At 35.9% G+C, this 72,089-nt stretch overlaps 1 long non-coding RNA gene across 3 annotated transcripts; it reads left to right on the forward strand.

Annotated features, from left to right (window-relative positions):
- The first annotated feature begins 5,810 nt into the window (after positions 1-5,810).
- Positions 5,811-57,399, forward strand: LOC107978412. Of its 3 annotated transcripts, none has more exons than XR_003482204.2 (4): positions 5,811-8,193; positions 50,167-50,227; positions 56,057-56,354; positions 57,292-57,399. It is a non-coding gene; the product is annotated as an uncharacterized LOC107978412 (long non-coding RNA). The 3 variants fall into 3 exon arrangements; XR_003482205.2 differs by having other exon boundaries at positions 56,109-56,354; XR_004768240.1 differs by having other exon boundaries at positions 5,811-6,253.
- Positions 57,400-72,089: the final 14,690 nt, after the last annotated feature.

The raw sequence follows: 72,089 nt of genomic DNA on the forward strand, positions 1-72,089 counted from the left end.
AATAAAACCAAATATTGATAACATAATGCTAACACAAATTTTGAAATGAGCAAATGGTTAAATTAGTAAAATGAAGAGTTTAAAACTTTGCTATTGTATAAAAGCTAAAACAATTAAAGGAACAGTAGTTACCAATTGTGTAGCTTAACTTCTAGTTATAATATGTTAGCTAAAGTATACATAATCAGAGGACATATGGACACAATTTCTGACCTTCAAGTTCTTCTTATGTAATACTAACCATATCGAAATCTACATGAAATGTACTTTTCAATAAGAAAATATTTAATAATTCTTCCTGCTTAGCTGTGCTCTCTGGAAAAGATTCTCAGTTTTATTGTGTTGAAAATAACCACCACCAATCTTCAGAGCTAAGGACAGTGTTAGTACTTTCCTGCATTACCAGATAGCTGTCTACTAGTCAGTGGATATCAGCTAATATAATTCAGAACAAATACTTGAAAGATACATCTACTGCAGAAGTCAACATTTTCTTCTTCATTTATTTCTATTCTCAAGTCATATAAAAATAATTGTACAGAAAGGAGAAAATATACAAAAATCTTTCTGAAAAAGCAAGGAATTCACATGAATTATGCTAAAATATATCAAATACTGTTTATGTGTATTGGCTTTGTCATGAAAGTTACTAGGGCTATTTTTGGGCTCAATTCAGCTCCAGCTTCCCTCTGAGACACAACAGTTTTATTTTTAGGTCAATTTCATAAGAGAAGGGAATTTGGTTTTCTATAGTATACATCTTACTCTGAGTTTTCAAAAGAACTTCACACAGCAACATGTTAGATGCATGCTTGTGGAGAATACAGCAGGATTCCAGAGCCTCTGAGAATCAGGCTATGTTTCATGCTGCTCTATGATCAGCTGACATTCCTTTACCAGGAGCCAGTGGTGTGTTTGTAGGAAGGGAGGGGCAACTGGTAGTGTAGAAAGACTGAGAAAAAACAACACTTCACAGAATGTGTTTGAACAGTGAAAAAAGGCAAAGAACCAACCAGAGAAAAAAGTTATATGCATGGAAAAATGAAAAGTATAATGCAAAAAGTAGTAAAGTGACTCATCTTTGATAATCAGCTATTAATCAAACTTAAGGTACATTTATGGATCTGAATTCATCAGGGATTCAAAACTAGCTCATTTGTGGAATAATTTTTTGTTTTTAACTGGGGTACATCTTTATCTGGAACAAAAAAGTCCAGTTATTTTTTTTATGTTTCCTCTACTCTTTCATTACTCTCAAACATGTAGTTAAGACATTTCTCACAGAAGTTTGTCATGATGAAATTTTTCATGAGTTTCTTTGAATATAATCTGTGCTACTAAGTTCACAAAAGACAAATCAGAATATTAGATTAACCATGACACATTCCAGAATTGTGTACTATCCAATTCAACAATCTACAGAGGAGGTAGGTAATAGCCAGTGAACCCAGAACAATTAGCAAACTTAAAGTTAAAAGGGGAAATTTGTTCTCCATACTGTGTATTCTCATGGTTTTGTTTCCATGTTATTTTCTCTTTTTTGGTTTTTTTGAGACAGTGTTTCTCTGTGTAGCTTTGGAGCCTATCCTGGAACTCTCTCTGTAGACCAGGCTGGCCTTGAACTCACAGAGATCCAACTGCCTTTGCCTCTCGAGTGCTGGGATTAAAGGCATGTGCCACCAATGCCTGGCCTTGTTTCCATGTTATTACACTTGAGAGTCTGTGTTGTACTATGTATATATACATACATATCCATTCTCTAAAACAGTGACATTTTGAAGACTGGGAAATTTTTACAAATACATTTTAATTGAAAAAAATTGTATCATTTCTCTCTTCCCATTCCTGCTTCCAGTCCCTCCCAACTAGTTTCCTTCATAACCTACTCTCAAGTTGATTGCCCTCTTTATTATTATTATTATTATTATTATTATTATTATTATTATTACATTCATGTATACATACAAGCACAGGTATATGTATGTGTATACATATTTATGTAAAATACAAGTTGCTGAGTATATTTTTGTTGATTGTGTATATATGATTCCAAGGCTATCCACTTTGTATCAGATAATCAGTAAGTGGTGGGAGCATTTTTGGGAAAAGATAAATTTCCTTTTGCCAGCAGTCATTACTTTCCAGTAATTCTTTGTGTATGGGTGGGATGTCACAAAATTCCATCCTTTCACATTGATTATATTATTGTCATCATTCCAGTCTTATTCATGAAGACATTTGTAAGAAAGTGTATTTCACAGCTGACTTCCTAATATCCTGGCTTGGACATTCTTTTAGTTTCTTTCTTGACATTCCCTGAGTCACAGATTGTAATGTACAATCAGGTTTTGTGGTTAGCCTCCTCACAATCTATTGATATTAGCACTGTGTCCATGCGTGGTTTTTTGTGTTAGCTTCCATTTGCTATAAAAGAGCTTCTTAAATGATGAAAGGGAACTACACATATCTGTGAGTGTAAAAAACAGTAAGGGTTTATACTCATTTTGGAAAGTGGCACTAGTAGTCTCTTTTCTAAAGTTCATGACCATACTAAGCACTAGGAAGCTGAGTAAGTTTCCAGTACAAAGAATGATTTCCCTCATGTTAAGTGGTATTTAAATCTAAACAAATAGATGTTGGTAGGAATCAATGTGCAACTGCCACTTATTGCACATTTTGGGATATGTTGCTTGGTTGGTCATTATCATGGGTAATAGGTGTTTCCGTTAGATAGTTCTGATTAACTGCTTCCCTCCTTAAACAATCTGCACACTATTTTTTAGTGTTATGGAAAGTAGACCAAAGAAAAGCAGCTGTCATGTCATATCCACCTTTAATTATAGAATTTCCATGTCCTAATATTTGGTGTTCCACCTTTTACCCCTGATAGACAACAAGTAACTATACCAATTGTCTGTATCTATTGTAATCTTATCACATTCATATTCACATTTCTGTTCTCAAGTGTGAATGACAGTCAGGAATTTGAGTTACAATTTGAATGAGAATATAAATGTATAGGTCCATACATCAATGTCTATAAGAATAAATTATGATGTGTTAGCTCTGTAAGAATGTGGTCCTATGATAAAACAACATGCATTCTTAACTGTTGAGCCTAATTTCTGGCTCCCATTTCATTGATTTATTAGCATTGTCTAGTCACTCTCTATTTTACAAAGAAGACTTCATACTTATCCCAAAGCCAAATAATCATGGCACACATATAATAATATAGACAGATATGTATTATTACTTTTGTTGTTGTTTGTTTGCAAGACAAAATTTCTCTGTGTATCCTTGGCTCTCCTGGAAGTCACTCTATAGACCAGGCTGCCCTGAAACTCCAAGATATCTTCCTGCCTCTGCATCCTGAAAGCTAGAATTAAAGGGATATACTACCACTGCTCGTCTTATTACTTCATTAAGGAATTGAAATTGCATTAAGCTCTAATTTGATGATGATGAATGAAAAATAAATCCATGAATTTTCTAAAATTTGGAAATTTCTTGATGAAATATTTTCATGCTATAAAAAACAGAAAATACAGAAATGCTTAATTTCACTTAATGAATGATATAAATTTATTTTACTTGAGATACCTTATAATCATTCTTCTTACCTTTTTAGGTTTTTTTCCTAGCATTTTAATTTTACACGCGCACACGAACATGTGTGTGTGTGTGTGTGTGTGTGTGTGTGTGTGTGTGTGTGTGTGTGTATGCAGAAGCCAAAATATGGTGTTAGATCCCTTAAAATTAATGTGTCATGGTTAAGAGAATGTGGAGCTATGAAAGAACATCAAGTATTCTTAATACTGAACCAACCTTCCAGCTCTCATTTCATTTCTTTGTCGGCATCCTCTAAGCACTCTCAGTTTCACAAGGAAGAATTCATACTTCTCCCAAAGTCTAAAAATTATGACACACATAATCTGAGAATCCCTGTGTTAGAATGGCATATGTTCTGAGTCTTTTAGTTACTATCAAGGAGAGCTATCTTAGAACTGGGAAAGTTCATAGAACCATACAGAAGACAAACAGCTCTTAGGTTCACAAGTTCAGCTCTGTGGCAGACAGAATCATTTGTCATGTTCTTGAGAGTTTAATATCAGCTTTTGATAGTGTAGTCTCCTCCAGTGTTTAGAAGGTTCCAGTGGTATTTCAAACAACTCATCTGAAGGGTTTAGGTTGGAAGGAAGGCACAGTTTCAGTAACTGAATCAAATGCTGGGAATGCTTTATTCGAGACAAGGGACAGACACAGAGCAGTGTACATTTCCCAGCCTGAGCAAGTCTGAAGAAATAACAAGTCAGTTCTCAGCACTGACTCTCAGTCCCTGAAATGGTGAAGATGAAAACTCACTGCTCTGAGTAGAAACAAAATGAAATATTTTTGAACACCTTTTCCTGACAGGTTTAAAAAAAGTAAAGGAAGCAGTGGAAGGTAGATTTGCTGGCTGTGAATCCTGGAATATATTGAGAGCAGTTATTTTAGTGATGCTTGTGATAAAAATTAAATGGGTGCCTTATGGGAATATACATTTCGCCAGAAAAATGATGGGGCAAATACATGCTTTAAAGACATTCTTACCAGTTAGGCAGAAATGGCAAGGAGTGCCAAGGCAGAATAGGGATGGAATGGAGAAAGGCAGAAGACCAAAAAAAGGAACAGTATTTTAAAACTCATTTAGGGATATCTGGGACATCTTTTATAAAGTGCTCAGTTCTAGAAATGCAAACAGAATTCATGGTGAAGGATAAAGAAAGGAAAATTATTAATAAAAGTAAGAAAAAAAACAGTAAAGGTTCTGGGAAGAATAAGGCCAAGAAAGAGAGAGAAATGGATGTGCATCATTATTAACTATTGAGATATAGATTATTAAAACTGCCAAATTTTTAGGATCAAGTGAACCAAGCTGAGGATCCATCTCTTTTACTTAGTAACTATATTGACTTCACACAAATCACATAAGTTCTCTGAACACTTCTTTCTCATTTTAAAAATCATAATGGAATGAATATTCCTCATTAAATTTAAATTAAATAATTTTCATAAGGGTCTGGAACAGCCCCTGACAAATGGATAACACTTAAGCTGGTCCACTTTAAAATTTAGCAGAATAATTCCTAGTCAAAAAGAAGAACAAGGCAATATTCCTGGCTTGAGGATTCTAGCCAACTATGTCAGTTTCTATTATCTGTACAATAGGGTGATCAGAGATTTGAAATATACTTAAGATTCTTTGGCTAAATATATTTTCTGTGGAGCTTTAATCCTGTTGATAGCTCATAAAATATTATACATATGTTAATGCAATAGTAATCAGTAAAAAAATAGGGAAAAATTTTAAGGAATGCAAGGAGTATATAGACAAGTATGAAGATAGTATAGAGAAGTAGAAAACGATGCAAATAAATTATAATCTGAGAAGTTGAGTGATGGGGAAAATACTTCTGTTTATGTTTATCTTATTATTGTTAAATAAAATACTGTTTGGCCAATGAAACGGCAAGTTAGGCAGGACTAGGAGTCAAAGAGGATTCTGGGAAATGTAGTAGAGAAGTGCTGATCCAGGCAGGAAGTGACATAGCGAAGATACTCATATTTAAGCGAAGGAGAAACAGGAAGGGCCCTCTTTTCCCCTCTGCTCCTGCTCCAGCAGCACAATGTGATCCACCAGCCAGGAGGGATGCCAACAAGGCATCTGATAAGATAAGTCTTATAAAATATATAGATTTATGATAATTAAGACTGAGCTAGCAGATGAGAATCCTAGTCATTGGCCAAGCAGCATTGTACCTAATACAAATTTCTGTGTATTCATTTGAATCTAACTCGGGCGGGTGGCTGGCGTAAAGCTCCCACGTGGCAGTGGGGCTCAGTGGCTTTTGGCAGAAAGATTTATTGTAACAGGTGAGCCTCCCTTTAGTCATTTTCTGTTGTGGTAGAAACACCATATTAATTGTGGTTCAAAACTGGACTTTTGAGAGAAAAAGATTCTATTAATAATCATGCCAAATCCCTAAGCCCTCGGGAGGCTGAGGCAGGAGAATCAAAAGGTCAAAGCCAACCTGGGCCACTTAGCAAGACCCTGTATCATTTTTTTTAAAAAAAGGCTGGGCATATGATTCATTGCTAGAGAACTTGCCTATCGTGACTTGTGACTGAGTTCTCTCCCCAGCACTAAGAAAAGAAACACAAGTCACACAAGTCAACAGCCATCAAATAGATGTATCCCAGGCCAACCAAGGTGTGTAGGTGTGTGTTCTCCCTCATACCCAGTGGCATGAACCCAGGTGTTTTGTGATCGTGCACCCTGACCCTGTATATGTTCTTGTGTGTGTGTGTGTGTGTGTGTGTGTGTGTGTGTGTGTGTGTGTATACTCCCCTTGTTTAGGGCTTATACTGGCAAGAGACCCAGGAAAGCCAGCTTTCTTGTCTGTTATGTTACCATGTATTTCTAAAACCACTTCAGTGGTTAATGCATTTACTCCTTTATCCATTGACTTGTTTCTGTTCTTTTCCTTCCACTTTGTACTCATTTATTTTCATTAAATTTTGCATTTATTTTGAAAAATATTCAGATTATAGCTTGTGAGTGTGTGTGTGTGTGTGTGTGTGTGTGTGTGTGTGTGTGTGTGTGTACATATATGTATGGCCTGAAATTTAAAAAAAAGAGAAAATCCCTGATTAACCCTGATCAATGGGAATATAGGAAAGTTAGCATTAAGTCCAAATTTAGAAAAGAGATGTGGACCTCTTCATTCACAGTAAATAAGTCTCCAGGGATGGCTTTTCACTTCTGCAAGTAACACCACTTGGCAGGACAGCTTTTCTTTATTTTTCTTTTTTCTCTTAAAGTTTATTAATTCTTTGTAGATTTCATTCTATGCATCCCATTCCCATTGCTTTCCCTATCCCTTCAAATGTGCCCTCTCCTATTGCAATCCCCCTTCCCCCAAATAAAACAAATGAGTCACACAGTAAACCCTTTTTCCAAATATATTTACTGGCGAGTGTTAATTGCATTGAGTCATTGGTCAGGCTTGACGTCTCTGGCTTCTGTTACAATATAAATACTGGGACCTTCCTGTGATTCTTTTTGGATATCATGCTGTTGCCATATGTAATGAAGATCTCACAGCTTTGGATCTGCAGGACAATTCGCTAACCAGGATCTAGCAGTTCATAGATAGTTTTTTTTTTTTTTTGTTTGTTTGTTTGTTTGTTTTTGTGATGTTCTAACTCATTGCCCTTATTTTGTGTCTGGGTGATAGCTGGGTTCCTCAGACTACCAGTTTTCCTTCACCCTTACCACAAGGGTGAGCTCCTCAGCACTGCCTTGACTATGTCCCCTAATGCAGAAGGTAGCAAGGGATGGGCCAGTTCTTCTGTTCTCATACCTTTAGAGGCAGGCTCACCCACACCCACACTGCCAGGTCCAGCTCTACAGTGGCACCCAGGCAAGGTTCAGGGTCCACTTTCCCAAGTGCTGAAACTGGTGACAGGCTGGACAAACTTTCCAGTTCTCATGCTACCAAGGCCAGCTCTCCCACCTGGAACAAACAGCAAGGGACCAGACAGAAGAGCTGGAGTATGTTCAGCTCTCCCGCTCTCAATATTTGAGGCCAGCTCACCGGCAACCCTGTATTTGAGGCCATCTCAATGGCACCCCTTCCAACAGGGTCAGCACTATTGTGCTGTCCAAGCAGGTGCAGAGCCTGATCTACCAGTCTCATGACCCTAGTGTCAGCAATCCTGTCTGCAACAGGTGGCAAGGGTTGAGGAGAAAGGAATGAGGAGGGCATCTCTCCCTCACACATATACTGTTGCAGGACAGACAAGAAGTGGGGACATCTCTCCTACACTCATGTTCTTGGTCCAGATCAACTGGACCCCATCAACAGGGTCAATTCTACTATATTGTTTGGGTGAGTTGCAAAGGCCACTCAAGATTCAGGGCCTGCTCTCCTGAGTTCTGTACCTGATGAAGGGAGAGTTAGTTTTCCCTAGTGCTTACACCCAGGGAGGGGTAGGAACAACTCTGCAACCTTATCCTCACAGCCTTCAGGGGTAATGGGAGCCAGGGTCATCAATATACACTGAAGATGGGATAGGTCAAAGGACCCAGACAAGGCACTTGGCAGGAGCTCAGACCCAGACATCACCATGGACTTGGATGGAAATCAGGTAACTACTCAGCCTGTGCCTTACCACCTTTTTCCTCTTTATATCTGCCTGTCTTCACAGGACTTGCACCACTCTGCCTATGTCTCTCTTCCATACCCGACCATGTATTCTCTCACCATAATGGCTCTAGACTCCCTAACAACACAAGCATCACAAAACAGCAGCCAGGCTCATAGTATCTCACAAACACCCAGAGCGGGTGGCCCCAGGCAGACATGTGTATCTCCTTGTCCTGCTATATTTTTCTATAGGACTTCTACACATCCCCCATGAAACAGGGCCAAGTCATAATGGGTTTCAATAGAAATCTCTAGAGTTATCAGCTTCAGTCTAGGAAGTAGAGACATTCAACCCTAGTTTCTTCCCTGCAACTAAACATGGAGAAGGAAAAATTACACTCTAAAATGGCCAGAGAAATAGGGTTTAGGGAATTCTTTTCAAGTAAAGGTTTAGAAATCCAGAAAAGGACTGATAAACAAACAAAACAACAACAAAAATATTGCCTAGAGTAGTTAGAGATGTTATATACTGATATTGGATGTTGAGGAAAAGCCAAAGGAGAAATCACATAGATGGGATGCAGCTATTCAATAAAGTGAAGGATATCTGAAGAATAATCACAGAATAGTACGCTTGTTAACCCCAAAGTTTAGTGCTCCATTATTCATCAAAACATTTTTATTTTCTGTGAGACAAATTAGGAGTGGTTTTCAGTCATAAATGACCTTTACTCACAGGGACTGAGTGATGACAAAGCAAGACACTATGGAATATGGATGAACTCAGTCTGCAGGCCACCTGTTCCTCCCAGTCAGCCTTCATGTATACACAGACCACATTAACTAAGCCCATGTTTTGTCTTCTTAATTTAGTTGAATTTTGATCATAAATCTTTAACTAAATACCTTTAATGGACAATAAATAGCAATTTAATGTTTCATTTGCAGCAAAGAACAGCTGTTTTGGAGTATGTAAATATTGAGTGAGTACTATTATGAGATACAGACAAAGGGTATGTATACACACATATATGAAAAACAATAATTAATGAAGATATCACAATTAAGAGAGACATGGAAGGAGTTGTACTGAGAAGAGTAGGGGTAGGAATAATTTAGATGTACTGATGCTGTTTGACAATATTTAAGACTTTAAATATCTTTATAAAGAAAACAATGACTTAAATTTTACAAGCTCAATTGGTTGACTACATCTGCCATACGCTGTTGTTTACTTGGTGACTGACAGCTTCCAAACATGAAATTGTCAATATGCAGGGAATAGAGCACAAGAGCATGTAAGTTTGGTTATTTGTAAAGCTAAGCCTCCCCTCAGTTTTACTGGGTCCTAGGTCAAGTATATCTTAATTTTCTGTTTGGATTATATATTAATCTTATATTTTATTTTCAGTAACACTCTATTTCTTTTTCAGTGATATCCCTGACTCACTTTGACTATCCCAGAGAATAGTGTGGTGACGATATTCTTGGAAGCAAATACTTGGAATCCTATATAGTAATTGCTAATGTTGTGACATACCTAGAGTATAAATTTTTATAAATTTGGGCTGACTATAATTATTGTTTAGAAAACTGAAAGAGGATAGTTTATAAAATATCTGGTGTTTTATGTGTGTTTAAAATTATAATTACTCATTTATTGGGAAGATAGCTCTTCCATAAGTGAATATTTGTTTATATCTGCATAATCTCTGTTTTTCAGTTATAATATTCAAACTTTTCTTTGACATGATTATTTACTACATCCCCTAAAACCTAGAGTGTCAAATTCTTATAGACTAGCTGATAGTGATTTATTTATTCTCCATAATTTTGTAAGTTTTGCTTCAGCTTCCTATCAGTTGGGAAAAGTCTATCTCCTGACATCACTGAGCATATATACTTTTCTGATCTTAGTACTTTCCAATCTGGTATCTTCATCATCTCTTGTCTACTATTCTTAGACTTGGTGCTGGAAATTCATCACACCAAACATATGCCATTATCTCTGTTCATGTCAGATCAAAAATCAGATTTAAGAAATTCAAATAAAAATCATATATATATATATATATATATATATATATATATATTATATATCTCTAAAAGAAAACTGATTCACAAGCCATGGTTTTCCAAGCATTTGAAACAAGAAAAGGAATTATTCACCCCCCCCAAAAGGTTACAGGCTAATGAAGATGTTTAAAAGATTAAATACTTGAGCTTCATGAGGGAAGAGAAATGTGTATTTTTAGCAAAGTGGAGGAAGAAAATAAATACATAAAATAGTGTTGTGAATGGGACCATATTGCTTAGAATAGATATTAAATTCTACACCATAGAATTCATAAATATTCTAAGAGAAGAGGACATTCTAAGGGTCAAGAGAAAATCACTGAAGTTAATAAAAAGATGTAAGGCAAATTTTTGATGGCTTCACAGTTTCATTTTAATTTTTTGTAATTATTATTAGGTGTTATGCTATTAATTATACCTGATATGTATTGTATACTTAACAAATGAAGTAGTCTAGTAAATACCCAGTAGACAAAAATCAAAACCTTTGAATGAATATTATACATTCATAATATATATGTGTGTGTGTGTGTGTGTGTGTGTGAAAATATATTCTGATATAATGATATAATGACCAATATATAAATATATGATGATGATGATGATGATGATGATGATGATGATGAGCATACTGTATGAGCATAAGCAATGTATGACTTAGTGACAATAGCTCCTGGATCACTGGATGAGATTATTGCGCTATGCAGGGCCATACTCCTCCATTCTTGTAAATTTTAATTGCTAAATGGTTTGTAATGTAGTTCATTTTGTTGAAGTAAGGTTGTGCCCCATGAGCAGTATTCATTTTTTTGTACATATCAGTTTCCATTAAGCTATACTTGGACATAAATTCTTTGAGCAACTATTCATCTAAGAAGAGAATTTATGAAAGAATATCTGATTTTTCTGCTTATCATCTCCCTTTAAGCTGCTGTTTAGCATCATGCTAGACTTCAGTTTGATCAAACAGGTAAATATGGATTAGGAAAAACTACTAATTCTCTTATGATTTAACTACTTTCATGATCCAACAGAATACTAGTGCTATTCTCTGCATGATACATGTTTTGTGAGATCTCTCTCTCTCTCTCTCTCTGTCCCTCTCTCTCTCTCTCTCTCTCTCTCACACACACACACACACACACACAAACACACACACACACACACACACACACACAGACATACACATGCACATGCATGTACACACACACAAATTTACTCACCCCAGAAAATAAATTCATAGCTGACCAATGTAACAATTACACCAAAATCCAACTTGGGGACCTAATGATGTGGTTTTATTGGGGTTACTAACAGGAATATGGATGGATGAAATTTTTCAATAGGATAGATGACTGACGAAAAGCCATCAGAAAAGGCCATTCCAAAATTTAGTGAAAACTCACAAAAGCTGCATTCTTGGAATTTTCTGTCCATTTTTTAGTCAATTATAGGGTTCTCAGAATCTCCTCTTTACAATAGAGTTGGTCAGAGAATCCTTTACTGAGATGTTTATTTTCTTTTTTGTGTGTGAAAATACTATTTTTATTAATATTTTAAAAATATTTTTGATATATCCTTCTAGGAAAAATATTGAAAGGAGCATTAATAACAGCATACTTTAGCATTCAATAACCCTAATAAAAGGTGTATACATTTTTGTATTTTTGAGTCTCTATGTAATAACTTCTCAATATGTGAATTACCTTTATTTCTTCTTATTTTATTTTCTATAAAATGAATATTTTATTTTTCTCTACTCTATTTGGAATTTTCAGTTAATATCTTTTAAACCAGTTTTTTATATTTTCATTTAAATACTTTAATTACTACTTATATTTACATATCCACCCCCCCATTCCCTCGCCCTCCCATCCTCCCAAATTCCCTCCCAACCCCTCCCAACCCATTCCTCCAACTCCTCCCCAGTGAAAGTGAGGCTCTCCACCAGGGACCTTCAAAGTCTGTCATATCATTTGGGGAAAGGCCTAGACCCTCCTTGCTGTATCTAGGCAGCAATAGTATCGCTCCATAAGGAATGGGCTCCCAAAGTCCATTTTTGCTCTAAGGTTAAAGACTGGCTCCTCTGTTAGAGGTCCCATAGACTGCCTTGGCCTCCCAGCTGGCACCCACATTCAGAACCCTTGGTTCTGTCCAATGCTGTTTCCCAGCTTTATGACTAGAGTCTCCATGCTCTCACATTCTTGAAATCTGAGAGGGAGCTTTGCGAATGTTTCATATTTCTACTTTCCCAGACATTTGCCATTTTTTTTCTTCAGAATCTGATGAGATTTCCCCTTTCCCCTGAAGGAAATGTTTCAGATCAGAGGAAACTGTTATCCAGCACTCTTCACTTTTCTTCATCTCCTTATATGTTATCCCTTCCTTATTCATTCACTTTCTTCGAAGTCCTTTCTTATAATTTTCCTTTATATTTTAACTTACTCATATCATCTTACTTCAAGTCACAAGACATGTTTCTTGTGGTTTCTTTAGTCTTATGATAATGTAATCTTTGGCTTTGGATGTCTTCCCCACTTTATGATTAATACATCTGTAAACTATTCAATGATATCAAATTGATTGACATCAATATCTTCCCTGAATTCCATTATTTTATAATAATCAGCACAAGTATAAAAAAAATCACTAAATCTCAACAAATGACCTAATTTTTTTCTTCTACCCCAGAGACAACTACCAAACTTTCTAATTCTAACTCTAATTTTATAATTCAAGCAACATTTTTTCAGACTAAAAATCTTGAAATTTTCTCTTCCTTTCCCTTTTTCTTTCCAACTAATAACCAATCTTCTAGCTCTTCTATATTACATTTGAAGAAAATTAAGGATTTTAAATTCACTCTGTCCTAATGTTAGGCTTGAACCAATATTATTCTTTTTTTTTTTAAATTAGAAACAAGCTTGTTTCACATGTCAATCCCAGGTCCCTCTCATTCCCCTCCTCCCTCAACCCCACCAATCCCCTCAACTCTCCACCCCATAACCCCTCTGCTCCCCAGGGAGAGTGAGGCCCTCCATAGGATATTTCCAAAGTCAGTCATATCATCCTAGGCAGAGCCTAGGCCCTTCCTGTTGTGTCTAGGCTTAGAAAGCATTCCTCTATGTGGAAGGGGATCCCAAAGTCCATTTGTAAGCCATGGAAAAATAATGATCTACTATCAGAGCCCCCAGAGATTGCCGAGGCACCCACATTCAGGGGTTTGGATCAGTCCTATGCTGGGGTCCAAGAGCTCCCCTTTGTTCAGGTCAGCTGTTTCTGTGGGTTTCACCAGCCCAGTTTTGACCCTGTTGCTCATCACTCCTTCCTTTCTGCAATAATTTGGGTTCCAGGAGTTCAGTTCAGTATTTAGCTGTGGGTGTCTGCCTCTGCTTCCATAAGCCATGGGAAGAAGTCTCTAGATAGGCATATAATGTGGTCATCAATCTCATTGTCAGGATAGGGCATTGTAGGTAGTCTCTCCACTTATTGCTTATATTTTTAGTTGTTGTCTTCCTTGTAGATCTCTCAAAATCTCACTAGTGACAGATATCTCCTCAAACCTGTAATGGCTCTCCATAATATTATTCTTATATGGGCTGCTACAATACGTTTCTGATCATTTTCCTTCCTCTTACCCTGGCAAGCCATTATCAGTTCTAACTTTAAAAGAGACTATGAATTAAGCCTTTCCAAATAAAATAAATATCATGTCTACTGGATAGTATTATTTACCTACAAATGTATCTTTTTTTCATAAGTGGCCTGCAAGGTTCCAACTGGCCGGAGTCTCATGTCATCCTGGTCTAGGATTAAGGTCTTTCCTAGGCACAGTGGCCAAGTTCAGTGAATAAGAAATGTGAAATTTTTTAAGCTCTTGAACTTTCATTCTTTGTTTACTCTTTCCTGTCATATTCAAAATTTATTACCTTGATTGAGTTGCTTAAATTACCCTACTTTTTGGTGCCTACCATGACCACCACATTTTTGAGAAGGTTGGAAGTTTTAAAACATTTTTTTATTTATTAGTTCAAATTAGAAACAAGCCTTCTTCACATGTCAATCCCTGTCCCTCCTTTATTTCCCTGCCCCCCACCAACTTCCCAACCCATTCCCCCACTCTGCGCCCCAGAGAGGGTAAGTCCCTCCATGGGGGATCCCCAATGTCTGACCACCACATTTTAAATTACATTTCTTTCTGAGTATTCTTCTTCTATAAATAATTGTATGAAAAATATATCCATTGCTTTAAACATGTTCAATATTCTCTTTTAGTCTCTTTTATAGTGTTCCAATAGAATGAAAACTGTGGAGAGGGGGGACTTTACTTTTTGTCAATACATTGTCTCCAAGGTTCAAATTTATATCAAAACAATACATAGTAGGTTGCGGATAAATTTTATAGAATTAATAATTAAATCAGTACAAGATGCTAAATACAGTTAAAATATTAAAAGGTTGAATATAATATTAAGTATATTGAATAAATATATAATGAGTACTATTAATAATTACCTGGGGGAAAAGACTCAACTCTGATAATTACCTTTGGTTTTAAAAATTAGTATGTGAATGTGAAGAACACAGTGACTGATCTGTAACAGCTTTCAACTCACTATAAATTATGGCAAGTACAATGAATGAACATTCTTGAACATATATCTTCCTTTGAGGGTAGAGAGGCTCATGACACAGATTATGGATGTTAATGATAAGAAGAACTGTAGGTTTGGGGATGGATAGTTGAAATGAATAGATTACAAGATGAAATAAAAATGTATGTTAAGTTTTCTGAGAGTTCATGGGATGTAGACAAAACTTATAAATAAAAGATGATTTTCTTTTTTCTTGGAATAGAGAACAAGGGCATGGTTTGCACTTGTAATAAGGACAGTGGATATTGTTCTAAAGAGTAAATACAGGAACTTCAATAGAAATGATTGATTCTAATTCTGAACACAACAGTGTACAAGAGTTAAGATGTTTATGTAGAAAAATTGTAAGTAGGATAACATTTTAATGACTAAAATGTAAAAATAATGGCACAATTTTATCTTTGCTTTTATATGTGTGTTTCCTTGTGTATGTGGATGAAGATACCTATATATTCTTGTAAAGGCTGAAAAAGTCAATCTAAGAAATCATTCTTCATATACTATCAACCTAGTTTTTCTGAAACAAAACTCATATTAGCCCAGAGTTCTCTGAGTAAGCCAGGTTTGGTGGCCAAGTGAATTCCTGAGATCCAATTCTTGCTGCCTCTTTGGTGATGAGATTTTTAAATTAGCATTGCCACATCTGGTTTTTCTATCAGGATTCTATGATTAGAATGTAGGCCCTTGTGCTTAAGCAGTAAGCACTTTACTGATTAGCTAAAGTAAAAATCCTTCCCCTTCTCCTTTTTCCAATTAAAAATTTTCCAGTTACTGTTCTAGGTCTCTGAACTCAGGCATTTTCATTGTTACCTGACTTCGAGAGAACACAAATTTGAGAAGATTGTGTGTGTGTGTGTGTGTGTGTGTGTGTGTGTGTGTGTGTGTGTGTGTGTTCCAGAAAGCTGTATTATCAATTCAGACTTTAGAAAAAAGTGAGTTCAATCTTAGTTCCACTTGAAGTTTCAGATGGAGCTAAGGCCAGGTCTTAATTTGTATGAAGCACTATCCTTTTTGGGCACTATTAGTCTTGCCTAAACATGGTCTATATCTAAAATAGAGTTAATAGGATAAATTTCACAGAAACTCATATTAGAAACTATTTCTCTTTTAAACAATAACATAATTCTGGTGAAATATAGTGAGAAATCACAATATTTAAAACTGTGAATGATAAGAATAGTGATGAACTGACTCAAGTGTTTAATTACTTGTTGAGGGAAGGTTTTGTAGAGGTTCTGTCAAGAAGAGATTGTGTTTGTTTTGTTATTCTGAGGAGGCAATAATTTTTATATGGAAAAATAGCGGGGTCCATTTTCTCCATTGTGATAATGTCACAATATTTGTCAAAATATTGCTACTGACTGAGAAAATGAAAGGGACAAAGAGCCTTTCTTCTTTATATCATGTAATCTTTCTTGCTAGTGCCAAACCTACCGACAATGTCAAAATGATATAATCTTGATTCAAGACATTTATAAAATTATTTGAGAAAAGATATAACAATTTCTTTTAAATGAATGTTTGGATCAGACTGATACCTCTGACTGAATGTACTGTAGTTACAAGTTCAGCAACTGGAGACATTAATCTGTATTTCTATGGAATCTTGTTGTCATTTACCATAGATAATAGCCATTTGAAATCCAAGGTCTAACAGTAGAATGAACCAGAATTATGTATTTCATGTGTCATGGATGAACAAATATAGGAGGAATGTATAAAGTGGATTAAGAATACATAGTAGAGGAAATGATAATGTAACACAAAAGCTGAAGTATTCAAGAAAACACATCATAAAGAATGTTTTGTCAGTTGAATTTTATAAGACCTAAGTTTTAGCTTGATTCACACTATTGATGGCTAGGAAACCTGTTTGGGGGGATCTCTGCCTCTTTAGGGACTTTTCACAACTGTGAAGTGAAGTATAGTAAAATATTCACATATATTGTTAAGGATAACTCTTTCTGCCAGCTTCCTGAGACCACATGGGTTCCCAAAAGAACACCAGTGATTAATATTAGGTACAATGCTGCTGGGCAATGACTAGGATTTCTTATATGCTATCTCTGTCTTTAGTATTAACTATAATCATTAATATATATTTTATAAGGACTTATGTTATTGGACGCCAGCTGTAGGCATCTTCTCTTGCCAGGATCACATGGTGGCTCCTGTCTCTACTCCATTTCCCAGAATCCTCCATGACTCCTAGCCCCACCTATCTTGCTTTCCTATGGCCAACAGTGCTTTATATATCAACCAATAAGACAAACATATATACAGAAACCTCCCCCATCATCTCCTCTTTCCTGTTTAAATAAAAGGAAAGGTTTTAACATTAACATAGTAAAATATAAAACAAACCATTATCAAGTAAGAACTATAGTTACAATATTTAGTTCATTAACATTTAGTAAGATTTAAAGAAAATATTCTATCATCTTTCTTATTTTTTTAGTCTGATGCCTCATATGTAACTTACCTTTTATAGTAACTAAAGAAAACTATAAACATGACTCTCTATCTCCAAATCCATTAAATACAACAGAAGGATAATATATAAACTCTAGAACAGACAGAGACATCTCGCTTCTTGGACAGTCACCCAAAGTTCGTCTGTAATGTTGGGGCATCCATCTTCAGCCTATAGGCCACAGTGTCTCTGGCAGAGTTCTCCCTGAAGCAGGAACCTTACAGAACTGTTGTTTTGCAAGTTCTGCAGTGACTTTCCTGTGGGTCCTGCATGTCTAGTTTATCAGCAACAGACAATCCAGGCAAAAGCAGTTTCTTGCCCAAATGGCTAATCTTGCCATCTTGAAATTAAACTCCATAAGAGATTATTCAATGCCCATTTTCCTCTCAGATGTAACTGGTATTCCAGGAGCAGTTGTGTCTCTCTGTCAAGAAAAACCTTAAACCATTTGAATGCCACATATTCTTTAGGACTATGAAAGGTTTGAAGAATATCTATCCATTTCAAATTCATCTTTGTATATCTAGAAAAGATAATTAATCTTACTGTAATTTTTAACTATTATACATGAGTATGTACAATCTGTATTTAGTTGTTCATTACATTTTAAAAGATCTGTATAAACACAATACATAACAAGAGGAGAAATATACATATGACAAAATTGACCTAAAAGTTGATCAATAAATGAAAATCCACACCAATGCAAAGTATTCATTACTATATCCTATTACAATTTTTCTGGTAAAAAGAGATTGACTGTGAACATTACCATATATAACCAACCCCATTTAAATGAAAACAGACATTTATAAATAATATTTGGGAATTTGGGCGTTGTTCATTCAAAAGTGCTTCCTGCTGGTTGGGAGCAATGTCCATACCATGGGGATCATGATAAAACACAAAAACCAGACCATAGTGGTCTATGATTGTATCATCTCACTGGTTTTTATGTAGGATCCGTTGGGCCACTGCTTCAGGGGGTCTTGCTTGATCAAACCATATTAGTCTGGAAGGAATCCATAGCTTTCCATTTTCTGTGGGAACACATGCAAAATCTCTTTTCCAAGTAACCTGTCCTTTTATTTAAATTTAGAAGTCAAAGTATTTTTAAAATATATAAGTTGGATTAATTTAGAAGCACCTATAGTCAAATGTATTTTAGCAGTTGTAACTCTTTCCTCAGCAATCAAACAATTTAAAGACAACAATATAGCATGTAGTATCCAGACTCTCTGTGTATTTTCCATCTTTATGTGACTTTTTATTGTTCAATTTCTTTTACTTCCTTCCCCCCCCCCCAGACAGGGTTTCTCTGTGGAAATCTGCCTGCCTCTGCTTCCTTCAGCAAATTCTACTGGCATGTGCCACCACCACTGGCTTCTCTTTCTTTCTTCCTTCCTTCCTTCCTTTCTTTCTTTCTTTCTTTCTTTCTTTCTTTCTTTCTTTCTTTCTTTCTTTCTTTCTTCCAATTACTTTATCCTGTTTCTTTTCTCTCACAAGCCTACATATTTTTTTAAACACACTGTAAACCTTAGAGGTTTTTCTTCATCTGAATCTGTCTTTTTCTGACCATGTAATCTTTTATCTGCTACAGAGCATTGCTAAAATTAAATCAGCAGCTTTAACCTCTGTCTTTCCAAGAAGTGGGGGTAAGTTGCTGCCAGCACTGAGAGCTGTGATCACTGACTTGTACTATGCTGCCATTAAGGATCATGCTACCAGCTTGGAGATGTAATCACTGCCACTGCCAGCAGCTTGCACACACCCTGTGGATTTTTCTGCTTATCCTGAGTCAGGAAACCTCTCTTAACGGAGCCTACCAAATCTCAGCTTTTGTCTAGCAAAACAGAGACGACCTGAGAAAATGCTGCTACCAAGAAGTTCTGCTTCTCTCTTTCTCTCTCTCTTTCTCTCTCTCTCTCTCTCTCTCTCTCTCTTTTGCTTCTAAAATCCCTTTTTAAGGTTTTGTGAAGTTTTTATGTGGAAGTTTGTAAAACCACGTCCTGACACCATTTATAATGATAAATCTTTCTGCCTGCCGCCTGAGCCCAGCTGTCATGTGGGTGCCCAAAATAACACACAGAGATTAATATTAGGTAGAGTGCGGCTGGCCAATGACTAGGATTTCAAAATGCTAGCTCTGTATTAATTATCAACCATAAACATTAATCTATATATTTTATAAAGATATATCTTATTGGATCCCAGCTGCAGGCATCTTCTCTTGCCGGGATCACATGGAGGCTCCTCTCTACTCCATTTCCCAGAATCCTCCTTGAATCTTAGCCCCACCTATTTTGCTTTCCTATGGCCAACAGTTCTTTGTTTGTCAACCAATAAGACAAAGATATATATATATATATATATATATATATATATATATATGTAAAGTGGCACAAAAAGAGTAATGAAATCTATGGTAAATAATTAAAAAAGATAATTCACTAAATATGGGCAAATGAAGAAGACAATATGCAGAGACATCTCTGTTTGGAGAGGGCTGTGTAGTAATTAAGAGCAGAAAACATTCAATGGTATAGGGAGACATCCTTTTCTTTACTAACTGGCCCATCCCATTAATGTCCTCTTGTTTATGTGCTAAGTTGAGCCTCACTTATTACTCTTCCCACATATGTAAGCATTTAAGATAGTCTCACTACATGCCACACTTCCTGGCATTGCTTTCCTCATATTTTGATTTTGCCAAGAGAATCACTGTAAAGTCCTGGCACTTTTATTTGTTTAATTAGAAATGCAAAGGTTTCCTGGGGCAACTATATTAGATTTTCTAGCATTATATAGAGTGTTAAATTGTTGTGCTTGTGTTAAAGCAAGAAAATACATATATCATAATTTCATTTAAGTAATTTGAATGAAATAATACTTTGCTCACATGATTTAAGCTTTATGGGATATTTATGGATAAATCTTGCTCCCATTTTTAATATTTTATTCATTGTGTGAGTTAATGTATTGTGGTCAATCATGTTATAGAATTTACCAAGGCTGTCAACCTTTAATCACTTGGGATGAGACAAGGTGGTATTGGAATAGTCATTTTTCCAAGGTTTCAAAAATATCTCTGAACTCTTTGGATTACAATGTTTTCTTTCCCAGGTCCTCACCTCCCCACAAATTGACTAGGGTTTGCTGATAAGAAAGATACCTGCCATTTTCACTCTTTGTTCTGAGAGATGACAATGCCCAGGAAATGAAAAACAATCTTCCTGTTATCATTGGGCATTGATCTGACATCAAGGCTCATAGTATGTAATAGCTTAAAGGAAGAGGGCATATAAATAACGAAAATCATAATAATCTTGCCTCATGTGTTCTGAAGAATGTAAACAGCTTGAATTATTAAACTGTCAAGTTGTTGGGACAAAGACAAACTCAAGTCTGGAGCTAAATCCCTCTGTGGTCCTGAAGCAGGTATTTCACAGCACGGAAGGAAATGGAAACTATTTTAAAATCCAAACACCTTTTGTCTTGATTATGAGTTTCGTTTGTAATTCCCCAAGAGCCAGATAGATAGTCTGTCTCTTTCAGTCATATGTGTGTTTGCTTATTCTGGGAGCAATCCTTAGGGAGAAAAGAAACTAAACAAGAGTGGAAGCACTAGTGAAAGAAAAGAGAGAAGGAAGTTCCTGAGAAGTGAAGATATTTAAAATAAGCCTGTTAGTACCAGTTTTTAATTTTTAAACATAGCAATTCATCCATTAAGAATGATACATGTTAGAATCATATAAAAATAATAATAAAATAAAATAGAAAGGAGTTCTGCTTCCTGGCATTTTGCTTTTTGAGTGACAGTGACAATAGCTCATTATTAGAAGGTTGAAACCTAAAGAATATTTTTTTTCAATATTAGAAAGTTCAGACATAAAATGTTTTCCTTAGGTCTCATTGTTTTCAAAATTATGATATATCAAAAATACTTTTAACAACCTTCACACTCCATAATTTAAGTATTAAAATTATTTTTAAATAATAAATAACACCAATTCAAATGGTACATAAAAAGAACTATATTCCATAGCAATATTCAATCTAAAGCATAATTTAAAATTCATGCTGGGCTTTGGTGACTCATGTCTTTAATCCAAGCACTCTGGAGGCAGAGGCAGGCAGATCTCTGTGAGTTTGAGGCCAGCCTACTCTACAGAGCAGGTTCCAGGACAACCTCCAAAGCAATACAGAGAAACCCTTTATCCCAAAACAAAATGAAACATCAGATTTCCAAGTAAGGTATGATACATTCATGGTATCACATGTGGAGCTACCCTTTTTTTTACCCTTCTTTTTAATTTTATTTATTTATTTTTATTTAAATTAAAATCAAGTCTGTTTTACATATCAATCCCAGCTCCCTCTCTCTACCCTCCTCTACTGCCTGCCACCAACCCTCCACCTCATTTCCCCTACTCTACCCAGGGAGAGTAAGGCATTCCAAGCAGGATGCCCAAAGTCTGTCTTATCAAACTTGGCAGGGACTACCCCCCCTTATGAACAGGCTGAGAGAGTATCCCTCCACATGGAATGGGCTCCCAAAGTCCATTAGTAAGACAGGGATAAATGCTTATCTGCTACCAGAGTCTCCATAGAGTGTCAAGGACTCATCACTGACATCACCCACATTCAGGGGGTCTGGATCAATCCCATGCTGGCCTCCTAGCCATCAGTCTAGGGTCCATGAGCTTCCCCCTTGTTCAGCTGTTTCTGTGAGTTTTACCAGCTTGGTCTTGGCTCCTTTGCTCATCAATCCTCCCTCTCTACGACTGGGTTCCAGTTCAATTCAGTGTTTAGCTGTGGATGTCTGCCTCTCCTTCCACCAGCCACTGGATGAAGGCTCTACAATGACATGTAAGGTGGACTTCAATCTCATTATCAGGGAAGGAAATTTAAGTTAGCCTCTCCACTATTGCTTAGATATTTAGTTGGTGCATCTTTGGGGTATATGCCTAAGAGTGGAATCTCTGGATCTCGTGGTAGATTGATTCACATTTTCCTGAGGAACCACCATACTGATTTCCAAAGTGGCTTTACCAGTTGGCACTCCCACCAACAGTAGAGGAGTGTTCCTCTTTCTCCACATTCTCTCCAGCATAAACTCGCATTGGTGTTTTTGATTTTAGCCATTCTGACAAGTGTAACATGGTATCTTAGAGTTGTTTTGATTTTCATTTCCCTGATGTATCAGGATGTTGAGCACATTCTTATGTGTCTTTCTGCCATTTTATATCTCTATATTAAGGATTCTCTATTTAGTTCTGTACCCCACTTTTTGGAAATCATCCCTCTGTCAGATGGGAGGTTGATGAATATCTTTTCCCAGTTTGTAGAATGCTATTTTGTCTTGCTGACTGTGTCCTTTACCTTCCAGAAACTTCTCAGTTTCAGGAGGTCCCATTTATCAATTGTCGATCTCAGTGTCTGTGGTACTGGTGTAATATTCAAGAAGCAGTCTCCTGTACCAATTTGTTCCAGGTACCACCTAATTTATCTTCTAAGATGCTCAATGTGGCTGGATTTATGTTGAGGTCTTTGATCCATTTGGACTAATGTTTTGTGCATGGTGATAGATATGGTTCTATCTGCCAGTATTATACACACAAGCATCCAATTATGCTAGCACTATTTGTTGAAGATGCTTTCTTTTTTCCATTATATAATTTTAGCTTCTTTGAAAAAAAAAAAAAAACAGGTGTCCATAGGTGTGTGGGTTATTAACAGGAATTTCAATTAGATTACATTGGTCTACCTGACTATTTTTGTGCCAATACCAAGCTGTTTTCAAGATTATACCTCTATAATAGAACTTGAAGTCTGGAATGGTGCTGCCTCCGGATGTTCTTTTGTTATAAAGGGTTGTTTTGGCTATCCTCGGTCCTTTGTTTCTCCATATAAAGTTCGGAATTGTTCTTTCAAGGTCTGTGAAGAATTGTGCTGGGATTTAATGGGCATTTCATTGAATCTTTAGATTGCTTTTCTCAAGATTGTCATTTTACTACTATGAGCCTACCTATCCAAGAACATGGGAGAGCCTTCCATTTACTGGTATCTTCTTTAATTTCTTTCTTTGAAGACTCAAAATTCTTATGAGATAGGTCTTTCACTTTCTTGGTTATCGTTAATCCAAGGTATTTTAGGTGTTTGTGACAATTGTAAAGGGTGATGTTTCTCTGATTTCTTTCACAGTAGGTTTGTCATCTATATATAATAGGACTACTTTTTTTTTTTTTTTAGTTAATCTTGTATCTGGCCACTTTGCTGAAAGTGTTTATCTGCTGTAGGAGTTCCCTGGTAGAGTTTTTTGGTCACTTATATAGACTATCATATCATTAGCAAATAGTGAATATTTGACGTCTTCCTTTCCAATTTGTATCCCCTTGGTCTCATTTTGATGTCATATTGCTCTAGCTAGAACTTCAAGGACAATATTGAAGAGGTAAGGAGAGAGTGGGCAGTGTGTCTTGTTCCTGATTTTAGAGGAAATACTTTGAGTTTCTCTCCATTCAGTTTGTTGTTGGCTGTTGGTTTGGTGTATACTGCTTTTATCATGTTTACATATGTTCCTGTTATTCCTGTTCACTCCAAGATCTTTATCATGAAGGGGTGCTGGATTTTGTCAAGTCTTTTTCAGCATCTAGTGAGATGATAATGTGTTTTTCTTTCTCAGTCTGTTTATATGGTGGGTAGCATTGATGTATTTTCATATATTGAACCATAACTCCATCCCTTGGGATGAAGCCTACTGGATCATGGTGGATTATTTCCCTGATGTGTTCTTGGATTTGATTTGCCAGTATTTTTGCAACAGTGATCATGATGAATATTGGTCTGTAGTTCTCTTTCTTAGTTGTGTGGCTTGTATACCAAGGATTTGAAGACTCAACAAAGGAGTTTGGCAATGACCCGTTTTGTTCTATTGTGTGGAATATTTGAGGAGACCTGGTGTTAGCTGTTCTATAATTTCTGGTAGAATTCTGCAATAAATCATCAAGCCCTAGGCTTTTTTTGGGTTGGGAGAATTTTGATGACTGTTTCTATTTCATTAGGGGCTATAGGTCTATTTAAATTGCTTATCTGTTCTTGATTCAAATTTCGTAGGTGAAATCTATCCAGAAAATTGTCCTTTACCTTTAGATTTTTGAATTTTGAGTAATACGGGTTGTCAAAGTATGACCTAATGATTTTCTGGATTTCTTCAGTGTCTGTTGTTATGTCACCCTTTTCATTTCTGATTTTACTAATTTGCATTCTGTTTGGTAAATTTGGATAAAGGTTTGCCTATTTTTTGACTGTCTCAAAGAAGCAGCTCTTTGTTATATTGATTCTTTTTATTGTTTTCTACTTTATTGATTTCAGCCCTCAATTTGATCAATTACTGTCATCTACTTCTCAGGTGTGCATTGCATTCTTTGTGTTCTAGAGTTTATTGTTAATTCTCTAGTGTAACTATTCTCCAGTTTCTTCATGTGGGCACTTAGAGCTATGAAATTTCCTCGTAGAACTGCTTTTAAAGTATCCCATAAGTTTGTTGTGTCCTCATTCTCATTGAATTCTAAGAAGTTTTTAATTTCAGTTTTTATTTCTTTCTCCACCCAGGGATGGTGCAATTGGGCATTATTCAATTTCTGTGAGTTTGTATAATTTCTGTTATTTGTGTTTTTGTTGAATTCTAATTTTTAATGTTTGGTCATCTGGTAAGATTCAGGGGGTTATTTTATTTTATTTTATTTTATTTTATTTTATTTTTTGCATGTCAAGGTTTGCTATGTTGCCACATCTTTGGTTGATTTTAGAGAAGAAGCTATATTTTTTTTCTGTTTCTATGGACTGTTCTATAGATGTCTGTTATATACAACTCTACCATAACTTCTAGTAATTCCCTTTTCTTTAAAAAGTTACTTCTTGATGTTCCTGTCTAGTGGTGAGAGTGGGGTGTTAAAGTCTCCCACTATAAGTGTGTGAGATTTTATATATGATTTGAGTTTTAGTTATGTTTCTTTTAGGAATGTGGATGCCTTTGGGACATAGATGTTCAGAACTGAGAGTTCATCTTGATGGATTTCTCCTGTGATGTATCAGAAAAGACCTCCTTCATCTCTTTTGAATATTTTAAGTTTAAAGTCTAATTATTTAGATATTAGAATTGCTACTCAAGCTTGTTTCTTGGGTCCATTTGATTGGATAATCTTTTCCCAACCCTATACTCTGAGGTACCATCTGTCTTTGAAGTTGAGGTGTGTTACTTGTATGCAAAAGAAGAATGGATTCTGCCTTCTTATCCATTCTGCTAGCCTATGTCTTTTTATAGGTGAGTTAAGACCATTAATATTGAGGGATGTTAATGACCATTAATTTTTTTTATTCTTGTTTGTTTTGGATTTGATGGTGGTGGAATTGTGTGTGGATTTTCATGCCATTTTTTGTCTGTTAGTAAAGTGTGATTATCTATTTCCTATGTTTTACTGGTTGTCGTTAATTTCCTTGGATTGGAGTTTTTCTTCCAGAACTCCCCGTAGATTGGTGGATATTTATTGCTTAAATCAGATTTTGTGATGGAATATCTTGTTTTCTCCAATTTTAGTGATTGAAAGCTTTGCTGGTTGTTGAGTCTGGGCTGGCATCCATGATGTCTTAGTGTGGGTAGAACATCTATCTATCCAGGACATTCTGCCTTTCACAGATTCCATGGAAAATTCAGGTATAATCCTGACAGGTTTTGTCTTTATAAGTTACTTGACCTTTTTCCTATGCTGCTCTTAATATTCTTTATTTATTCTCTACCTTTGAGGTTTTGATTATCATGTGGCAAGGAGACCTTTTTTGTGGTCCATTTTATTTGGTGTTTTGTAGGCCTCTTGTACTTACATTGGCATGTCTTTGTTTAGGTTAGGAAAGTTTTCTTCTATGATTTTGCTGCACATGTTTTCTGCACCTTTGAGTTGGGTTTCTTCACCTTTTTCTATACCTATTATTCTTTGGTTTGGTCTTTTCACAGTGTCCCATATTTCCTGGATATTTTGTGTTAGGGATTTATTGGACCTAAGATTTTCTTTGGTTGATGAGTCTATTTCTCCTAGTGTATCTTCAACTCCTGAGATTCTCTCCTCCATTGTTTGTATTCTGTTGGTTATGCTTACATCTGTAGTTGCTTATCCTTTACTCAGCTTTTCTATTTCCAAGATTGCCTTGGGTTGTGTTTTCTTCATTGTATCTATTTAAGATTTCTGGTCTGGAACAGTCTGAATTGTTTCTTTCAGCTATTTGATTATATTTTCTAGGCTTTCCTCATTAGATTTGTTGATTTCTAATATTTTTCCTTTTTTTCTTCCATTTCTTTAAAGGATTTTCTCATATCCTTTTTGATGCCCTCTACCATTTTCATAAAGATGTTTTTAAGGATATTCTCTTCTGCTTCATGTGTGTTGTTATGTTCAGGCCATGCTGGTGTATAGTCCCTAGTCTCTCTTGAGGTCATATTGGATTTCTGTTGTTAAATGTGTTTTTATATTGTCTTGTACCCATTGGTTTTTCTGGTGGGTGTAGAGGCAGTCTCGTATTCTCCTGGTGGGTACAGGACCAAGGTGGGTGCAAAGCGGTCCAATAATCTGATATCTCTCCTCTTCCCTTGGATGGAGTCAGGATTGGTACAAGGGGTCTAGGCAGTCTTGGGTAGGCTCCATCCTGCCAGGATGGTATTTTCCCAGTGAGCAACTCTGAGGCTTCAGGAGATTCCAAGCAGGTCAGTGGAAGGCTGGCAGGAAACAAGCACAAGCTTACTGGGCCCGTGGATGGAGGCAGGACTGGTATCAGGTCCTTGGCAATCTCTGGGTGGGCTGGATCTCACTAGGATGGGATTCAACCAGTGTTCAGTCCCTAGGTCTCAGGTATCTCTGATCAGGACAGAGGTAGGTTCCTGGTAATACATCTTATGTTTCATACAAAAGACAATGAAAGGGATCATCTAACAAATAATACCTGGAGATACTGCAAATAACAGAGAAAGAACATAGATTAAAAAGAACACATACAGATTTGGAAGATAGATTAACTGATGGAGACAAGGACACAAAAAGAGAGAGTGCATATTATTTCTAAAATGAAAGGCAACTAAGAATAGGAAAGATTCTCATCACATCAACACTGGAGATTTTTAGGCTGAACTTCCCCTTTTTCTGTATCAAACTTTCTTGATTACAACTTGACAATAATGCAAGGTTAGAAATTACGTTCCAAACCAAGAAGTATAACACAGGGATGAAAAGCAATAGAGGAAAAACAAAGAATAATATAGAGATGATCTGATTATCCTTGCAAAAATATGTTTTAAAAAAAGTGAAGAGAAATACAGAAAAGGAAGACACATAGATAAAATGGCATCCAGTGTGTTCTGTCCTAAGGCCACAAGATGGATTAACTAGTTGAAGGGGAGTTTTTTTTTTAATACTTATTTATTGGGTCAATAAGCAGAGCTTTGTAGAAAATATCATAAATAGGTGATCAGTATTTAAACTGGTACTAAGAATAGCTTTGAGCAATTTACATTAAAATACAAAAATGCCTAATACTTTCTTTTTGCATTAAACATGATTTTGCTTAATTTTTGAGACCAGATTGCAATAAATTGCTTAGGGTGGAATGAGCATGTTCTGTAGCCCAGGAAGACCGGACTTGAACTTGTGACCCTCAAGAATAGCAAGGATTATAGATCTCAGTCACCAGACTTGGCTGCATCTTTATTCTTCTTTAGTAACAACTATACTTTTAGGGTTATAGAAATGAACATGATTTAAATGTTGAAGTTATTTCTTGTTTTCTTTACATGTGGGGATGCAGGAATAAAAGAAAGTAAGTTCTTTTATTTTTTTCTATTTTTCTCCATAGAAAATAATTTTTTCATACACCTTCCTCAGATTATGGTTCCCCCTCCCTATTTCAAAAAATGGATATTGAGGAACCAAATAATGTGAATAAAATGGGATATACACCTAAACACAGAATTCTAAAAAGAGGAAATTCAAATGGTTCAGAAGCACTTAAAAATATTCAACATCTTTATTCATCAGGGAAATGTAAATGAAAAATACTTTGAGGTTTCATGTAACAACTAGACATAAGGGATAAGATCAAGAAAACAAATGACAGCACATCCTGGCAAGAATGTGGAGTAAGGAAAACACTCATCCAGTGCTTGTGGGAGTGCAAACTTTTATAGAAATCAGAATTTTACTTCATCAGAAAGATCGGAATCAACTTATTTCCAGATCCAATTAAACCACTCTTGGGCATACACCCAAAGAATGCTATGCTTCATCATATTAGAGAGACACTTGCTAAACCATGTTCATTATGAACTATTCATAAAAGAAAGACATTTGAAACAACCTAGACATTTGCCAATGGATGAATGAATAAGGAAAGGTGACACATTTACATAGTAAGATATCACTCAGCTAGTATAAATAAAATGAAATCATGAAATTTGAGGATAAATGGATGGAGCTAGAAAAGAAATCACCTTTTGTGATTTCTGGCCTAGAAAGACAATTTTGTATATAATTATTTTTATGTAGATATTAGCTGTTACATCTTCTCTAAGCAGTCTATAATCCATATAATCACAGATCTTATGTAGAGAGTAAGGAACTATGAGGAGAAATGGGTCTACCTAGGATTAGGATACAGAATATATAGACAAGGATAGATAGATAGATAGATAGATAGATAGATAGATAGATAGATATGGAGGGGTGCATGGAATGACGGGATCAAAGAGGGAATAGGAGGGAACAAGGATCAACAGAGCAAATAAAAGAAGGAAAACTTAAATCTATATGCATGCATGATATATATATATATATATATGCATATATATTACATATATGCATATCTAGTTGTTACATATATATATATATATATATATATATATATATATATGCTCTACAGTATTAGAAATGTCTGTTATATATGTGGATATGTATATGTAGCAATCTAAATGAAACCACCAAGTAATACCTTTTATGTTATTTTGTGAACTTGAAGTACAACAAGTATTTTCCCAACACCAATTCTTCCTCCTCCTTTTTCTCCCTTTCTGGTTCATTTCCTCATTTTTACTCCTTCCCACTCTTCTCACTTTCTTCTATCTTTTGTCCATTTAGAATAATTTTCCAGTAGAGTGTTAAATCAAATGTTAAGTCTGGCTAATTTTACTGAAAATATTTTTGTGGGAGTTGTGTGCATCTGTGTGTGTATATATATGTGTGTGTGTGTGTGTGTGTGTGTGTGTGTGTGTGTGTGTGTGTGTGTGTTTGTGTTTTATATGAGTGCATTGTTTATGGATGTGTATGTATAAATGTGTACAGTCACATACACAGAGCTAGAGGATATTATTATGTATCTTGATTCAACAGTTTGTACCATTTCCCCTGAGATAGAATTCATAACTGATTTTAGAGCTGAGCATATGCCCAGAGAGTAATGTATCCTATCATAAAGATATTTGTAAATGCCAAGTTTATAGTGAATATTCAATACACTAAGGAGGTAGACCCAAACTTGGCCAACAGCAGAGGATGGGTAATGAACATTTTGTACATATATAAATTGGAATAACATTGCTCAAACCTCAAGAAAAATTAAATCATAAAATTTGCCAGAAAATGGGTAAACTTGGAATGTATAATATTCAGTGAGGTTACACAAAGTTATATAAAAAAAGATAATTCTTTTCTCTCTTGCTAATCCTAGTCTGTAATGTATGCATGTGTTTATATAAGTAAATATAGGTATGAATATAGAATAATATTTGGAGCCCAGTGGTCTGCCAGCATCCTGGTCCCCGTCTACCCATAGGAAGAGATAAGCTTAGACATATTTGCAGACCACCTTCTGGTGCCCTGCTCAGAGCCTCCTGATATTCTAACCAACACTAAGAGACAATGGATTCCAGTCCTGAATACTATACACAGAAAAGCTTTCAATTTCTATAGATGGAGGAAACAAGATATTCCATGACAAAACTAGATTTAAACAATACGTATGTAGTAATTCAGCTCTACAGAAATTTCGGGAAGGAAAACTCCAACCCAAGGAAGTTAACTACACCCACAAAACCATACACAATAGATAATCCTGCTTTACCAACAGCCAAAATAAAAACGTGGTGGAATTCTACAAACAATACCATCAATACCAACAAATTGAAAACCAACAAGAATGACGAGTCAATTGTCATTTATATCTTTCAATATCAATGTTTTTTAACTCATCTACCAAAGGGATTACAGAATAGATTTGAGACATAATCTTTACTTTTGCTGCATAGAAGAAACACAACTCAACTTCAAACACAGAAAGAACCTCAGAGTTAAGTGTTGAGAAAAGATTTTCCAATCAAGTGGACCACAAAAAAGTGGGTGTAACAATCATAATATCTAAGAAATTATATTTTAAACTAAAAGCAATCAAAATAGATGAAAGAGGTCATTTCATATTCATCACATGAGAAACCAATCAGGATGAAGTCTCAATTCTGAACATCTGTGCCCCAAAATAAAAGGCATCAACATTCATAAAGAAAATTTACTAAAACTCAAATCACAAATAAAACTCATACACTTACAGTGGGAGACTTCAATACCCTAATCTCACCACTACACAGGACTACAAAACAGAAAATTAACAAAGGAACTAATAGAAGTTATGACCAATTGGGATTAACAGACATCAATACAACATTCCATACAAACACAAAAGAATATACCTTCTTCTCAGCAGCACATGGAGCCTTCTCTAAATTCAACCACTACTTAGAAACATAGCAAACATCAGTAGATACAAGAAAACTGGAATAGTCCCCTGTATCTTATCAGACAACCAATATTTAAGGTTAAAATTCAACAACAACACAAATTGCAGGAAACCTACAAACTCATGGAAATTGAACAATGACTGATTTCACCATTCTTGGGTCAAAGAAGACATTTAGAAAAGAAATTAAATACTTCCTAGAGTTCAATGAGAATGAAGACATAATATACCCAAACTTATGGAACACTTTGAAAGCAGTGCTAAAAAGAAATTTCATACCTCTAAGTGCCCACATGCAGAAACTGGTGAATAGTCACACTAGAGAATTAACACCACAACTGAAAGCTCTAGAGCAAACAGAAGCAAAGTAACCTGCACGAGTAGATGACAGGAAAGAATCAAATAGAGGGCTGAAATCAATAAAGTAGAAACTAGGAAAACAACACAAAGCATCAAGTAAAGAAGACTTGGTTCATTGAGAAAGTCATCAAATAGATAAACCTTTATCCAAACTTAACAAAAGCCAGAGAGTGAAGCATACAAATTAGTAAAATCAGAAATGAAAAAGGGGACATAACAATGATCAGGTCATACTTTGAAAAAGCACTCCACAAAATTCAAAAATCTAAAGAAACTGTAAAATTTTCTGAATAGATATCACTTAACAAAATTAAATAAAACTTGAGAAGCAATTTCAATAGACCTATGACACCTAATGAAATAGAAGTAGTCATCAAAAGTCTCCCAACCAAAGAAATTACAGGGACAGATTGTTTCAGTGCACAATTCTACAAGAAATTAAAAGAACTGCTAATATCAATTGTCCTCAAAGTATTCCACACAATAAAACAGAAGAGTCATTGCAAATTCTTTTACAAGGTCTCAATAACCTTGCTACCCAAGCCACAGAAAAATGCAACTAAGAAACAATACTTAAGATCAATACCCCTCATGAACATTGATGCAAATATATGCAATAAAATATTGGCAAACTGAATCCAAGAACACATCAGAAATATCATCCACCATGACCAAGTAGACATCATCGCAATAAGCAGGGACATTTCAACATAATAAAATCCATCTGGTCAAATATGGTCCTAGCACATAATTTGTAATAGTCCAAATCTGGAAGCAACTAGATGCAACTCAACTGAAGAATGGATAAAGAAAATGTGGTACATTTACACAATGGAGTACTCTCAGTGGAAAAATGAAATATTGAAATTTGCAGGCAAATGGATGGAACTAGAAAAAAGCATCCTGAGTGAGGTAAACCAGTCAAAAAATACAAACATGGTATGTACTCCCTCATATAAGGATTTTAGACATAGATCTAAGGATTACCATCCTACTGTCAATACTGCCAAAGAAGCTAGGAAATAAGGAGGACCATAACAAAGACATACAAGGTCCCCTGGAGAAGGATAAAGGGACAAGATGTTCTGAGCAAATTGGGAGCATGGGGGAATAGGAGAGGGAGTTAGGAGAAAGAGAATGGGAGAAAAGGAGGGGAGAAGAGGACATGAGGTCTGGGCATTCTATGGGTAGTTCCCAGTGGTAGTGGATCAGTATTTCCTCCTAGTACACAATTAAAGCCAAGGAAATGCAATTAAACAGCTGAATGAATCAGTTCAAGACCTAAAAACTGAAATAAAGACAACATATTCCACAGAGTGATACTTCCTGAGCCAAGACACATGGAGATGGGCCTAGGCCCTATCCCAAAGGATATGAAAGACCTGATGACCCCCTATGGAAGGCCTCACCCTTCCTAGGGAGCAGAAACTATATGTGATAGGTAGGATTTTAGTTGGGTGGGTGGTAGAGGAGGAGCGTAGGGAGAGGGATCTAAGGATTAACATGTAAAACAATCTTGTTTCTCATTCAAATTAAAAAAATGATTAAAGTGAAAAAATAATGTGGGAAGTACCCTTGATCAGACACTGAGATCTACAAATAATAATTGTGAACTCTTGAAACTGAGAAGCTTCTGTGATGCAAAGGACACATTCAATGAGACAAAATGGGAGCTCACAGAATGGGAAAAGATATTCACCAACCCCACATCTGACAGAGGGCTGATCTCCAAAATTATAAAGAACTCACAAAGCTAGTCCCCAACACACCAAATAGTCCAATTAAATTGTAGTATAAACCACTAAATAGAGAATTCTCAATATAGGAGTTTCTAATTTAAAAAAATCAATTACATAAATAAAGAATCCTAGTTATTAGAAAGATGTATTACCAGTTATTCATTTATTATCCTCCTTTGCTAGATGACACAGAATTTCAAAGACCAAAAATTTTCTGAAATCTTGAAGATGAATATAAATACCTCCAAATAATTAATTTGTAATAATTGTTGTTTAAATATTTGATAGCTGAGATTTCATGAATATATCATTGGAAAACTGGCCTGACATTTAACATTCATAAAATATAGTTTATAAGGAATATAATTATTTCCATACTATTTGCTAGATTATATACGACATATGATGTTATACGATATGTTACATATATTAGTAAAACACAAACACACATGCTTGCTAAATTTTACAGTTATTACTTGTATTATTCTTGGTAAAAACCAAAATGTACTATGAATATGATCACAAAATTAATTTATCATTTTCCTCATTTGTAAATGGACATAAAAGGAATTAGTATGAAGATTATATGGCTTAATTTGTGAAAATAACAACCAGAGCATGGGCTTTCTCATTGAGGTATATATATAGAGTTCATCCTAACTCGTATCATTCACAATTTCATAAAAACAAACATGTCAGTTTCATGTAAGAAGAAATCATAAGCTGATGGAGGATGATGGGACTGAGTGGTATGAGCACTGGGAGGTGAAAATATTCATGGCAAGTGTGAATTTGAACACCAAATAAATCTTCCATATGGTGATGATAAAATGAATAAACAGTGTTCAAAGAAGGACTAATATCTTAGATATATCAAACAATCATTGTTTATAATTAGTGTTCAAAAGAGCACAAGCCCTTCCTAGACTTCTGGTTCACTATCAGACCACAACCTCTACTTAGAGAAAAAGTGGTGTACTTGAGGAACAATGATGTCTAGATGAATTAGACATAATCAAAATATAGTTGAAGGATGTTATGATAAATCTTTCTGCCAAAAGCCGCCTGAGTCCCACCGCCACATGTGAGCTTTACGCCAGCCTCCCGCCTGAAATAGGCCCAAATGAATACACAGAAACTTGTATTAGGTTCAAAGCTGCTTGGCCAATGACTAGGATTCCTCCTCTGTTAGCTCAGTCTTAACTATCATAAACCTATATATTTTATAAGACTTATCGGCCACCTTATTGGCATCCCTCCTTGCCGGTGTATCACATCATGCCACTGGAGCAGGAAAGGAGGGGAAAAGAGAGATCCTTCCCTTTTCTCTTTCAATTAAATATGAGTCTCCTTGCTATGTCACATCCTGCCTGGATCACCACTTCGCTACTACATTTCCCAGAATCCACATTGACTTCCATTCCCGTCTAACTTGCTCTCTCATTGACCAAACAGTATTTTTTATTTAACAATCAATAAGATAAACATACACAGAAGTTCATTCCCCATCAGAAGGGGTACTTTTCTGCATTGCCATGTATTTTTGTACCAAAAGTTTATGTCTTCTAGTTTATTTTCAATTTCTTCCAATGTCATGTAAATTTGTGAATAATTCATAGACCTAAATCTGTTTAGTTTCTCTTTTTATAATGTCAAAGCACACTAAAAGAATAAAATTCAGTACAAAGGATCATATGTTGCTCATGTTTTCTTTGTTCCAGTGTTTTCTTCACTGTATAAGGGCAATAACCTGAAAATTGAATTTGAAATCACCAATTTATCAATGAAGATACAAAAACATTAAAGAATTGGTCCATATCATCTAAATAAAAACTGAGTAACATTTCCTTAATTCAAATCCTAACATATAATGCAAAATACCGTACCTTCTACACCCATGCACTATTTGGGAAAGTTGTCTAAGATTAGAATAATCCTGAGCATTGTCACTTAGAAAACACTAATTCTTAGCTTGGGTTACCCAATTGCCATTTCCCTGATATCCTCTGCCTCTATATATACATATAATTTTAACTCAGTGTGTGTGTGTGTGTGTGTGTGTGTGTGTGTGTGTGTGTGTGTGTGTATAGATATCCACACATGCATAGAGATACAGATATATAAAAAATATATATGATATGCTGTATTCACACACACATCAAAAGAAGTTTGATAATGGTAAACAATGATGGATGATGTCCTTCTGTATATATATGTTTCCTTATTAGTTGATGAATAAATCAGTGTTTGGTCAATAGAGGCAGGAAGGTAGGTGGGGCTAGGATATGAGGAAAGTGATTGGGAGAATGGCAGAGAGGCACTTTGAGAAGAATCCATGTAGAGATTGTGAAGACAGGATGTGCCAGGCATTCTCTGGTAAGATAAGGCCAGGTAGAAATATTTAGATTAGTAGTTATGGGTTAATAATTAAATAAAAGCTAGCCAATAAGAAGCTCTAGCCATAAGCCAACAGTTTTAATTATTAATATATGTGTCAGTATTTATTTGGGGCATAAGTAGCAGTGGGACCAGGCAGTATAAGAAAATTCCAGTTATAAGACAATGCTCCTCCTAAACAACTTTAATTTCTTAATGAGAACCAGAGGGCCAAGCATATGATACCTTAGTGCTTGTTATCAATACTGGAGGTCTTGGAGGCACCCAAATTCATCCTGTGTACACACTATAAATATACTGCAAAAATTCTATTTTGAAGACACTACCTACTTTGATTAGATGGCATAAAAAATTTAATCTTTAAATGACAAGAAAGCTAGTTTCCTGCTTAAGATATACATACCATATACTTCTAAATTTATAGTGGAGTGTTCAAATGAGATAAAAGCCATTTTCAAGGCAGATATTCCCATCTCACAGCTGCTGGAATCTGTATGAATCACTGAGTACATTTTAGGCAATAGTTGTCATGTGTCACTAACCAGTTCACATTGCAGATGGGCTATAGGATTCTGACCATCTATTTTGAGAAGGCTATAAGCTGTGGAAACCCCAGCCACCCTTGCAAATATTGGGAAATGAAAACTTTGATCCTTATACATTTTCCCCTTGTTCTGACTCACAATGCTGATGTTGCTTTTTCTTCTCATGCTTACTCTTCATTTGTTGTTCTCATTTTTCATCCTGCATTATTTTTTCTCTGTGCCTAGAACATGCTTAAATTTATCATGTACCCATCAAGAAGAAAAAATTAGGTTAATTAATATATTTAAAATTTTTGTCAAACTAGTGGTATAAAGTACTGGGGTTACATTAGAAGCAATCTGTGGTAGTTGAATAGCCTATTTAACTGTAATTTTTATGAAGAATACTATACATCCAGATGTGGACATTGTCAAATCCTAAACTCTAGCATCAAAAATGCATTTTCCTCTATGGGAAAGAAACTTACCAAATGTAAGTAAAGAATATTGAGATAAAGGAATTATTCTGGTTTATATGAGGTGACCCACGACATTCAAAAAGATCCTTAAATGTGGAGGGATAGAGGAACTATAAAAGCAATACAAGCAAGTACTAATAATGAGAGACATGCAGGTTTATAACTATCCTCCAAAAAAGTGGATAGCCTCTTGAAACTGCCCTGGGCATCGACCAAGTTATCCCATCAAAGGAATGTACTCCTGTTAAACAATACTTTTAAGCATTAGAGATTCATGACTCCTAAAACATATCAAGTTTGTTAGCTTTTGCTATAGAAGTAATTAAAAACTAACACCATCTTACCAGGACTGAGTACACATTTATAGAACCATAGACAAAGAATATTCAAATTGATTCAATATATAAGAAATAAAGGTTTTGTTAATGTTACTATTAATCCACTGAAATGATGACACACAGACTTTTGCAACAGATTAAGACCATGAAAAAAACACACCAATCTAAGAGATGTGGAGTCCAGTACCATCTGATACTTCTGCAATATGGCTCTAATAAAACATCTCCAGAGATCAGTACGGAAAAGAAGGTAGAAAGATTTTAAGAGCCAAAGGATCAGGAAGTTTACTGTGAAACTCTATTTCTTACAAATATAAGATGCTACCCCCATAAACTCTCACTAATATGATTATCTATACAAGAGATAAACAAGGACACAGGAGTAGGCATAGTAAATTGAACAAGGAAATTACAGATAGTCTCAAACATACAGAAGAAACTACAAGCAAGTAAGGAATTCTAAAATTGGAAGATATAGTCTATTAAAGAGAAGAGAATACAAATTGTTTATTCAATTTCATGGCTAAATGATCAGCCATGAAAACATACATACAAATAAAATACTTAGCAACTTATAAAACTGAGTGTACATGATCTATGTATATACATATGCATAAATATATGTAATAACTATTAATGCAAACAGTACAATGAATTTGAAAGGAGGAAGGATATTTGGGAGCATTTGGGAGAATAAAAGAGAAGGGAATTTAATGTATTTATAATCTCAAAAAAAACACATAAATTTTTGAAGTGAGTTGTACCTTTAGTCTGAAAACTTCATGATACTGGGATAACCTGCGGATTGACAAAATCATGTGCCACAGACCACGGTATTTTACATTTCTCTACTCTTCTTTTGCAATCACACTTTTTCGATGTCAAGTTAAATTTATTTCTGTCTTCTTATGTGGCTTTTGTATACTTGCCAGACACAAAATAAGTTTGCAAAATTCTTTAGGCAGTGATATATTTTTCCATCCAAAAAATTAAGGAGATGAGTATGGTAAAAATAAATGAGACATCGCAACAAGAAATTGCCAGGAAGAAGCACAATTATCTGCAGTGCACCTGTTCACATACAATTTTCTCTTTACATTTTGACTTCCCCTTCTTCTGGTCAAGTTTTATCTGGCTTATGCATAACTTTCAAGCATAGTTGGAGTTTTAGGGAGTTCAATGGGTGTTGTTTATATGTGAATGTAATGCCTTGTAAGGTTTCATGGGTTTTATGAATGTGATGATGACTTATTGCAGAATCCAGGATACATTTTCAAAAAGACATTGTAATTGGTAATCACTCACACATTCTCATGCCCTGCTTTTATTCCTACCTTCTGTGGGTATCTGTTTCAGTAAAGAAATTTTGGAAGCACTATGTGCCAAGTGCCTATGTAACAGCACAGTTACATAATGTATAAAATATGTGTACCTGAGTCTGAATTGCTCAGAAAAGTTGTCTTAGTTAGGGTGTTTATTCCTGTAAGGAGACACCAAAACCATGGCAACTCTAATAAAGATGTTTAATTGGGGTGGCTTACTTGCAGTTTCAAAGGTTCAGTCCATTATCTTCATGACAGGAAACATGGTGGTCTGCATGCATATGTAGTGCTATTAGTAGCTGAGAGTCCTACGTCTTGCAGGCAAAAGAGAGTCAAATTGACATACTGCATGGTATTCTGAGCATAAGAAGCCTCAAATACCACCCCTGCAAAGGCACACTTTTTCAAACATTGTCATATTCACTACTGCAAACCGCAAGCCCTAATACTGTCATACCTTTGGGGTTTATTTTCTTTCAAACCACCACTTAAGTGTTACGCAGAAGAAAATCCAACTTAGTAATATTTGTGTGAGTGACACCTAAACCCTAAAGTTTCAAGTAACCTAATTTTGTGTTATAAAATTAATGTGTTATGATAGCTGTCATGGACTTCTCCAGGAACATGGCAGAATGTTGTACAGACCTCTTGAAGGTGAGATTTAGTTAATGAACTTAAATACATTATTTCACTTTCCCCAGGTATCAATGCATGAAGTTTGTTGACCATAAAAAAGTCACAGAGAATGGATAACACCTAATATAGCCCAAAGTAGAAATTATTAGGAGGGCTATTATATTAGATAACTCTGTACATGGGGTAAAGGGAAAATAATGAAGTGTGGAAATGTGATGAAGTATTAGAACATCATGAATCCTTCATCTTTTGGTGCCGACTTTTGTATAGCAAGTTCTAGATCAAGAATCAAGTCATAGTGGTATTTTATACATGAATCATCACTTGGTCCCTATATAACCAAGACCTCTCCTTATGTCTTATAAACCAGTGTAATACTTTATAGTAAAGAATATATATGGAACCTGGGCCTATGTCTTGAGTAGTTTGTCCTGCTTTATTATTACTAACATAATTCTAGTTCTTGATAAGAGTCTGCCTGTATGGGAAGAGGTGGAAGAAATATAGAAGAAGAAAAGAAAAAGTATAGGTGAGGCATCAGGGCAAGGCTCAGGTAAAAACAAAGGAAAATCAACTGTAATTGACAACAATATCTTATCTCAGAGGCTAGAATTAAACTGAGTAAGGAAAGAGATGCAAAACAAGATATGGCCTTTGAAAGAAACTAGAACTTCATGTGTATATCCAATCACTTCATTTTCTATTATCAGAAAGTTTCTCTGAAAAGGCACTTTGAATTCTAAGAACAAAGAGAATAATTGTAAGGTTTTAATTATGAGTTTTTCAATCTAAGAACTTGAGTATAACATTAGAAAAATAATATAACATTGTTGCAAAATAAAAATGGATTACAGATGAACACATCAACCATATAAGGTTCAGATAACATTCTTCTATGTCATTGTTGAAGATCTTACTGGAAAATGATGAGGCTTCAATCATAATCTGCTACAGAAATAATGATTAATTAAATATTATTCTGGCATGAATGAATACTCTAGGCTGTTCCCTTTGATTCTCCATAGGATATAAACTAGGACTTAATGCAACTACCTTTGAGTAATTGGAGTTCAAATAATTCCCATAATCAGATCATATTTTCAAGTAGTGGGCATAAAGAAATCTTAGTTAGCTTATTCCAAGATTTTGGCCTCAAAAATGGTGATACACAGAAAAACTCCAGGTGAATACGTTGGCCAATCTTCCACATATTGTGAAATGGTTAGAGAACAAATTTTGAGAAGGAGAAAAATCATTAGGTATTTCCTTAACTAATATTAAAATTCTTGCATTTGCAAGGCTCAAAGCAAAGTGGCTTCTGTAAGTTCTTGTATTACAGAAGCCACACCATGTGTTTCTAAGTTTCTTATCTGTCTGAAAACACTCCATCCATATGTTTGGTGTTAAAGTGCTTCTTGTGATCATTTCTCATTCCTTTCTACTCTGTATTGTTGGAGTAAGTAATACATACCCAGACCTGAAATAGCCAAGGGGATGTCTAGGAACCTAGCAAATAGCATCCTTTGGTATATTGATTTTCTAGAAGATTTATGGCATTGACCTGGTCTCAATGAAGAAACTAAATCCAATTCACTAAGGAATTACAAGCTTGTCTGATCAATAATCTATTAATCTCCTTCACTTTGCCATCTTTAGATTCTCCAAACTTGTCATGGGAAATTGAGAGCATTTTAAAACTACCATTATTCAGTCTCAGGAAAAATCCCCAACATTTTTGAAGAGTTTCAGTTGCCTTTGAGGAAATACTACCTTGCTTTGGGTAATAATGCTCTTACTCTGGTCATTAGCCAAACACTGGGGAATGATCTCATTAATAGAAATACAGTGTCAGGAGAATGCAAACCCACGATTACTACATTTTCTATACTACAAAAATTCTACATGGGATATAGTGTTTGAATCTGGAAGCCTAGTTTTGGACTACCTGGCAAACTAGAAACTAGAAAGTAGATAATGGCAAACACCTGAATTGATTATAGGGGAATTTTTCTGAAAAACTAAGAAATATTTTAGAAAGCAAATATGCTTTTGTTGTGTAACAAAACACATGAAAAATAACAAAGTTACAAAGGAAAATATTTTGTCTTATATGCATCCAGCTGCCAAACACACAATGCATGAAGTTAAGCTAGCAAATAGCATAGTGTAGTAGCAGGTTTCTTTATGAAAAAACATACATGGTGGTGGTGCTGGGGTGAGGGCAATTACAATTTTCTAGAGATAATCATTGACATGCTACAGAAGAGATATGTAGCAAGGAGTGGCATCTCAGAAGCACATTATAGACTGAAGTGTGTCATGGGGAATTTGAGAAAAGGATAAGCTTTCTTGATGCTTCTATTCCACATATTGATGAAGATATGGCATCTACAAGGCTTGTTGCTCCATCAGCCCATCTTAAAGTTTGTGTCAGAGCAAGTATTTCTGCCTTTGGGAAGATGTCTCCTAGGCAAGGCTGTGCCCAAATGAATTCCTTCTGGCCTATAACCACCACCACCCCTGCTTACCTGATTCCTTCTGGAATGAAGCTACTGCCATTCATATAGAAATATGCACTCTGATAGTGAGAAGAACAACTATCAGTTCAAGTTGCATACATTGCATGATGACCAACATCTCCAAGCTGCCCATTTTAGCCCTTCTAGCAAAAACTAGTGGTATTCATTGAATGAGCTCCTAAATCTTTCTATGTTATCATCCCATTGGTGTCACCTTGGAAGGGCAGCTTTAAGTACATCTGCCCTCTAGTCATCAGCCATTGAAGCTATTCTAGGAGTGCTTAAGTTACTTTCCTGGGAATTTATTCCAATTCTTTTGTATTGAAGATGGAATAGAGAATCTAATGACAATTGTCCCACATGGGGAAATGCCAGTGTCTAACCTCAGTTTGGGTTCAGGTCCTGAAATGAGGAAGGGCATCAGGGCAAGGAAGAAATCTGACCAACAAGTGGATTACGTTCACGTGGACTGGTATACCTTGAGCCATCTTTATTTATACATTAACAGATTTTTTCTGTTTTTTTTTCTAACAGGCTGACATGAACAGCTTTGTTATTGGCTCCTATTTTTCTTTTCCTTTTAAGAAACACATCCTATTTTTAGAAGAGCATCATAATCATTATAAAAGCTCCCATTGTTCCCCTTTATGATTCTGCAAATACATTTTCACACCCCATACATAACCTTTTTCTAGACATAGAGTTCAGCATTTTTGCAGGCTTAACTAAATATCGAGCCAGACATATTCTGCTTTTGCAGCACTTATGTCAGCTGACAGCTACTTGCAGCTACAAAGTTAAAAAGTAATAGATATGGATACAATCCTTTAAGGACAAAAATATTCAAATCCAAACTATACTTTCATGACTGCAAGATATGCTTTTATAGAGTTCCCCTTTCTACAGGAGGGTTCCATGTCCCAATCTCTCTATAAAATGCAAACATTGATAAGGCATTCTTTTCCATCATTATACCATGTTTCTTCCAGCAATTCAATTTCTTGTATATAATAAAGATGGATCAATCCATCCCATATTTACATAGCATTTTCCCATAGAATCATACTAGATCCTGTCATTGATTCTATAAGTTTCGTGACCAGAGAAATAACTCTCAACAGTTGCCACTATATGTATTACTGAGGTTTCTCCTATTATGTTTATGAAGCCTTATTCTCCTTTCTAAAATTGTGAGACAAGGTTAATATTTCAGGTGTCATTTTCTTATATGTACCTAAACATTTATTTTGAGTCAGCAAAGTTCCCAAGATTGGAGTTGTAATTAGTACTTCAGATAGGAGATTCAGAAGCATTATTACAATGCTGAATCTGAGGGGAAATATTTGAGAAATAACAAAATTTCCAGGAAAAATACAGCTGTTGCATGTTTGATTGAGACAATAAACTAAAAACCACTCAAAGAATCAAGAGAGAAAAGAGCCTGCAAGCTGCACTAATTTTGTAAACTCCTATGCTGTCACATCATCTACTGGTGCTTGTCAAGTGAGAATCCATTTCCACATGGTCCTTGCCCTCAGGAAACCCATGGGATAGATAATCATATGCTGCTCTCAGACTAGGCTACATAGCTCCTGACTGGGAGATGATTGAAAAAGATACAATCAATTAGAAAATTGAGGCATCAGGGCTAGTTCTGAAAGGAGGAGGGGATTCTGGTTCTTCCAGTTGTAGAGATCTGTGGTGAATAAATGGATAGACAGGAAGTCATTTTCAGGAAATGACTGTAGGGGAGCAAGAACTGTAGGAGGTGTCACTACAGAACCAGAATCAGAAAAGTCGGGAAGGACATATGGGACTCCCTGGTATGTGGAGGGAAAAAGACATAGGAGTAGGAAAAAACTAGGGGAGGAGATAAGTGGACATAGGGAAGAACTAGATTGTGGGATAGGGGTATGAGCAAGTGGTGGAACCCAGTGAAGCCTTGGTGTTGGGGAAAGAGATGACAAATGTGGATGTTGAGGTGAGGAGGGGAACAAAAATTAAAGATGGTTATGTGGAGGGAGAAGTTGTTCTTCTTCCTGAGAGTCCTGCATAATGATCTTCAGAGGAGGATTATTGGTCTCTGCTACAGGCCCTTGAAAGTTCCACCTGCTGACAACTAGGGCTTCATCACCTTGCATAGTATGATTCATGCAGGTCTTCATGAGGGAGCAGTTTGGAAGTTGCTTCACCTCAGTGCAAGATGTATCAAATCTGATATGGGAGGCTGCCTTTAACAAGGGTGATATTATCCACTGCCCAGACTAACTGAGAATGAAAAGTACAGAAGGGGCAGTCAACCCCAAATGTAGGCCACTCAGTTTCACAGAATGTTCCGAGGTGAATCCTGCTTATAGGATAATCTTGATCCTCCTTAACAATGTGCGGGGGCAAATTTATCAAAATACTTTAGAACATAGTGAAGAGGGCTGTTAGGATTGCTAGTTTCATCACCCATATAATCAGATAATTTAATCACTCTAAGTCAAAAGTAAATGAATTAACATAGAAAATCCAAAAGGTGAAAACAGGAAAGTAAAAGTGAAACCAAAGACAAGGCATGATATACAAAGAGAAGACAAACAGGATGTAAAGTCAGACCAAGAACCTCAGGTGTGTGGTGGGACATCTGTTTTTATGCCCTGGATGGGAGAATATTTGGATTCCATCAACAACCTCCCATGTCCCACCAAGAATCCCACAAAATAGATCCAAAATTGTCCAATAAGGTTCCATACATGCTTGCTGCTTTTCTCAGTGTAAAAATTGATGCTGATAGTCTATGAACTGAAGTCACCCCTGGAGTCTTTAAAGTCTTAAGGTATGTGCCTCTTGAGATAAACCCCTGAATGTTGGTCACAGTTGGGGGGATTAAGCAGTCTATGGGGCCACTGGCAGTGGAACCAGTATTTATCCCTAGTGCAGTAACAGGTTTTTGGGAGACAATTCCCTATGGAGGGATAGTCTCTTAGTCTAGATACAGGTGGAGGGCCTAGGTCCTGCCCCAAATAATGTGACAGACATTGATGATCCCCCATGGGAGGCCACACCCTCTGTGAATAGTGGATGGGAGTGAGATGGAGAGATGGTAAGGGTGATGGGAAGATTCTCAAGGAAGAAGGAACTGAGATTGTTGTATAAAATAATATCCTTTTTTAAGTTAAGCAAAAAGTAACTTAAAAATCATCTGGTCAACACCCTGAATATACAGGGTCACAAAGTGTCAGCAAGAGTAAGGGTACTCTCACAAGTAAATCAATGTCATGGGTAGGATAAAGGCAGATTCCAGGACACAAAGAGCAACTCAGTTCTCACATTAATTAGAATGTTTTTCAAAACAATGTAATTTATCCTGCTTTCAAAATGTCACCATACAGGTTCCTTATTTGTACTGGGAACATTCCTGACTCAGCTCCCTGTGTACTAACATTGCAGCAATGGACCATCCCATCCAGACATACTTGAAATTTTTACTATAAGAGGCTGGTACTCCTCTTGAGTTATGTACCCAGTTCCTTCAAAATTTCCCTTAGGATATCTTTCTGATTTCTGAATTCAAAGTATTTACCAGATTTCCAGGTGCAAAATCTGTGATATATTCTCCCTTTATGTTTACCATTATGTATGCATTAAATTCACTTTCTTCACTACCCCATTCCTGACAAGTCACATATATCAATCTCTGAAATTCTGCTTGACATTTTTTTTAATATTTGAAATATAACTACTGGACTTTCTACATATTTTATATGGCACTTAAGACACCAGAATTTTAGGTAAGAATTTATGAGTATCAGACTTTCATAGTTATCATTATAACAATGGCTATTGGATTTTAACATGTGTCAGAATCACAGAGAAGGCTTGTTGAGACATTTTTATGTCACATTGTACATTTTCTGATTCAATAGTTCTGCACTGGATAGTAAATGCTTATAATTCTAATGAGTTTCAATTGGATGCCAAGAATTTCTCTTTATCAGATCATGCTTTAAGATTATAGAGCATCACAACTGTGACCCATGTTCAGAGGGCTCAGTTCAGTTCCATGAAATTCCCTCAGCTGTCAGTCTGGAGTTAGTGAACTCCCAATAACTTAGGTCAGCTGTCTCTATGGGTATCTCCAAAATGGTCTTGACTCCTTTGGTCATGTTATTTGTTCCTCTCTCTGTTTTACTGGACTGAGTCCACTGGAAGTGGGACCAGGAATTATTACTAGTGTCTGAACTTGCTTTCTGGAGCCCATTCTCATTGGATGGATTCCTTGCTCGGCTGAGATATAGGAGGAAGTGTCTTGGTCCTGCCTCAAAGACAAGTGCCAGACTTGTTGACTCCCTATGGGAAGAATTGCCCACTCTGAGGAGTGGATGGGGTGGAGTTAAGATGGCAAGAGTAAGAGGAGTGGAGGAAGTGGGAACTGTGATTCATACATAAAATGAAAGAAGATTGTTTTAAAATAAAAAAACATCTCTAATATAAATAAATAATTGTAATAGCATTTTGCCTTTTTCTGTTAAATCAAATGTGTCTTGTAAAATGTTGATATGTTGTAACTGAATTTTAGTGGCTTTCAGCAATGGTAGAATGTACAGCAGCAGTGAAGTTTGACTGACCAGAATCAGCAGGTGTAATGGTGGTGGCTCCCAGTATGTGTGTGAAGTCAACCTGTGAGGAGCTTGGGCATGCCTTTGTAGTTATTTAATTAGAATAAGTTAAATTATTAAATATGCTCTTGCTAATAAGTGCAGTATTTAGAAGGATAAGGAATATTTTGTCTTTTAATAAAATGTAAGAACTCATGAGTGAAAAAAAAAAGATTATAGGACTTCTAAATTTTAATTGTTTTGTAAGGAGGCACTGTGACATCTTTTATATTGCAGTGTTAACCAATAGCATCTTTGGTGAGTTTCATGATTCTTTCATTTAAGAACATGAACTGTGATTAATAAGCTCCTTAGTAAGATCATTGTTGTGTATGTATTAGACACAAATAACAGCTCTTGCACATCACTTCAGTTGTTACAATAAAAATATGATGTAAATGCCAGCATGCAGTCAAATTAAAAATATTAAATTAAATACTTCTCACTTACTTATCTTGGTTTAATGAGCAAATACTATGAAAAACACTTAGGAAAGGAAAGGATTGTTTAAGTTCATAGTTGGAGTTCATAGTCCATCATGACAATGAACTTACAGTAAAATAGAATATCATAAAGCTTCTGTCCATGTCATAATCATTCCATCACTGGAATATGTTACAGACTGTTGAAATCCATAGAGCTTTAGCAAATGTAAGCCAACTTCTTTACCTTAAAGTTTTTCATGATATGATTACATTCATAATGGAGAAATATAAGCGACATCAGTCTACTTATGTGTCCTTACTAAAGAAGCTTACAAAAAGGTCTGACTGAAAGGTTTCTATTGTCCTATTTAAATACTCCTTCACCTTTTTAAAATTACACCAGTACATGAGAGGATACCACAAAATATGAGCATATGCCTTGGAATGTAAGATGCTCACATAAAATCTCAGCACCCAATGGGCAAAGGCAAGGATATAAAAACTTCAAGATTTTTCTAAGACACATCTCAAAATAAAATTAGCCTATGATGCACAAGTTTCTGTATCACAAAAAATCAACAGTGTACTACAGATGACATGAACATGAACAAGAGCTCAGCAATTTAAAATGGAGTGATTTTATATTAATCTGTAAATTCAGACTTGCTGTGTGATAGAATGCTATTAATTTACACTGAGGGATTGAAAAAGAGATATACAAAGAAATTATAATATTTCTCTTCTCTGAATTCTATTTTAATCTTTTGTACAAAACCTATATGCATAGTACAAATAAGTAAATTATCAAATTTGGATAAATGAAAGCTATGGAGAAATCTTAGATAATATCTTGAGAGTGGTAATAAAATTGAAAAATCCACTCATCTTTGATAATAAAATCTGAATTTCAGAACTGTATCACAAGACCAACTAATTCAAGGCTGGTATATGCAGAACATAATACGAAACACAGCAATTTTCAGCTAACAAGAAGGCATGTGATGGGGTTGTGATGTGTAGTCCTAGTAAAAGCTGTGCTGAGGGCATTTGGCCTCCTATCTCCCAGAGTACCTTAGTGTCAGTTTTTTAAAGTATTTTTTTTAATTTAAATTATAAACAAGTTTGTTTTACATGTCTATCCCAGTTCTCTGTCCTTTTCCTCCTCCCTTGCTCCCCAGGACCCCTTCAGTTATTTTTAAGTAGGAGCTTGTTTGAAAGAAGATTTTCCTCTTTAAACACAACTAAGAGCCAGGCGTTGGTGGCACACACCTTAATCCCAGCACTCAGGAGGCAGAGGCAGGAGGATCTCTGTGAGTTCGAGGCAGGCCTGGTCTCCAGAGAGAGTGCCAGGATAGGCTCCAAGTTACACAAAGAAACCCTGTTTCAAAAAACAAAACAAAACAAAAAACACAACTAAGAGATTAAACAGGGATTTCCGAAGATGTTGCTCATATCACCATGAGTTCATTATGTTACATACATTTATACTGGTCCTTGCAGGAATCTTTCAGAGTTGACATTAATTTCTGTATTTCAAAAAAGAAAATCAAAGTTCAAGGCTATAATGTGAGTTTCCCAATATTAGACAATTATCATAAACAAAATCTAAGCTAAAGGCTCTTATTCTATGATTTTTTTCATCTATCATAAATCCTCTTTGAATAGTAAGACTAGACAGAAAAGACTTCCCCAAGTGTCTGAGTGTCCCTAACTCTCCAAATATGTCACTGATGTAGACGGGTATTTAAACACCTCTAATAGTATATGTTTCTTGCTGTACAGTCTTCCTGAGGCTAGGATATATAGTTCCCTACTATCTCTGGAAATATCTTCATGTCAGCAATTCTAACAACGCATTCAGTACATCAAAAGATGTATTATACAAGACATTAACTTATCTGGAATTTTCAGGATAATTCAAAATTATTAATAATATCTTATTTTCTGAGTGTTCTTTACTCAAAGCCACCACTGGGGCTTTTATATCAAGAATCATGGATAACATTCAGGGCAACACTACAAAATATGCTTTACTAATTTCTTTATAAATACAGAGAGTTATTTTCTATGTAGTGGTACAATGTATGTCATATGAGACAAGATCTGTGTAGAGTAATCACCTGATAGCTGTGACAGCCAAAATTAAAACTCAAGTTCATATATTCTAATTCTTAAAACTGTTTTCAATATCCCATAGGATGAAAAGGCATTATATTGCCTCCTGTTTATTCCAAATTTATACTGCAGAAATGAGTTTTTATTTATCAAACCTGTGAGATGCAGATAATTTTGAGTCATCTGGTATCATTTCCAATAATGAAGATTATATATATATATATATATATATATATATATATATATATATATTTCATAACATATGTGCATACATCTAATATCTATACAGATGTATACATACCGTATACGCATCTGAAATAAGGGAGGGTACTTCTTTGTTGATCTTATACCACTTCTTTCATTTTTAACTAATAATACTTTGAAAGAAAAGACTGTTGTGTAGGCTGTTGTGATCACACACTGGGACATATGGGACGGGAACAACTCTACTAAGCATGGAACAATTGAAAATATGTGGTAGCATATTTTAAGAATCCCAGAAAGACTGTCATTCATGATGCTCCATATGTCCCCAACTTTGCCCCACCTCCCACAGACATCATCAGGACTGAAATCGTGTTGCAATATATGACAGCTTGGATCGTGTAGCTAATGTGTCATCATTTTACTGTGAAAGATAATCTAAATTTTGTACCTTTCAAATTAAACTTCCTGAAATTTAATTGCTCTTCTTACTGACATATTTTAGTTACCCACAGTAATTCCTCCAGAGAAAAAATAAAATATTGTTTGTGGTCAAGTTTTTAAAGTTTATATTTCTCATTTTTATTAATTTTATTTTTGATGGATTTATATAATTCTTTGATTACTCTCTTATCTTTTCATCCTTCCCACACTTGACAATCTCTTCTCTTCTTTAGAAATCTCTTTCTCTTGATTGAATTTTCTTACCACCCAATTTAATCAGGACTGTTTTTGTTGTCATTGGTTTAGAACTATTTGATGGATCATGTTGGATTTACCATTTGGTACACATATGAAGACAATAGCTTTCCTCTCCTAGAATTTATTAAGAATGATCAGATCAGCCGAGAATGATAGGATCCCAGAAGCCTCCCTTCCCTTGTGAATGATTATTGATAAGATCTGTTTTGTCCATGACCAATGTGTATGGCTGAGTTAATGACTGCAAGGATTGTGCCATCCAGTTATGCAAGCACGATTGGTTGAAGATGCTTTCTTTATCTATTGTATATTTTTAGCTTCTTTGTTCAAAATCAGGTGTTCATATTTAAATGGATTAATATCACTGCCTTTGATTCTATCCCATTGTTCTATCTGTCTGTTTTTCTAAGCAATACCAAGCTGTTTTCATCATATAACTCTATAATAGAGTTTGATGTTCCCTCCAGAAGTTCTTTTATTGCACAAGGTTATTGTGGTATTTTTGTTGTTCCATATAAAGTTGATTATTGTTCTTTCCAGGTCTTAAGGAATTTGGCTGGCATTCGATGGGGGATTGCATTGAATCTGTAGATTGATTTATGTAAGTTTTTCATTTTTTACTAGTCAATAGTATGGTAGATCATTCTATTTCTTTCTTTAAAGACTTAAAGTTCTTTTTTACAGGTCTTTTACTTCTTTGGTTAGAGTTACCCCAAGACATTTTATGTTGTTTGTGGAAAATGTGAAGCGTGATGTTTCTCTGATTTCTTTCTCAGTCCCTTTATCATCTTCATGTAGGAGGGCTAGTGATTTTTTGAGTTAATCTTGTATCCTGACACATTACTGAAGGTATTCATCAGGTGGAGGAGCTCCCTGATATAACTTTTCAGGTCACTTATGTAAACTTAAATCATATTCAAATAGTGAAAGTTTGACTTCTTCCTTTCCAAATTCTATCCCCTTGATCTCTAGCTAGAACTTCAAGTATAATATTGAATAGATATGAAGAAAGTGGACAGCCCTGTGTTGTTTCTCATTTATTAGAATTGCTTTGAATTTCTTTCCATTTAGTTTGATGCTGGCTATCGGCTTGCTTTATATTGAATTTCTTATGATTAGGTATGTTTCTTGTATCCCTGATCTCTCCAAGACATTTATTATGAAGGGGTTTTGAATTTTGTCAAAGGCTTTTCAGCATCTAATGCGATGATCATGTGTGTTTCTTTTTTCAGTTTCTTTATATGGTGGATTACATTGACAGATTTCTGTATGTTGAACCATCCCTGAATCTCTGGGAAGAAGCCTACTTGATGATGTTGGATGATTTTTTCTGAAATGTTCTTGTAGTCAGTTTGCCATTATTTTTATTATTTTTATTTAAATTAAAACAATATTATTTTATATATCAATATCAGTTCCCTCTCTTTCCCACCCTCCCATTCCCCCCATCATCTCTCCTTTCCAGTCTTCATTCACTCCATGTACATTTTATTGAGTATTTTTGGATCAAAGTTCATGATGGGGATTGGTCTCTATCTTAGTTGTATCTCTGTGTGGTTTAGGTACCAGGGTTACTGTACCCACATGAAAAGAGTTTGGCAATGCTCCTTCCCTTTCTGTTGTGTGGAACACATGTCCAGAAGACAGAATTTCACAGCTCTTCTCCCTATGTTTCTGCTTTTGCATTTCTTTCCATCTCAGTTTCACCAGTGATCCTTCAGCCTCTCATCCTCCCTTTTCCCCCACCAACCCCCTCTTTCCATCCACCATACACTTCCCAGGGAGGGTGAAGCATTCCATGCGGGATCATCAAAGTCAGTCACATCATTTGGCGGTTGGCCTAGGTCCTTCTCCGTGTATTTGAGCTGGAAGAGTCTCCCTCCATGATGAATGGGCTCCCAAACTTCACTTGTGCCCTACCTAGGGATAAATACTGGTTCCACTGTAAGAGGACCCATAAACTTCCCAGGCCTCCTAACTGGCACCCACATTCACAAGGCTTGGTTCAGTCCAATGCTGGTTCCCCTAGCTTTACAACTGGGGTCTCTGAATTCTCACTTATTCTGCTCAGCTGATTCTGTGCATTTCTCCAGTATGGTCTTGACCCCTTTGCCCATCCCTCCTCCCTCTCTACAACTGGATTCCAGGAGTACAGCTCAGTGCTTAGCTGTGTATCTCTGCTTGTGCTTCCATAACCTACTAGATGAAAGCTCTAGGGGAAGGTCATTAAAGATAGCCTCTCCACTATTGCTTAGATTCTTAGTTGGGGTCATCCTCTTTCCTTTTTAAAATCACATTGTTAAATTAGTCAACAAGATTGCTCATTTCAATATGACTTTCTAATTTTCTTTATTTTTGTTAGCCATTCACTTCCTCATTTCATGACTCTCATCACTATTTAAAATATTCCAAACTCATTATCTGACATCTCTATGTGTTCTATTTTCAAACTTTCCTTAGAGTAGCCTACCATGGCTGTTTTATTTTTCATGGCATTGATGGGTACTTCAAGTACTCAAAAGAATTTTTATATTCTTTTGGACTAAAGATTTTATAAGTTTATAATATTTTTTCTTTAAATATTTATTAGGCAAAAATAGGCATCAGCCATATTTTGTCTCTGATTTAGTAATGGTAAATATAGTCACATTTCATTGCAATGGATCTCTAATATTTTTGTCAACCTGAAAGGATGATATTTTAAATACCATCCTGTCTACTCTCATTTTGAGGTCCTTGACAAAAATATTTTTACTTTCCATTTCTATGTTGATTCCTTTAGATACTTATGAATAAAATTATATCACATTTGCTGTTATGACTAGCATACTTAATTTAGCAGCAACTAGTGATGGTTCATCTAAGCTTTATCACATGGTGTTATTGTCTTTTTTTAAAAGCTACATAACCCTTCATCATAAGTATGTATATACCACATTTTTTATCAACATTCAATTTATCAACATTGCTTGATATTTATTTTGCTCTTCCCCATTGGTTAATGTGAATAATGGTAAGGTGAGCTTCAATATACATGTGTTTCTTTTAAACATTTCTCAGTTTTATAAATCTTTGCAAATTATTTTATTGTCATCAATAAATTATAGTCACCCTAGAGTCTTGGAATCCTGATATCCACGTCACTTCATGCGGTAATCTACCCTTTATATACACTTCATATTATAGTCAATTGAGACCACATGCAATATTATAAACTGGTAAATCCTTAATACCAATGCTTCCTAAAGCACTCTTCCCAATGTGAAACTCTAATCCATTACTGTATCATATTTTTAATAGCAAAGGTAGGGTTTATATTTAACAGCCATTATCTACTTTAGCACTTTTTTCTTTTTTTTTATTTAGATCTTCTTTTCATCTTACATACCAACCCCAGTTCCCCCCATCTCTTTCTCCCATCCAGTACCCAGGATAAGTCCTGTTCCCACAGCAAGGCCCACTTCCAACAGATGAAGCCACATAATTGTCTCCCACATTCTGATGGCCAAGTTTGTCCCAAGCAGGTTCACCACCTGACAGTCTATAATCTATGAGTTCCCACTAGGATTGATCAGCTGTCTCTATGGTTTTCCTAAACCATCCCAGATCCAGCTGCCCATGTCAAAAAGTGCTGGGATTAAGGGGATAAGGCACCACTGCCTGTCTTTTACTTAAAATATTTTTTTTTGGTACATGTATTCTGAATACAGTTTCTCGTCCCTTCTTCTCTTCTCAGAATATCCACACCCAATCAGGATCCCCACCCTTTCATTATTTGATTTGAAGACAAACAGACATCTAAAGATTAATAATAAGATAAAAGAAATGAATTTGAATAAAACAAAAAATTCAGACAGAAGAAGGAAAAGAGACAAAGAAAAGGCTTAAGAAACAAATGTAGACACAGAGACACACTAAAAATCAGAAAACTAGAAACCATGAAGTATACATGAAGGACCTATAAGAAAAACAAAAAACAAATACAAGATTCAAAATGTGACAAAGCATTATGAGCTCAAAGAACCTCCCAAAGTACCATTGAGTTCATTTTGTGTTGGCCATCTACTGCTCTTAAGTGTAGTTTGTATAGCCAACAAGACCCTGTTGGAGAAAATGAAATTTTTATTTGCAAGTGTTTATTAATTGGAGATGGTATCTGGGTTAGGGATGTGGGGCATGTATTCATTTCATTCAGTTATAGAATTATACCTGGAACAGACTCTTGCAGGCCCTGTGCTTGCTTCCACAATCTCTGTGAGTTTACAAATGTGCACAAGAATGGTAGAGTTACATCCTGATGTAGATTGATTTACAACTTCCACATGAACTGGAACACTGAGAATACCATCAATTGGTTTTCTAGAAATTGCTCTTCTCAGTTACATCTTCAAGAACTAATCACACTAACACTTACCTATTATGACAGTCTTAATCCTTTTGATATTTACAATTTATATAAAGTATTATGTTGGGTCAATCCATTTGAGAGAAAAACTCTTAGAGAGGCTTCTTGAGAAGAGGAGCCATTACTTTCTAAAAGAAAGACATTACAGTTGGTCTGAGTGAAACTCCTACAAGTTTAATACAATGGTGATTAAAAGAGAAGGATTGAGAGTTTGAGGCCAACATGAGCTACAATGTAAGACCTTATATCAAACAAAAAACAAAACAATTCAAAACTCATCTAAACAAATAACTGAATTATTTATCTATTGTCTCTTATTGCTTTGGAGTGGTTTGAGTCATAACTGCTTCTAAAACAACTGCAGACAAACTGTCTCTGTAAAGAACATTATTTTTCAATATACTGTCTCATTATTCACCATTGGTTAGCCTTGAGATTGCTTTCCTCATGATAGAGTGAAAGGGTTGCACATATGTGTCCTCATGCCAGATTCATGGGAGGGATTTAATTTTCATTGGAAAGATTTTAATTTTCTTTTTATATGATGTGTGTATGCGTGTTCTGCCTTAATATATGCATGCATTATGTGCAATAGGGGCATCAGATCCTATGGAGTTATACATGGTTGTGAGACTCCAAGTGTATAATGTGAATCAAATGTTAGTCTTCTCTAAGAGCATTGATGGCTCTCAACCACTGAATCATGCCTCTAGTTCAAAGAGGGGAACTTTTAAGAGAACAATCTTGTATGATGAAGTTAGTTGAGTAGAAAGAACATTTTGAAATTGGTCATAATTTAATGTGTTGGTTCATGGAAAAGTGTGACATTATTTATACTAAAGGCTTTGCTACATAGAATTCTCTAATTAAATTACTTTAATTCATATATTTAATTACTCAGGTCACATGTTGTAATATTATATAAGTAAAATTATCATGTTGATTAATCATATATATTGATATACTTATCAAAATCTGAGTGTAATTCTCTTACCCTGAAGAATGTTTTTGATCATCTAAATTTCAAATTTAAAAATTGTCTTTCTGTATATTATTCATACCCATAATATTTGCTTTAACACCTTTGTTGCCTATATATATGTATATGAATGCTTGCTTGTGGGGAGGCACAGATGCATCTCTGTGTGTAGGGGGCACAGTGGAATACAAGAATTTGCCTGTGGGTTTTATGCTGTATGTTTCCTCTGAAATCACAGAGTTCCCTACAGGAAAGATATTGCCCACAATTAAATCAAGTTTCTTCCTCAATTGCTTTCTAGTTTGTTAACTGGAAAACAGTCTTTAAATGAACCCAGCTCCACAGATTCATTCTGGCCTGCCTGGACACCTTGCATGGGAATCTGCCCCCATGCTTCTTTCTCTAATGTATGGAGGTGACAGGCAATGAGCTTGCATGAATGCATACTAATTCAATTGTAGGAATCCATTCTCTGATCCTCACATTTACAGTGTATTACTCATCTTTACATATCTGTGGTCTATCCTCTTAAAGAAGCAAGTTTTACAATTATAAAGTTATTGTTGTTCCATTCCAAATTTATAATTCTTTGTTATTCTTTTTAATATAGGAGAGGGACTGACCACATTTATCTTGTTACCATAATTTTATCTGAGTATTCACTACTCCATTTGTAGTTAATCTAAATTTGCTAGTAAATAATTACTAAGAATTCTGACAAAAGACTTATACATGTCTACATTTTCCTGCTATGCTTGACACATCATGAATATTCTACACTCAAGAAATACAATTAGCAAATTGGTCTTTAAAAAAACAGCGAGTGTGAGAATTGGATGAGGAACAAATCCAATGTTTTACCACTGAACCAAGATTCAAATTATCATCTCATTAAATGCACTAGTGCAAGAGTGTACATAGGAGCTTTCTATGTTTTGGAAAACATCATAAATAAAGAGGGCCAAATTTACCATTTTAACTGAGTTTATATTAAATCTACAACTAAATATAAGATAAAAGAAAACAATAAAGGTTTTCTGAAGCAGCAAACATCACAAAAAGACAAACGATGAATGAAGAAATATCTTCACGATGCAGGAAAAACATTACTGAAGGAGAGACACTGCACCACAATTGATTTGAACAACAAAGAAAGTTAAGTTAAAATTTTAAAAATGACAAAAGGCATTTGTATTAAATTAATGAGGATGTACAAATTTATGAAGAAGGGAATATTTTATGTTTCCTAGGACTTAGAATAAAATTGGAGCATACTAGGATAGAAGAAAAGACATGCATTTAAAGGGGACACCACATGGGTTATAAAGGACATTTGAGATCATGGTAAGCAATTGAGAACTATTACAAATTTACTGAGAAACCATTGAAATTTCTCAGAGACATGGCTAATGTGATGTGATGAAACATTTTGTTTGTTATTATTATTTTTCAAATTGATTGTAACTTTTGCAGTTATGTAGGAATGACAGAAGTGGATAAAGATAAACCCATTAGATGGTTTCTGAAGTAGAACTGGAAACAGCAGACTTGAAGGAGAGCAATAGCTACATACATATTTCTGGAACAAATGCAGACTCTATTCTAAAGAAATGTAAATAAGTATAATTATGTAATGCACCCTGGATATACATCCACCCAGATGATGCACAATATGAACCAAGATTAGCATCATGGAGAGAGATGTCACAGAAAGCCTGAGAGGAACTTGTACTCAAACTTGGGAAGACAAGAGAGTTTGTTTCCACAATCCAACAATCTGAAAACAGGGTTTGTGTTGTGTGTTTCCTCTGAAATCAAAGTGTTCCCTACAGAAGAGATATTGCTGAGTATACTGACCTCCCCCTTATTCATGATTGTTTGTGGTTATGATTAAACTGCCTCCTGGCAGGAAGAAAGACTTTCTGGGAAGGGCAATGAGAGGTTTTCAATTTCCCAGAAAATCCTGGCACTCATTAGACTGTGCTAATAGTTGCTGATGAGTTAATTGTCCCCCCAAACAAACCAAACTCTAAGAGTTAGAAATAAACACCAGCAGCACTTTGTATTAAAATAGCCAGGTTCTCTGTACCAGCCCTCATATTTCAGCAAGATATGTGTAATTTATTGTAGGTGCTCAGGGTGAATTTGTTTGTCTATGTCACGAAGCTCAAGGCATTGAGCAGAATGATTTAAAAGGAGATGAAAAGCTATAGTTTTATCTCCATGTGGTACAAGTGCACCCTGGCTTATAATTGCTCTATCCATATCATTTTACAATTAGGCTATCTTCTGCACATGCTCACCTGGTAGCTGGCATGTACAACAGAGATCCGTAGCAGAGCAGTATAAGTCAATTCATCTCACCCACTTGGCTGAGTCTGACTTCATCTGTATCCTTTTGGCTAATTCACACCAGATTATTGATAGCCAAGCCCTCAATGGTTTGCATCCCACACAGTCACCAAAGGTTTCTCCTTGATTCTTAGGACCACATTAGTATGTTATGGGTTGCTTTAATGTTTTGATTTTAAACTAGTCAATAACAACTGATTTCTGATATCCTTAGCCTAACAGATGCGGAGCAATTTTGCTTATATGCTTTGTTAGAGGATATTCATCCAAACACTGAATCTATACTTTTGTATATATCATTTTCTCACTTTAGCTAGCTGCCTACAAAGGTCATTTCTAATCAATAATGCTCTATGTTCTTTATAATTAAGAACAAAATGTCAGGCACTGGTGGCACATGCCTTTAATACCAGCAATAAAGAGGCAGAGGTGGGGGGATCTCTGTGTGTTTGAGGCCAGCCTCATATACAGAGGAAGTTCCAAAACAGTTTCAAAAGCAATACCAAAAAAACCATGTGTCCAAAAACCAAAAACCAGAACAAAAAAAGAATAAAATATAGTAATTAATTACAGAATGAAGGACAAGGTTGTTAATATTATAAAATATGTTAGTGCTAGACTGAATATATAATATCCAGGTTCTGGAGTAAATGCATGCAGAAATTTTTTTTCAATGAAAATCCCTGTATTGTTTTTAACTCCCTATATCTTCACGTAGCTTATGTATAGTCAACATTCCATAACTGTAATGACAATCATGTTGTGTGATAATTACTCATCTACTGAAACATTTTTCTTTAATATAGTGTCACATGCCATGCATGATGGAATCCTAATATGAAAGGAAAACTACATCTCTTGATTTATTGCAGTGAAACCTCTCAGTCAAGAAAGAGATAAAGAAAAAAGTGACCGACTTCATACAATTCAATAAAAACGAATTCACAACATTCCCAAGCTTATGTGACACTATGAAGGCAATGCTAAGAGGAAAGTTCACAGCACTAAGTGCCTACATAAAGAATTTGGAGATATCTAATATTAGTGACTTAGCAGCACAGCTTGAAAGATCTAAAACAAAAAGAAGCAAACAAACCCAAGAGGAATGGAAGTCAGGATAATGAGACTCAGGGCTGAAAACAATAAAATAGAAACAAAAGGAATAATACAAATGATCAATGAAACAGAGTTGGTTCTTTGAGAAAATAAAGAGTATAGACAATTTTTTCCATTGTAACTCAATGGCAAAGAGAGGATATTCAAATTTAAAAATTCAGAAATGAAAAGGGGGCATAACAACAAACAGTGAGAAAATCCATCCAGAGAATCATTAGATCATCATTCAAAAATCTTTACCACACAAAATTGGAAAAATCTGTTGTATGAATGTGTATTCTTTGGGGATATGCCCAAGAGAGAAATTGTTGGATCTTGAGGTAGACTGATTCCCATTTTCCTGAGAAACCACCATGCTGATTTCCAAGTGGCTGTATGAGTTGACACTCCCATCAGCAAAAAAGGAGTGGTCCTTTTTTCTCTAATCCTCTCTAGTATAAACTATCATTGGTGTTTTTCATTTTAGCCATTCTGGCAGGTATAAGAGGGTATCTCAGAGTCGTTTTGATTTGAATTTCCCTTATGGAAAAGGATTTTGAGCACTTTCTTAAGTGTCTTTCAGCCATTTTAGATACTTCTCTTGAGAATTCTCTATTTAGTTCTGTACCCCACTATATAATCTCATTGTTTGTTGTTTTTGTGGCTAGTTTCTTGAGTTCATTGTATATTTTAGATATTACATATGTTCAACTATGTTCATATGAGCATTATTTGTAATAGCCAAAACCTGGAAGCAAACTATATGCCCCTCAACTGAAGAATGGATACAGAAAATGTGATACATTTGCACAATGGAGTACTACTCAGAGGAAAAAGCAAATGAAATCTTGAAATTTGCAGGAAAATGGATGGAACTAGAAGAAACCATCCTGAGTGAGGTAACCCACTCACAAAAAGACAAAATTGGTATGTACTCACTCATATATGAATTTTAGATATAGAACAAACAATTATAAGCCTACAATCCTCATCAACAAAGGAAGTAGGAAACAAGAAGGACTCTAAGAAAAGAATGCATGGACCCCAGAGAAGGGGAAGGGGCAGGGTCTCCTCAGCAAATTGGGATCATGAGGGTAGGGTAGAGGGATCTGGGAGAATTAGAGGGGGAGAAGAGGAGGGGAAAAGAGCAAATTGAGAGTAAGGAAGGTTGAGTAGGAGGAAGAATAGAGGAGAACAGGATGAGAGATACCATGACAGAGGGAGCCATTATATGTTCAAAGAGAGATCTGGCACTAGGAAGATTTCCAGAGATCTACAAGGATGACACCAACTGACAATCTAGGTAATGGTGGAGATGGCTACCCTAAATGCCCTTCCCATGGAATGAGAATGATGACTGCCTTATATGCCATCGTAGAGCCCTCAACCAGTGGCTGATGGAATCAGAGGCAGACACCCACAACTAAACACTGAACTGAACTCTGGACCCAAGCTGCAGAGAAGGAGGAGTGAAGAGCAAATAGTTAAGGACCAGACTGGTGAAATCTGCAGAAACAACTGATCTGAACAAGGGGGAGTGCATGGACACCAGACTGTTGTCTGGGAGGCCAGCAGGGGATTGATCCAGACCCCTCAACTTGGATGTCAATGAGGAGGCCCAGGCACTCTATTGGGCCCCTGGTACTGGGTCAGTATTTATCCCTGGGGTAAGAAGGGACTTTGGGAGCCCATACCACATGGAGGGATACTCTCTCAGTTTGGACAGATGGGAGAGGGCCTAGCCCCTGCCCAAGATGACAGACTTTGGGGAACCCCCATGGAGGGCCTTACCCTCCCTGGGGAGCAAAGGGGGGATGAGGTGAAGGTATGGTGGGGGTTTTGGGGGAGGGGAAGGAGAGGGAGAAGGGATTGCCATGTGAAGTAGCCTTGTTTCTTTTTTGAACTAATAAAAAATAATCACTTAGAAAAAAAGAAAAACTTTTAATATATAAAAAATAAACTTTCATTTTTTATTTTATGGGGCCTTTTTCTCTTGCCTAATTACTATGCCTTGTTATTAAATCTAATTTTTAATAAAAGTAGTGAAAGTGGAAAAAATTGGAAATTCTGAAAGAAATGGGAAATTTTCTTGAAAGGCACCACTCAGCAAAATTAAATGCAGACCAGTTAAACACTTTAAATAGGTCTCTAAACCCTAAGCAAATATATTCAGTCATTCAAAGTCTCCTAAACAAACTAACTAACTAACTAACCCCCAGGCCCAGATGTTTGCAGCACAGAATTCTACCAGAATTTCAAAGAAGAAAGAATACCAATACTCCTCAAAATTTTCCAAACAATAGAAATATAAGGAACATTGCCAAATTAGTTTATGAGGTTATAGTTACCATGATACCCAAACTGCACAAAGAATGAGAATTACAGACAAATTTCCCTTATGAACATTGATGCAAAAATACTCATTAAAATTCTGGCAAACCAAATTGAAGAAGACATCAAAAATATCATCCAATATGATCGTGTAGGGTTCATCCTGGAAATGCAAGGATAGTTCAATATATAACGTCTATCAATATAATCCACCTTATAAAGAAACTAAAAGAAAAAAAAGTTCACATATTTATCTCATTAGACACTAAAAAGTCTCTGACAAAAATTAAAACCCCTTCGAGATACATGCCTTAGAAATCAGGGAAACATGGGATATACCTGGACATAATAAACCAATATACATTAAACAGACAGCCAACATTAAAGTAAAGGAGAGAAACCCAAAATGATTCCACTAAAACCAGGAAGAAGACAAGGCTGTCCATTCTATCCATGTCTATTCTTAAAGTACTCAATGTTATCCTGTGTTAAGACAACAAAATGAGAGTCCTCATGACTTATTGTTAAACACCAGCCTTTCACATAGCATGGATAAAGACTAACTATACAATCCTAATTGACTTATGAAATTGCATGTGCCTTTTACCTGCTCAAACATAGAACAAAAAATAATCATCTTTAGCTGACTTGTACACCTCACACATTCCATATATGTTAATGTAGATTTACATGTTACCTTTAAAAGTTTATGCTTTCAGAAAGAATGGACCAAATACCAACAAAAACAAGTAACTCAGATGATCCACATTCTCAGAGTGCCTCAGTTGAAATTGCCTCAAAATTATGCATCCAGAACAATTCAAAGCTGCTGAGATGATCCAGCATCACAGAATATCCAGCCAAAACTTCAGATAAGCTCTGTACTTTCCCATTGCACAAAGACTAAATGAAAAATAATAAAACTAGCTTTCTCAGGACTTGAACATTATCTCAATTGTCTTGGGGTACCCTAAAGATGCTGTTGACCACAGACAACAATAAACAATTTTAAGAATATGACAACCATGTTTCCAAGATTTGGGCTGGTTGTTTTTTTTTTTTGGTCATTCAGTGGATTATGGATGGTTGTCCTCAGTTGGGGGTGTGTCAGTTACAAGGAATGATCCAGACCCTGTGAACATGAGCATCAGTGAGGATGCCTCAGCAATCTATGGGGGCTCTGGTAGTAGGTCACTAGTTATACCTAGCATATCCATTGACTTTGGGAGCCCATTCCACATAGAGGGATACTCTCTCTGCATAGACACATGGGGGAGGGCCTAGGTCCTGAAAATGATATGATATGCAATGCAAATGATATGATAGACACTGAAGAACCCCCATGCAAGGCCTCACCCTCTCTGGGGAGCAGAAAAGGGATAGGAATAGGAGGTTATTGGGTGGCCGGGAAGGACAGGAGGAAGAGGGAACTGGGATTGACATGTAAACAAGCTTGTTTCTAATTTTAAAAAAAGAATTTAAATTTTAAAAAAAGTGAAAAAAGAATTGGAGAAAATAAGAAAACAGAAACCACAATAAAGGAAGCCACTTTAGGTTTAAAGAGAAATCTGACACTAGGAAAATTTCCAGAGATCTGCAAGGTTGACCCCAACTAACAATCTAAGCAGTGGTTCAGAGTTTACTTTGAATGGCCTTCTCTGATAATGAGACTCATAATGACCTTATATGTCATCCTAGAGCCTTCATCCAGTAGCTAATGGAAGTAGAAGCAGACTCCCACAGCTACACACTAAGCTGAACTCTGGAATCCAGTTGCATAGAGGGAGGAGTGATGATGAGCAAACAGGTCAGGATCAGACTGGAGAAACCCACAGGGACTGCTGAACTAAATAAGTGGTTGCTCATGGACCCCATACTGATAGCTGCGAAACCAGCATAGGACTGTTCTAGACACCTTGAAGGAGGAAGTCAGTTTGGACGTCTGGGCAATATATGGGGTCACTGATAGTGGATCAGTATTTATCCCTAGTATATCAATGGACTTTGGGAGCTCTCTCAACATAGAGGGATACTCTTTGAGCCTAGTCACACAAGGGAGGGTCTAGGCCCTGCTACAAAGGATATGACAGACTTTGGAGATTCGCCCCATGGAAGGCCTCACCCTCCCTGGGGAGCATAAAGGGTTTGGGGTGGGTGTGGGGAGCAAGGGAAAAGGGAATGGAGAGGGTACAGGGATTGAAATGTAAAAGAAACCTGTTACTAATAAAAGGAGAGGTGTAAAATATATATGGTTGAGATAAATGAAAGCTTACATTGTTTATGTATGAAATAATTTGGAGTCTAAATGATTTCAGTACAAGTTATGATAGAAAAAGCTTTAGATATAAAACCATAAATTCATCAATATACGATAAATATTTCCCTAAATATGCCAAATACAAATAGCTGAGACATTTTGAATGCAATTATTTCTTGATAATTGTTCTTATTGTACATAGTTTTACTGTGTTAGAGTTAAAGTCTTTCATTTTCATTTAGACAAAAGAGGAAAATATTGTGGGATATTTGTACACCTTGTGAAAATATATTGCTATGATTGATATAATATGATACTAATCTGGAGGAATAGGCTAGACTTCCTGAAACAGAGGACACTGGAAAGAAGAAAGTCAGAGCGTCGAGCCAAACGCAGAGGAAGCAGCATGAATCATATGGAGAGATAAGATAACAAGCCATGAAACAGAATGTAAATTAAAAGAAATGAGTTAATTGAAGTTATAAGAGCTGGTGAAACAAACCTAAGCTAAGGATGAACTTTCAATATTAATAATACATCTCTGTGTCATTATTTGGGAGCTGTCAGTACAGAGAATGACTGGATACAAGACACAAACAATCAGTCTTCTTCAGGGAAGAGTACCTGTTCAGTTATGCAATGCAAAATATTTATCTCTAAAGACATGTACACATAAGCAGAACTTAATGGAATCTTATGTGTGGGGTTAAGAATTATAATTAGCTGCCTGTTGGTGGCACATGACTTTAATCCCAGCACTTGGGAGGCAGAGGCAGGTGGATCTCTGTGAGTTCGAGGCTGGCCTCATCTCCAGAGCCAGTTCCAGGATAGGCTCCAAAGCTATACAGAGAAATCCTGTCTTGAAAAACCAAAAAAAAAAAAAAAGAAAAAGAATTATAATTAAAGAAGGAGACATGAGTTTGAGAGAAAATGAGAATAACACAAGAGGAATTAGACATAAAAAGGAGGGATGACAATGATATAGATATGTGTTCCTGTATGGAATTCTCAAGACAAAAGTAAAATGAGTAGAAATCAAACAAAAAACTTGTGACCATATATCTTTCTGATTCCATACAGGAAAGTTTTCAGCATTCCACATTGTCTTTATCATAGATTGGAAATATAACTTCTACAATTGTTCATCATTTTAAGATATCTGTTCTACTCATTATCTTAACCATCACCAAAATGTCGCAGGAATACATTTTATCACCAAGCAAAGCAATACAAAAATGTATACAATAAACTCAAGAAGACCTTGGTGGATGTTTTTGGTGCACATTTAGATATGCAATTTCCTCCCTTTTAAAGGTACAGGAGGACTTCTCAACATAACCTAATGCGGGCAGGAAAATCTCATTAATTTGGAATTGTGAGGTGTAAATAGACAAGACACTGGTGCCAAGACTTTAAATCTCATGTTTTCTCTCCCACTTACAACACTAACAGTGGTAGCTCCCTGAATGAATGATAAAGCCTTGAGATTGTGCCAACTAAAATGCATCACATCTTGTAAAGGGGTTACCCTGCCAGGTAAAGATCTCTAGGCCTTTCAAAGCTCTTGTTGGGGCTGTTGATATACAATAGTTTATTAATTATAACAACATAAGTTTTGTCTGTTTTATGTGACATCAGTTAATTTTGTTTTTGCCTTTTTCCCCTTTCTACTATATAGGAATTACCTGTTTTCTTTGCCAATGAGGATAGTTCAGACTATCCCTGAACCTCATATTTTATTCATATTCAAAAGAGCTAAGTAATAACCCCTACTTGTGGTAGCTGCATTTAAAATTAAATGAGAAAATATATGTTTAATATTATAAAAGCATAGTAAGCACTCAGGAATAAGTTTATTTCTTCAATTCCTTTCTCTGCTTATTCATTTCCTCCTTACATCTTATATCATTTGTTCATTGTTACTGTTTCAGGCACATGGGTCCCAGTTTAAGCAAAGGCATAATATTTATGATTAAAAGTGTTGGGTATGGTAAAAGTGTCCTAGAGTATTGTAGAGAAACAGCTATTTCTCATGTGTTTCCAGTGATTGAAAGCTGATGATTTAAAGACCAAGGGAGGGAAAAAGCAAAATTCATTGTTCACTTGTGAAATATCAAATATACTTTTTATGTAATTTGTAACTTAATTATAACTTCTTAAATTATGGTTAATGGATAAACAGAGATCAATTGTATCTATATGTGTATATGCCAATTAGGCCATTAGTATATTAACCAATGATATAAATCCCATTGTCCTTTATACTTTTATAAATATCCGTAATATCTATGTCCATTTGTGTGCTGGCCACTGGAGGAGAGGAGCCTGATTTTTTTCACTTCTCTGTTCCATGTAGTTCATAAGATACTTGAAACAAACATAATCAAAAATACTTGATGACTGGCAGACTTGAGGAAATGAGCAGATTGATTTAAATTAGTTTCTCTTTTTTGTTTCTGAATGCAGGGGCTCAGAAAGTCACTCATGTACATATGTGTGCATGACGAGAGAAGCCAGATGTTGACATTTGGGAGTGTCTTCATCAATTGCTCTCCAATATACTTTTTGGAAATAAAGTCTTTCAACTGGTTCTATAACTCATTAATGAAGTAAAATTAATTGGCCAACAATCCCTATTGATCTATTTGCCTTTATCTTCCCAGCACTCTTGGTATAAATCCACACTCTTGCACTGCACATTTACTTGGGTGTGGAAGATCCCAACTCAGCATTTCATGTCTTCATGGCTGTCACTTTACAAGCTGAGCTATCTATACCACAGTGAACCTTCCAAATAAAGCAAATGTTTCTTTCAGGTTGTTTATCCCCACTCCCACAAAATAGATAATAATGACCTTACTTGTGGTTTCAACTGAACTGTCCATTTTCCCTCCCATATTTTTATGATTGAATTGTGGATTAAATGATCCTGGTTACAATGGAAAATAAAATCAAAGAGAAATTGAAGAGGTAGACCAGGTTCTCAATAACAAACGCAATCTCCTAAGGGAATATAAGAAGAATTAGGTCTAGATATTTTCTAAACTTCACTCTCAATGTTGATTAATTAATGTTAAATTCAGACTTTATCACCATCATAATTTTAACACATAAAGTACTATTTTATGGGGATGTTGAACTTGAATGCATAGCATATGATAACAATGATGAAAATATTAGTGTGTATATCTTTTTATTAGATACTACACATACGGTAAACACATAGCAGGGCATTAACTCCTCCCCTTAAGTCACAGTGATTATCAAAGTAGTTGATGGTATAAATTCCCTTTAAGATGAAAAAACTGGGGTTCATAAAGTTTAAATAATTTGTGTGTAGTGAAAGAATTTTGTAAGTCAATTGTGATGTCTATATCTATTTTAGAAGCATGGTTTAATTGAAAGACTTTTTCCTATGCTATAAACAATGACCTACATCATTGTCTCTTTACTCTACAACAGAATCTCCATGAGATTTTAATGAAGGACATTGATGAAAACCATTCACATCACTTTGAGGCTTCAGAGGCAAGTAGGAGTGACATAGCTTTAGGTTAATGTAACCATTTCTTCCTGAAGTTACCAAATCTCTTGTAACTTTAATAAAATTATATTTTATCTTTTACCTGAGCAAATTCAAGTATAAAGAAGTTAAAAAACCAAAAAAGTTTGGAAAAGATTTTCCAATCAAAAGGGCCCAAGAAACAAGCAGGTGTAGCAATCCTAATAACTAAGAAATGAGACTTCAAACTAACTCAATCAAAAGAGATGAGGAAGGACATTTCATACTCATCACAGGAAAAGTCCATCAAGATGAAATCTCAATCCTGAAGTTCTATGCTCCAATTACGAAGGCAGCCACATTTGTACAAGAAACATTGCTAAAGCACAAACCACACATAAAACTACACACACTAATAGTAGGAGACTTCAACTCCCCCCTTTTACCACTAGACAGAACCACCAGACAGAAACTTAGCAAAGAAACAAAGAATCTGACAGAAGTTATGACCGAACTGGGTTTAACAGATATCTATAGAAAAATTCATCCAAACACAAAGGATATACATTCTTCTCAGCACCACATGGAACCTTCTCTAAAATTGACCACATAGTTGGCAGCAAAGCAAACCTCCACAGTTACAAAAAATTGACATAGCCCCCTGTATCTTATCAGATCACCATGCTTTAAAGCTAGAATTCAACAGCAATACAAATTGCAGGAAACCTAAATATTTCTGGAAATTCAATAACACACAATTGCACCATTCCTGGGTTGAGGAAGAAATAAAAAAAGAATTAAAGACTTCCTAGAATTTAATGAGAATGTAGGCACAGCATACCAAAACTTATGGGACACTCTGAAAGCAGTGATAAGAGTAAAGTTCATAGCACTGTGTCCAAATGAAGAACCTGGAGAAAAGTCACACTACAGAATTGACAGAACAACTGAAAGCTTTAGAGCAAAAAGAAGCAAACTCACCAAGGAGGAGTACACACCAGTAAATAATCAACCTGAGGGCTGAAATCAATAAAGTAGAAACTAGGAAAACATTACAAAGAATCAATGAAACAGAGAGTTGGTTCTTTGAGAAGATCAACAAGATAGACAAAGATCTATTCAAACTAACCAATAGTCAGAGAGAGAGCATGCTAAATAACAAAATCAGAAGTGAAAAGGGGATATGATAACGGACATTGAGGAAATCCTGAGAATCTTCAGGTCATACTTTGAAAATCTGTACTCCACAAAATTCGAAAATCTATAGGAAATGGACGGTTTTCTTGATAGATATCACTTGCCAAAATTGCCAAGAACAGATAAGCAGTGTAAATTCACCTATAACCCCTAATGAAATAGAAGCAGTCATCAAAAGCCTCCCAACCAAAAAAACCCCAGGGCCAGATGGCTTCACTGCAGAATTCTAGCAGAAATTCAAACAATAGTTAATACCAGTACTCCTCAAACTGTTCCCCACAATAGAAGCTGAAGGGCCATTGACAAACTCTTTATACCAGGCTCCAATCACCAAAGCCACACAGTGATACAATTAAGAAAGAGAACTACAGAACAACATCCTTCATGAACATCTATGCAAAAATATTCAATAAAATATTGGTGAATCAAATCAAGAAAACATCAGAAAAAATCATCCACCATGATCAGGTAGACTTCATCCCAGGGATGAAAGGATGGTTTACCATACAAAAATCCATTGATGTAATTCACCATATAAACAAACTGAAAAAGAAAAACCACATGATCGTCTCACTAGATGCTGAAAAGGCCTTTACAAAATCCAACATCCGTTCATGATAAAGATCTTGGAGAGAACAGGAATAACAGGAACATATCTAAACATAATAAATGAAATACACACCAAATAAATAAACAATATCAAACTAAACACAGAAAAACTCAAAGTGTTTCCTCTAAGATCAGGAACAAGACAAGGCTGTCCACTCTCTCCATATCTCTTCAATATTGTACTTGAAGTTCTACCTAGAGCAATAAGACAAGAAAGGGGGATAAAAGGGATACAAATTGGAAAGGAAGAAGTCAAATCTTCACTATTTGCAGTGATATGATAGTCTACATTAGTGAACTGAAAAACTCTGCCAGGGAATTCCTACAGCTGATAAATACCTTCAGCAATGTAGCAGGATACAAAATTAACTCAAAAAAATCAGTAGCCATATTATATACAGATGATAAATCCAATGAGAAAGAAATCAGGGAAACATCACCCTTCACAATATCCACAAGCAACATAAAATATCTTGGGGAAACACTAACCAAAAAGTGAAAGAACTGTACAGTAAAAACTTTGAGACTTTAAAGAAAGAAATTAAAGAAGATACCAGAAAATGGAAAGATTTCCCATGCTCTTGGATAGGTAGAATCCAAATAGTAAAAATGGCAATCTTGCCAAATGCAATATACAGATTCAATGTAATCCCCATCAAAATCCCAACACAATTGTTTATAGACTTGAAAGAAAAATACTCATCTTTATATGGAGAAACAAATGACCCAGGATAGCCAAAAAACCTGTACAATAAAGGAACTTCTGGAGGCATCACTATCCATGACTTCAAGCTTGATTTCAGATCTATAGTCCTGAAAACAGCTTGGTATTGGCACAAAAATAGACAGGTGGACCAATGGAAGAGAGTTGAAAACCCTGATATTCACCCACACACCGATGAACACCTGATTTTTCATAAACAATCCAAATTTATACGATGGAACAAAGAGTCAACACAAGCCCCATCAAAATATAAACACAGTTCTTCACAGACCTTGAAAGAACAATACTCAACTTTATATGGAAAACTAAAAAACACAGGATAGCAAAAACAACTCTGTACAATGAAGGATCTTCTGGAGGCATCACCATCCCTGACTTCAAGCTCTGTTATAGAGCCATAGTTCTGAAAACAGCTTGGTATAGGCAAAAAAAAAAAAGATAGACCAATGAAATCTAATTGAAAATCCTGATATTAACCCACAAACCTACAAACACCTTACTTTTGACAGATGCTAAATCTATACAATGGAAAAGTTAGCATCTTCAACCAATGGTGCTAGCACAAGTGGATTCGGACATGCAGAAGATTGCAGATAGATCCATATCTGTCACCCTGCACAAAACTTAAGTTCAAATGGATCAATGATCTCAACATAAATCCAGCCACACTGAATCTTCTAGAAGAGAAAGTGGGAGATACCCTTGAACAAATTTGCACAAGAGACTGCTTCCTGAACATTATGCCAGTAGCACAGACACTGAGGTCTGCAATTAGTAAATTGGACCTCCTGAAATTGAGAAGCTTCTGCAAGGCAAAGGACACAGTCAGTAAGACAAAATGACAGGCCACAGAATGGGAAAAGATCTTCACCAACCCCACATCTGACAGAGGGCTGATTTCCAAAATATACAAGTATCTCAAGAAGCTAGACACCAAAACACCAAACAATGAAATTAAAAAGTGAGGTGCAGAAGTAAATAGAGAATTATCAACAGAGGAATATGAATTGGCTGAAAGGCACTTAAGATAGTGCTCAAAATCCTTGGCCATCAGAGAAATGCAACTCTAAACAACTCTGAGATACCACCTCACACCTGTGAGAATCCTAAAAAAAAAAAATACCAATGACAATCTATGATGGAGGGAATGTGGAGAACAAGGAACACTCCTCCATTGCTGATGGGAGTGTGGTCTTGTAAGACCACCCTGGAAATCAGTATGGTGGTGGTTCAGAAAAATGGGAATCAGTCTACCTCAAGATCCAGCCATTCCTCTCTTGGGTATATACCCAAATAATGCATGTTCATACAACAAGGACATAAGTTCAACCATGTTCATAGCAACATTGTTTGTAATAGTCAGAACCTGGAAGCTACCTAGATGCCCTCAAATGAAGAATGGATAGAGAAAATGTGGTACATTTATACAATGGAGTACTACTAGCAGAAAAATGCAATGGAATCTTGAAATTCGCAGGCAAATGGATGGAACGAGAAGAAACCATCCTGAGTGATGTAACCCAGTCACAAAAAGACAAACATGGGATGTACTCACTCATATATGAATTTTAGACATAGAGCAAAGGATTATTAGCCAATAATCCTCTTCACCAAAGAAACTAGGAAACAAGAAGGACTCTATGGGGTAAAGGAATGGACCCCAGGAATAGGAAGAGGCAGGAACTCTTGAGGTAATTGGGAGTATGAATGTAGGGGAAAGGGAGCTGCCAGATTGAGAGTAGAAGAAGAAGAGTGGAGGAGAGGAAATGGAGGACCAAAAATATTGATTTGGGGGATGAATAGAGGAGAGAAAGCAGGACCAGAAATACCATATTAGAAGGAGCCATTATAGGTAAGAGGAGAGATATGGCACTAGGGAGATTTCCAGAGATCTACAAGGATGATTTCAACTGACAGTACAGTCACTGGTGAAGAGGATAATGTAAATGCCCTTCCCTTACAATGATATTGATGACTACTTTTTATTCCATCCTAGAGCCATCACCCAGTGGCTGATGGAAGCAGAGACATACATCCACAGATATACTCTGAACTGAACTCTGTTGAGTTGAGTTCTTAGTTGAAGAGAGGGAATAATGAAGATCAAAGTGGTCAGTAACAGGTTGGAAAAACCCATAGAAACATCTGGCCTGAACAAGGGGGAGCACCTCAACCCCAGATGCTGTCAGGGAGGCCAGTACAGCACTGATCCAGACCCCTGAACATGGATGTCAATGAGGAGGACTCTGAACTCCAGGGCTACCTGATAGTGGATTTGTATTTTTCCCTGGTGTAAGAAGGGACTTTGAGATCCCATCCCAAGTGAAGGGATGCACTCTTGCCCTGGACACATGGGGAAAGGCCAAGGCTCAGCCTAGGATGATGTGGTAAGCTTTGAGGAGCTCCTGTTGAGGGCCCTACCCTACCTGGGGAGTGGAGGGTGGATGAGGTGGAGGAGAGAGGATACGTCGGGGGTGGGGGAGGAGGGATGGGGGTGAGGAGAGGGAGAGGGAAAAGGGATCAACATGTGAAACAAACTTGTTCCTAATTTGAACTAATAAAAAATATAATATAGTAAGAAAAAAAGAAGTTAAATATCTCTTCCATGGTTTAATTCATTTCTGTGCAACCAAAAAGGAAAATCTCACAATTTAATCCAGTGTAGATTAAATGGATGCTTTTGGGCAAGTTGACTAGTATATTCATCTTTATTTTTTTTATTTGTAAATAATGCAGAGTAATGCCCACTATGTCATATTTTTCATCATTAAGGGGAATATTGTAAAGTTTGTATTAAGAAAGTAATATGGAATTTTGTAGATAAGTGTGTGTGTGTTTGTGTCTGTGTGTGTGTGTTCATGTATATATACATCCATATATCAAAAAAGGTGTTTTTATTAGCCACTTTTCTCTGTAGATTTTGTGATATATCCTATCCTCCTGCTGAACCTGAAGGCTCCTGATTTTGCTGGACTTACTCAGCAGGAACCCACAATGGTCTCTTTATATCTA

This window comes from Cricetulus griseus, chromosome 2 (assembly GCF_003668045.3).
Source record: "Cricetulus griseus strain 17A/GY chromosome 2, alternate assembly CriGri-PICRH-1.0, whole genome shotgun sequence".
In the NCBI taxonomy this organism is placed as follows: domain Eukaryota; kingdom Metazoa; phylum Chordata; class Mammalia; order Rodentia; family Cricetidae; genus Cricetulus; species Cricetulus griseus.